The 72089-nt window shown below is 41.2% G+C and overlaps 2 protein-coding genes, 2 long non-coding RNA genes and 1 pseudogene across 8 annotated transcripts; 3 read left to right on the top strand and 2 right to left on the bottom strand.

The window, feature by feature from the left end:
• LOC135551515 (POU domain class 2-associating factor 1-like) overlaps positions 1–11203 on the top strand; it is a 16496-nt pseudogene extending 5293 nt beyond the window's left edge.
• A 6301-nt stretch (positions 11204–17504) lies between these two features.
• On the top strand, positions 17505–26632 carry LOC135552800 (uncharacterized). Its single transcript, XR_010457511.1, has 3 exons — positions 17505–17756; positions 18265–18356; positions 26344–26632. It is a non-coding gene; the product is annotated as an uncharacterized LOC135552800 (long non-coding RNA).
• Positions 26633–26713: 81 nt separating this feature from the next.
• Positions 26714–31921, bottom strand: LOC135552797 (POU class 2 homeobox associating factor 3-like). Of its 4 annotated transcripts, none has more exons than XM_064984650.1 (5): positions 31724–31921; positions 29677–29777; positions 28597–28648; positions 27726–27955; positions 26714–27546 (listed from the first exon to the last, which is right to left on the bottom strand). In XM_064984650.1, the coding sequence occupies exons 1-5, from the start codon at positions 31728–31730 to the stop codon at positions 27259–27261; spliced, it is 678 nt and encodes a 225-aa protein (XP_064840722.1). In that variant the 5' UTR covers positions 31731–31921; the 3' UTR covers positions 26714–27258. The 4 variants fall into 4 exon arrangements, 3 of the variants coding, with proteins under 3 accessions (XP_064840722.1, XP_064840720.1, XP_064840721.1); XM_064984648.1 differs by lacking the exon at positions 31724–31921 and adding an exon at positions 30604–30946; XM_064984649.1 differs by lacking the exon at positions 31724–31921 and adding an exon at positions 30604–30946 and having other exon boundaries at positions 29686–29777.
• Positions 29775–33488, top strand: LOC135552799 (uncharacterized). The gene is made up of 2 exons (XR_010457510.1): positions 29775–30525; positions 31670–33488. It is a non-coding gene; the product is annotated as an uncharacterized LOC135552799 (long non-coding RNA).
• A 5970-nt stretch (positions 33489–39458) lies between these two features.
• LOC135552796 (POU class 2 homeobox associating-factor 2-like) lies at positions 39459–53389 on the bottom strand. Of its 2 annotated transcripts, XM_064984646.1 has the most exons (5): positions 53244–53389; positions 49906–50006; positions 44620–44659; positions 41357–41652; positions 39459–40579 (listed from the first exon to the last, which is right to left on the bottom strand). In XM_064984646.1, exons 1-5 carry the CDS (start codon positions 53251–53253, stop codon positions 40181–40183), a joined length of 846 nt encoding a protein of 281 aa, XP_064840718.1. In that variant the 5' UTR covers positions 53254–53389; the 3' UTR covers positions 39459–40180. The 2 variants fall into 2 exon arrangements, with proteins under 2 accessions (XP_064840718.1, XP_064840719.1); XM_064984647.1 differs by lacking the exon at positions 53244–53389 and having other exon boundaries at positions 41357–41578; positions 49906–50001.
• Between the last annotated feature and the right edge of the window lie 18700 nt (positions 53390–72089).

Raw genomic sequence — 72089 nt, 5'->3', positions numbered from 1 at the left:
TGTATGTAGTACTGTGCGCCTCTTTTAGTCTGTTCTGGACTTGGGGACTGTGAAGAGACCACTGGTGGTATGTCTTGTGGTATATACATGGGTGTCCGAGCTGTGTGCCAGTAGTTCAAACAGACAGCTCGGTGCATTCAACGTCAATACCTCTCAGAAATACAAGTAGTGATGAAGTCAATCTCTCCTCCACTTTGAACCAGGAGAGATTACATCTAAGAGCCAGCCGTGCTGCCCTGTTCTGAGCCAATTGCAATTTTCCTACGTCCCTCTTTGTGATACCTGACCACACGACTGAACAGTATTCAAATCAAATCAAATGTTATTGGTCACATACACATGGTTAGCAGATGTTACTGTAAGTGTAGCGAAATGCTTAAACTTCTAGATCTGAGAGTGCAGCAGTATCTAACAGGTAATATGTAACCAATTCTTCAACAAAACCTAATATATAAGAATATATAAGTATAAAATATATGGATGAGCAGTGACAGAGTGGCTAAGATGAAATAGATAGTAAAGAATAGATAGTGAGGGATACAGTATACATTACATACATATGAGATGAGTAATGCGGGATATGTAAACATTCTTAAAGTGGCATTATTAAAGTGACTAGTGTTCCATTTATTAAAGTGACTAGTGTTCCATTTATTAAAGTGGCCAATGATATCAAGTCTGGAGGTAGGCAGCCGCCTTTCTGTGCTAGTGGTGGCTGTTTACAATCTGATGGCCTAGAGATAGAAGCTGTTTTTCAATCTCTCTGTCCCAGCTTTGATGCACCTGTACTGACCTCGCATTCTGGATGGAAGCAGGGTGAACAGGCAGTGGCTTGTGTGGTTATTGTCCTTGATGTTCTTTTTGCCTTCCTGTGACAACGGGTGTTGTAGGTGTCCTGGAGGGCAGGTAGTTTGCCCCCGGTGATGCATTGTGCAGACCGCACCACCCTCAGGAGAGTCTTGCGGTTGTGGGCAATGCAGTTGCCGTACCAGGCGGTGGTAGGCTGTCTCGTCATTTTTGGTCATCAAGCCTACCACTGTATTGTCATCTGCAAACTTGATGATTGAGTTGAAGGCGTGCATGGCACGCATTTGTGCGTGAACAGGGTGTCATGCATAGGTGTAATAGGTGGCAGGGAAGTCAGGCGCAGGAGAGTCAAACTGAGTGTAAAATGGAGTCTTTTAATGAAGTTCCACGAGTATGCTCCATAACAATAAATGAACAAACAAACCAAACATGGGTACGAGGACCCGACGCGCACCTATGCAAAAATCACACTATACTGACAATAAAACCATCTCTGACAAAGACATGAGGGGAAACAGAGGGTTAAATACACAACAGGTAATGAATGGGATTGAAAACAGGTGTGTGGGAAGACAAGACAAAACCAATGGAAAATGAAAAAAGGATCAATGATGGCTAGAAGACCGGTGACGTCGAACGCCGAGCACCGCCAGAACAAGGAGAGGCAACGACTTCGGCAGAAGTCGTGACACAGGGAGTACAGGAGGAGGCTAAGGACGCACCCTTGTGGGGCGTGTTGAGGATCAGCGGAGGGGATATGTTGTTTCCTACCTTCACCACCTGGGGGCCGGCCCATCAGGAAGTCCAGGACCCAGTGGTTCAGGGCAGGGTCAAGACCCAGCGTCTGAAGCTTAATGATGAGTTTGGAGGGTACCATGGTGTTGAATGCTGAGCTGTAGTCAATGAACAGCATTCTTACATATCTATTCCACTTGTCCAGATGGGATAGGGCAGTGTGCAGTGTGATGGCGATTGCATCATCTGTGGACCTATTGGGGGGGGGTAAGGAAATTGAAGTGGGTCTAGGGTGACAGGTAGGGTGGAGGTGATATGATCCTTGACTAGTCCCTCAAAGCAGGGGTTGACGCGTTTAAATGTTTTACTCACGTCGGCCACAGAGAAGGATAGCCCACAGTCTTTGGTAGTGGGCCGCGTCAGTGGCACTGTAATGTCCTCAAAGCACGCAAAGAAATTGCTTAATTTGTCTGGAAGCAATACGTCGATGTCCATGACAGGGCTGGTTTTCTTTTTGTAATCTGTGATTGTCTGTAGACCCTGCCACATATGTCACATGTTTGAGCCATTGAATTGCGACTCCACTTTGTCTCTATACTGATACTTGGCTTGTTTGATTGCCATACGGAGAGAATAACTACACTGTTTATATTCAATCATATTTCCAGTCGCCTTGCCATGATTAAATGCCGTGATAAGTGGTTTCAGCTTTGCGCAAATGCTGCCATTAATCCTATACACTTCCTTATTAACTTGCTCACCGAGTCAGTGTATACATCAATGTTATTATCTGAGGCTACCCGGAACATATCCCAGTATATGTGTTCGAAGCAATCTTGAAGCGTGGAATCTGATTGGTCAGACCAGCATTGGATAGACCTAAGCACGTGCGCTTCCTGTTTTAGTTTCTGCCTATAGGAGGGAAGCGACAAGATGGACTCATGGTCAGATTTGCCAAAAGGAGGTCGGGGGAGGGCCTTGTATAAAACGCGGAAGTTAGAGTAGCAATGGTCGAGTGTGTTACCCACTTGTGTACAACAATCGAGATGCTGATAGAATTTGTTCTCAGAATAGCTTTGTTAAAATCCCCAGCTACAATAAATTCAGCCCCAGGATATACAGTTGAAGTTGGAAGTTTACATGCACTTAGGTTGGAGTCATTAAAACTCATTTTTCAATCACTCCACAATTTTCTTGTTAACAAACTATAGTTTTGGCAAGTCGGTTAGGACATCTACTTTGTGCATTTCCAACAATTGTTTACAGACAGATTATTTGTCAATTGGAGTTGTACCTGTGGATGTATTTCAACCTTCAAACTCAGTGCCTCTTTGCTTGACATCAAAAAAAAATCAAAAGAAATCAGCCAAGAACACAGAACAAAAATTTGTAGACCTCCACATGTCTGGTTCATCCTTGGGAGAAATTTCCAAACGCCTGAAGTAACCACGTTCATCTGTACAAACAATCGTACGCAAATATAAACACCATGGGACCACGAAGCCATCATACCGCTCAGGAAGGAGACGCATTCTGTCTCCTAGACATGAAAGAACCTTGGTACGAATCCCAGAACAACAGCAAAGGACCTTGTGAAGATGCTGGAGGAAACGGGTACAAAAGTATCTATATCCACAGTAAAACGAGTCCTGTATCGATGTAACCTGAAAGGCCGCTCAGCAAGGAAGAAGCCGCTGCTCCAAAATCTCCATAAAAAAGCCAGACTACGGTTTGCAACTGCACATGGGGACAAAAAACGTACTTTTTGGAGAAATGTCCTCTGGTCTGATGTAACAAAAATAGAACTGTTTGGCCACAATGACCATCGTTATGTTTGGAGGAAAAAGGGGGAGGCTTGCAAGCCGAAGAACACCATCCCAAACGTGAAGCACGGGGGTGGCAGCATCATGTTGTTGGGGTGCTTTGCTGCAGGAGGGACAGGTGCACTTCACAAAATAGATGGCATCACGAGAAAGAAAAATGATGTGGACATATTGAAGCAACATAATCAAGATATTAGTCAGGAAGTTAAAGCTTGTTCGCAAATGGGCCTTCCAAATGGACAATGAGCCCAAGCATACTTCAAAAGTTGTGGCAAATTGGCTTAAGGACAACAAAGTCAAGGTATTGGAGTGGCCAACACAAAGCCCTGACCTCCATCCTACAGAAAATTTGTGGGCAGAACTGAAAAAGCGTGTGCGAGCAAGGAGGCCTACAAACCTGACTCAGTTAAACCAGCTCTGTCAGGAGGAATGGGCCAAAATTCACCCAACTTATTGTGGTAAGCTTGTGGAAGGCTACCTGAAATGTTTGACCCAAGTTAAACAACTTAAAGGCAATGCTACCAAATACTAATTGAGTGTATGTAAACTTCTGACCCACTGGGAATGTGATGAAAAAAATAAAAGCTGAAATAAATAATTCTGGCTAGTATTATTCTGACATCTCACATTCTTAAAATAAAGTGGTGATCCAAACTGACCTAAGAAAGAGACTTTTTACTAGGTTTAAATGTCAGGAATTGTGAAAAACGGAGTTTAAATGTTTTGGCTAAGGTGTATGTAAACCTCCGACTTCAACTGTATGGTTACAGTTTTCATAAAGTCCAATGAAGTTCCTTGATGGCCGTCTGCGGTGGGATATACACGGCTGTGACGATAACTGAGGAGAGTTCTCTTTGGAGATAATATGGTCGCCGTTTGACAGTGAGGAATTTTACGTCAGATGAACAAAAGGACTTGAGTTCTTGTATGTTGTTACAATTACACTATGAGTCGTTAATCATGGAACATACACCCTTGCCCTTCTTCTTACCAGAGAGATGTTTATTCCTGTCGGTGCGATGCACTGAAAATCCCGTTGGCTGTATGAACTCTGACAGCATATCCCAAGCTAGCCATGTTTCCAAGAAACAGAGTATGTTACAATCCCGGATATCTCTTTGGAAAGCAAAATCAGTTCAAATGCCCTGGGAGATGCAGACAAAGGATCTGCTTTGGGAATGCCTTATTCCTGGTCGTAGCGCTGGTTGTGCTGGTAAGTTGATGTCTCTCTGATATCCAATAGTTCTTCCCGGTTGTGTGTAATATCACTTAAGGTGTCCTGGGCTAACAATGTAATAAATAACACATAAAAAACAAAATACTGCACAGTTTCCTAAGGACTCGAAGCAAAAATGCCATCTCTATCGGCGCCATCTTGTCCAGGTTCGACCAAACTAGGGCCTGCAGGACCTGCCTTGTTGATAGTGCTGTTAAGAAGGCAGAGCAATGCTTTATTATGGACAAACTTCTCCCCATCTTAGCCACTTTTGTATCAATGTTTTGACCATGACAATTTACAATCTAGGGTTACTCCAAGCAGTTTAGTCACCTCAACTTGCTCAATTTCCACATTATTCACCACAAGATTTTGTTGAGGTTTAGGGTTTAGTGAAGGATTTGTCCCCAATACAATGCTTTTGTTACGGATAATGAGTGAGGAGGTGTGGAGTCAGGCGCAGAGAGCAAAAGATGTGGGGAAAAACACGCTTTAATGTCCCGGAAAAATAACATGAACAAAAGTAGGAAAACAAATGATCAGAAATATTAACGGACAGCGCAAAACCCAAAATACAAACAAAATACACTCAAACATAGAACAGACGAACAAGCCCGCACGAAACAGAAGCGGGCTGAACAAACTATATATAACCCTACCCTAATAACCAAACAAGAAACAGGTGATACCAATCAGAGAAAACCAAAGGAACACAGATCAACGGATCGGTGATAGCTAGTAGACCGGCGACGACGACCGCCGAGCGCCACCCGAACAAGAAGGGGAGTCACCTTCGGTAATATTCGTGACAGCTTTTAGTTTTTTTATACAGTATATAGGACTAACTTATTCCTAGCCACCAATTTTGAAACTAAGTGTTTGTTAAGTGTTGCTGTCATTTCACTAGCTGTAGTAGCTGATGTGTATATTGTTGAGTCACCCGCATACAATGACACATTGGCTTTACTGAGTGGCATGTCATTAGTAAAGTTGAAAAAAGTAAGGGGCCTAGACAGCTTTCCTGGGGAATTCCTGATTCGACCTGGTTTATGTTGGAGAGGCTTCCATTGAAGAACACCCTCTGTGTTCTGTTGGACAGGTAACTCTTTATCCAAAATATAGCTGGGTGTGTAAAGCCATAACACATACGTTTTTCCAGCAGCAGACTATGATCGATTATGTCAAAAACCACACGGAAGTCTAATAAAACAGCCCCTACAATCTTTTTTTCATCAGTTACTCTCAGCTAATCATCGGTCATTTGTGTAAGTGCTGTGCTTGTTAAATGTTCTTCCCTATAAGCGTGCGGAAAGTCTGTTGTCAATTTGTTAACTGTAAAGTAGCGTTGTATCTAGCCAAACACCGTTTTTTGCCAAAAGTTTACTAAGAGTTTGTAACAAGTGATTGGTCGGCTATTTGAGCCAGTTCTGTATTTTTGTACTATTCTTAGGTAGCAAAATGATTTTTGCTTCCCTCCGTACCTGAGGGAACACACTTTCCAGTAGGCTTAAATTGAAGATATGGCAAATAGGAGTGGCAATATCGTCCGCTATTAACCTAAATAATTTTCCATCCAAGTTGTCATACCCTGGTGGTTTGTCATTGTTGATAGATAGTAATAATTGTTTCACGTCTTCCACACTCTCTTTACGGAATTCAAAATGACAGGGCTTGTGAGCCTGTCATTCTATAATAGAGGATTGGACAAGACAGAGCAGGAGACACAAGAGAACAGAGGCCAAGCCACAGGAATGCAATTGGAAACATTTTAGATAAGTGTCAACCTGTCATCCTGAAGCGTCAAACAGAATCTTCAGCATTTCTTCTTATCTTTACAACATGCCCTAAAAACCAAGAGAGATGGCCTTTCGTTCGGCTGGACATGCACAACGTCAACTGAAAGGAGCCTGGAGAAGATCAAATCAGATTCCTACAGCAGGGTAGAAAAGGGGATTTTCTCCTTATATAATGCAGGTGTTTTTCCATGACAGTTACTACCTGGCTGCAAGGCTGGGAACAGGGCCTATGCAAATCAGCTCAGCTCAGCCATGCCAACGAGCCCTCTTACCAACCTCTCAACCTATTAATTACCTGAAAACTCACAAAGCACACAGAGTACGGCATTCTCAACACTACACTCCAACCAACAGACCCTGATGCGATAGAAAGATCGGGGGCCTGTTAAAAAAAGGAGGGATACCCAACTAAATGGACTGTGTTACTTGAATCTCAGAGGCTCTCAGAGGGACTTGATAGTCTAAAAAGAGAGGTTCTCAGAGGTTCCGGGAAGGGTTCAGCTGATCAGTAGAAGTTAGACTGAGTTCAATTTATTTTCCTAAATGTGTGGTATTTGTCTTTAAAAATAAGAGAAATGCAAAATGAAGTAAAAGATGAATACACCATATAATATATGAAACACCTCTTGCAACAACAATATACAGTATACAATTAAGTGCTCCAGTCTGGCAAGTGAATTTGCATGCCTGTATTCAATTTAATAGTCTCCTGTTCCAGATCCTTTCTGCCATTCCACTGTTTGCTCCAAATTCCCACATACTTCACACACATACACACACACACACACACACACACACACACACACGCACACACGCACACACGCACACACGCACACACGCACACACACACACACACACACACACACACACACACACACACACACACACACACACACACACACACACACACACACACACACACACACACACACACACACACACACACATAAATGGATATGATGTACTTATTATTCAACTGTGAAGTAATGCAAGTGAATACATTGTTCTACACACAGGGATCATGCCTATATAAGCCAGTGGATTTGTGGCTACTGTTGAAATTATGTTGGCATTTAAAAGGATTAAAATCACTCACCACCCGGGGTTTACCGTTGATAATGCACATACAGCATTTGAATGTGAACTTCTGAGCTTTAGCTTTAAAGCCCAAATACCATTGTAACTCAGCTTAAATAATAAAGAGTGAAGTGAAGTGAATTTAGATTCCCTTCCTTCAGGTAGATTTCTCAGTACATATTTTTCACAGGTTGGGATCACAAACAACAACTTGCCTTCATATGCGCATCTTGGTAAGTGAATTGGAGTATATATTCCCATGATTTATTTGGATAAGTTTAAATCTTTACATTACTATTGGCTACTAGTGCTAACCCAGTACGGTATATCCATAGGGACTTCCAGGTTTGAAGTGGCTAGTAGCCTATCCAATGACTCCTCCACAGTCAATGATGTCGGCCTCTGTGCAGGTTGGATAGCCCAGCCTGCAGCTACTGCTCTCCAGCCCATGAACCATTGGTCCTACCCAGAGTACCTCCAACAACATGACCCCACCACCACAACCTCCACCACCTTGCCCCTCAACACTGACATGTACATGGTGGGCCCATCATCCATACTCACCTACACACACATACCTCTTTTTACCAACTTTGGGGAGAGTGAAAGAGCAACTAATCTTGATGCCAATTGAATTAACCTCTACGGGATGGGTGTCCCTAAACCGTGACGGATGCTAACGTGTGCTAATGTGAATAGAATGACGTTTTAAACAACAGCCAACTTTCTGTGACATAGACATGTCTTAAATGGGCAGAAAGCTTAAATTATTGTTAATCTAACTGCAGTTCTAATTAACAGTAGCTATTACAGTGAAAAATGCCATGCTATTGTTTGCGGAGAGTGCACAACAACAAAACATTTTTATCACGTCAACTGGTTTGATACATTCACCTCTGAAGGTAAATAATGTATCTTGCTCTGATTTGTCATGCTGAGGGTCCCAGAGATAAAATGTAGCATAGTTTTGTTTGATCAAATACATTTTTATGTTCAAATGTAGGAATGACCGCACTGCTGTTTTTGGCTCCACACCCACCCCGCCCGGACATCTAAACTCAGCAAAAAAAGAAACGTCCTCTCACTGTCAACTGCGTTCATTTTCAGCAAACTTAACATGTGTAAACATTGTATGAACATAACAAGATTCAACAACTGAGACATAAACGGAACAAGTTCCACAGACATGTGACTAACAGAAATGGAATAATGTGTCCTTGAACAAAAGGGAGGCGGGGGTCAAAATCAAAAGTAACAGTCAGTATCTGGTGTGGCCACCAGCTGCATTAAGTACTGCAGTGCATCTCCTCCTCATGGACTGCACCAGATTTGCCCGTTCTTGCTATGAGACGTTACCCCACTCTTCCACCAAGGCACCTGCAAGTTCCCAGACATTTCTGGGGGGAATGGCCTTGGCCCTCACCCTCCGATCCAACAGGTCCCAGACGTGCTCAATGGGATTGAGATCTGGGCTCTTCGCTGGCCATGGCAGAACACTAACATTCCTGTCTTGCAGGAAATCATGCACAGAATGAGCAGTATGGCTGGTGGCATTGTCATTCTGGAGGGTCATGTCAGGATGAGCCTGCAGGAAGGGTACCACACGAGGGAAGAGGATGTCTTCCCTGTAACGCACAGCGTTTGGATTGCCTGCAATAACAACAAGCTCAGTCCGATGATGCAGTGACACACCACCCCAGACCATGATGGACCCTCCACCTCCAAATCGATCCCGCTCCAGAGTACAGGCCTTGGTGTAACGCTCATTCCTTTGATGATAAACGTGAATCCGACCATCACCCCTGGTGAGAGAAAACTGCGCCTCGTCAGTGAAGAGCAGCACTTTTTGCCAGTCCTGTCTGGTCCAGCGATGGTGGGTTTGTGGCCATAGGCGACGTTGTTGCCGGTGATGCCTGGTGAGGACCTGCCATACAACAGGCCTACAACCCCTCAGTCCAGCCTCTCTCAGCCTAATGCGGATAGTCTGAGCACTGGTGGAGGGATTGTGCGTTCCTGGTGTAACTCGGGCAGTTGTTGTTGCCATCCTGTACCTGTCCCGCAGGTGAGATGTTTGGGTGTACCGATCCTGTGCAGATGTTGTTACACGTGGTCTGCCACTGCGAGGACGAACAGCTGCCTGTCCTTTCTCCCTGTAGAGCTGTCTTAGGCGTCTCACAGCACGGACATTGCAATTTATTGCCCTGGCCACATCTGCAGTCCTCATGCCTCCTTGCAGCATACCTAAGGCACGTTCACACAGATGAGCAGGGACCGTGGGCATCTTTCTTTTGGTGTTTTTTAGAGTCAGTAGAATGGCCTCTTTAGTGTCCTACGTTTTCATAACTGTGACCTTAATTGCCTACCGTCTGTAAGCTGTTAGTGTCTTAACGACTGTTCCACAGGTGCATGTTCATTAATTGTTTATGGTTCATTGAACAGGCATGGGAAACCGTGTTTAAACCCTTTACAATGAAGATCTGTGAAGTTACTTGGATTTTTACGACTTATCTTTGAAAGACAGGGTCCTGAAAAAGTGCCATTTCTTTTTTTTCTGAGTTTAGATGTGTGGAAGTTAGTGTAGAAGCTAATGATCCATCATGTATGACATTCCTGAGAGTGTGTAAACTTACATGTTAAATGAAAATGTATAAATTGACCAATTAGGCACATTTGGGCAAACTCCTGGCAGACTTGATACAAAATATTGTGCAGTAGTGTAATTCTTCACTTGATCAGTATGAAACGAGGCACACACACTGCTGCAATCTGTTGGCCAAAATCTAAATTACACCTAGACTCCTATCTGAAAGTATGGTCTTTCTCTTGCATTTCAAAGATGATGGGAGAAATAAAATGTGTTTTTTTTGTTTGTATTATCTTTTACCAGATCTAATGTGTTATATTCTCCTACATTAATTTCACATTTCCACAACTTTCAAAGTGTTTCCTTTCAAATGGTATCAAGAAAATGCATATCCTTGCTTCAGGTCCTGAGCTATGTATGGGCAGTTTGTCATGGGTGTCGTAAGAAGCGGACCAAGGTGCAGCGTGGTGAGCGTACATTTTCCTTTTATTTATAGAAATGTTGCCAACAAAACAAGGAAATGACCGTGAAGCTTAACTTCGGCTATAATGCCTCTAACAAAGTCAACTACCCACACTGAAAGGAGGGGAAAAGGGCTACCCAAGTATGATTCCCAATCAGAGACAACGATAGACAGCTGTCCCTGATTGAGAAGTTAGATTTGGGTATGTCATTTTAGGCAAAAATTGAAAAAAGGGTATGATCTTAAAGAGGTTTAAAGCATAAACTCTGTAAACATTCCATCATATCCACAGAGCATAGTAATATACACCTTCACCTGTACAAAATAGTTGTAACACAGCTGGGTTTTGACTACAAACACATCCACTGTTGTCGGTGCAGACCCTAGCACCTACGTCCACAGCCCTCACGCAAGTGGACCTCCAGGACTCTGTGTTGACTTATATCTCATGGACCCAGCCGCTAACCACCATCCCTACATCGGGCGTGCAGTTTGCCTTTCACCCTGCCACTCTGGCTGGGTCTCAGTTGCTTCCCATGTCCATGACAGTGAACCCCACCATGCCCCAGCAGGACCCCCAGCACCTGGAGTCCTGCTGTGGCTGAAGAGCCCAACCCTCTGGAGAAACTTCTGGAGGACCAGGATCAGGATGACAAATACCCATATGTGAACAGTTCCTCAAACTTCATCCCCAGTGTCTAAGATATATTAGTGTTGGAGCCAGTCATAATCATTTTTGAAATGTTTACAGAATGCTTATGAATGTTTATCTATGGGTTATAAATGAATGTATTATGTCGGTAACCCTTGTATTTCTATAGCTCATAATTCAGGTACATGGTGCTTGTAGTTATTCTTTCCTTTATGTTGTAATGTACATTGAACTACTGTGAATTGCTTTTTTTATGACGTAAAAGGAACAGTGTTGTAGTTTGACTAGTTCCATTATTTACTTAACAAGAGTTTTGCTGAAAAATAACTGCTGTCATGTATTATAGATGCTGTAACTGAAAGACAGGCCTTGACTGATTTGTCCCGCATCAATTTAAATGACTTGTAAGATGTTTATTTGTTAAAGAAATACCTCCTTTCTGACAACCATAATCGAATACAGTTGTTTTAAAAGTAGTTACTCTGAGACGTCATTCAATTGTTAAATGAACCCATATTGATATTTATCCAGGGTCTGCTTTGAAGAGTATTTGACATAAAACATGAAAACATTATCTTGCCTGTAGCCTTGCACTCTCTTGTCATTATCTTTTGAAATCAGAAGTCAGAAGTTATGGCTGTCAGCTAACTATGGTCCAAGAGTGGGAAAGGCCTTGGTTCTCTGTCTATCTGGCTGTCCCATCTGTGGCTCCCCTGTGTGTCTACAACCCCCCAGGCCCCAGGGGAAACTGTCAGAGAAGGGGCTCTGAAGCACACCTGCCACACCCACCCGAAGAAAACCAATGACTACAGGTCTGAGGTCCAGCAAGACTGCTCTTGTGTCTTTTCAGTTTATTGGTTTGTGTTTGAAGGAATGTTTACGTTACAGTGTGTTACATTACAGTATTTAGAGATCCTGAAGACCGTGTGGGGCTTCAAAATGTATTATGTCAAACATATTCTGTCAATAATTATTGTCAAACCTCTACTCTTTCTGTATGTTTTTAATGAAAGTTAACTTGAAAATTCATTTGAATGCCATTACTCAATTTAAGACTTCAATAGCATACTAACACGTTTCAGAGTGGACAGAACTGACAGTTCTAAGGCCTCATACGATATGCTCTAAACACAACGATTACAGAACATTCTGAGTTTAAGTTGACTCTCTAAAATATATCTATATTTTTTGGCACATCTTGAAAATCTATCACCATTGACAACGTCCTCCATCAGGCCTTCAACCTTTTATTCCTGTTATAACATGTATTAATGCCATTAGGATGAAGGTCCTGACCTACCTTGTAGCCTCTTTCTGTTTGTGTTTGCATTGCTTGATAGTACTTAAGAAGAAAGACGACAGCTATGTTGAGATGATACAGTGCATTCGGAAAGTATTCAGACCTCTTGACATTTTCCACATTTAGTTACGTTACAGTCTTATTCTAAAATTTATTCAATTATTTTTCCCCTCATCAATCTACACAACAATAACACCGATTATTTTTGAACATTTTGCCAAAAATAATTGACGTTTACATAAGTGTTCAGAACCTTTACTCAATACTTTGTTGAAGCACCTTTGGCAACGATTACAGCCTCGAATCTTCTTGGATATGATGCTACAAGTTTGAAACACCTGTATTTGTGGACTTTCTCTCATTCTTCTCTGCAGATCCTCTCAAGCTCTGTCAGGTTGGATGGGTAGCGTCGCTGCACAACTATTTTCAGGTCACTCTAGAGATATTAGATTGGGAGCAAGTTTCCGTCAGGGATTTCTCTGTACTTTGCTCCATTCATCTTTCCCTCAATCATGACTACTCTCCCAGTCACTGTTTCTCATGGTCTGAGTTCTTTAGGGGCCTTCTGGCAAACCCCAAATGAGCTGTATATGTATTTGTGTTTATTATGGATCCCCATTAGCTACTGCCAAGGCAGCAACTACTCTTCCAAGGGTCTGGCAAAATCAAGGCAGTTATACAATTTTAAAAACATGACCATACATTCATCACAGAATTCACAACACACAACACCCTCAGGCCCATACTCCACTAGCACATATCTACAACACAAAATCCATGTGTATGTGTGTCTAGTGCATATGTTATCATGTGTGTGTGTATGCATGTGTCTGAGCCTTTGTTTGTGTTGCTTCACAGTCCCTGCTGTTCTTATCTGTTGTTTAAATATAATTATACTGCTTGCATCAGTTACCTGATGTGGAATATAGTTGCATGAATAGAGTTGCATGGCTCTATTTAGTACTGTGTGCCTCCCATAGTCTGTTCCCGGACTTGGGGACTATGAAGAGACCTCGGGTGACATGTCTTGTGGAGTATGCAAGGATGACTGAGCTGTGTGCTAGTCGTTTAAACAGACCGCTCTGTGCTTTCAACATGTCAATACATCTCACAAATACAAGTAGTGATGAATTCAATCTCTACTCTACTTTGAGCCAGGAGAGATTGACATGCATATTATTAAGTCCCTATTTGTTGCACCTGACCACACGACAGAACAATGGTCCCGGTGCGACAAAACTAGAGTCTGTAGGACCTGCCTTGTTGATAGTGTTGTTAAGGAGGTAGAGTAGCACTTATTATGAACAGACTTATCCCCATCTTAGTTACAATCCAGGGTTACTCCAAGCAGTTTAGTCACCTCAACTTGCTCAATTTCCACATGATTTATTACAATATTTAGTGAATATATTAGTGAATATATATTGAATGATATGTCCCAAATACAATGCCTTCAGTTTTTTAAATATTTAGGACTAATTTATTCCTTGCCACCCATTCTGAAACTAACTGCAGCTCTTTGCTAAGTGTTGCCGTCATTCCAGAAGCTGTAGTAGCTGACGTGTATAGTGTTGAGTCATCCGCATACAAAGACACACTGGCTTTACTCAAAGCCAGTGGCATGTCGTTAGTAAAGATTAAATGAAAATGACAGCTACCCTGGGGAATTCCTGATTCTACCTGGATTATGTTGGTTTCCATTAAATAAAACCCTCTGTGATCTCTCAGCCAATCATCAGTCATTTGTGTAAGTGCTGTGCTTGTTGAATGTGCTTGTTGAATGTCCTTCCCTATAAACATGCTGAAAGTCTGTTTACTGTAAAATAGCATTGTATCTGGTCAAACACAATTCTTTCCCAATCATTACTAAGGGTTTGTAACAGGCTGATTGGTTGGCTATTTGAGCCAGTAAAGGGGCCATTACTATTCTTAGGTAGCAGAATGACTTTTGACTTGAAGGCACACACTTTCTGGTATGTTTAAATTGAAGATATGGCAAATAAGAATGGAAATGTAGTCCGCTATTATCCTCAGTAATTTTGCCATGAGCCTTTTACCGAGGAGGGGCTTCTGTCTGGCCACTCTACCATAAAGGCCTGATTGGTGGAGTGCTGTGCAGAGATGGTTGTCCTTCTTGAAGGTTGTCCCATCTCCACAGAGGAAATCTGGAGCTCTGTCAGAGTGACTATCCGGTTCTTGGTCACCTCCCTGACCAAGGCCCTTCTCCCCCGATTGCTCAGTTTGGGTGGGCGGCCAGCTCTGGGAAGAGTCTTGGTGGTTCCAAACTTCATCCATTTAAGAATGATGGAGGCCACTGTGTTCTTGGGGACCTTCAATGCTGTATAAAAGGTTTGGTACCATTCCCCAAATCTGTGCCTCGACACAATCCTGTCTCGGAGCTCGACAGACAATTCCTTAGACCTCACGGCTTGGTTTTTGCTCTGACATGCACTGTCAACTGTGGGACATTATATAGACAGATGTGTACCTTGTCAAATCATGTCAATTTAATTTACCAAAGGTGGACATCAATCAAGTTGTAAAAACATCTCAAGGATGATGAACGGAAACAGGATGCAATTGATCTCAATTTTGATTCTCATAGCAAAGGGAATGAATACTTTTGAAGTCGGAAGTTTACATACACCTTAGCCAAATACATTTAAACTCAGTTTTTCAGTTTTTCCTGACATTTAATCCTAGTAACAATGTTCGGTCTTCGGTCAGTTTGGATCACCTCTTTATTTTAAGAATTGAAATGTCAGAATAATAGTAGAGATAATTATTTATTTCAGCTTTTATTTTTTTCATCACATTCCCAGTGGGTCAGACGTTTACATACACTCAATTAGTATTTGGTAGCATTACCTTTAAGTTGTTTAACTTGGGTCAAACATTTCGGGTAGCCTTCCACAAGCTTCCCACAATAAGAGCTGGTGTAACTGAGTCAGGTTTGTAGGCCTCTTTGCTCGCACATGCTTTTTCAGTTCTGCCCACTAATGTTTTATAGAATTGAGGTCAGGGCTTTGTGATGGCCACTCCAATACCTTGACTTTGTTGTCCTTAAGCTACTTTGCCACAACTTTGGAAGTATGCTTGGGGTCATTGTCCATTTGGAAGACCCATGGGTGACCAAGCTTTAACTTTCTGACTGATGTCTTGAGATTTTGCATCAATATATCCACATAATTTTCCATCTTCATGATGCCCTCTATTTTGTGAAGTGCACCAGTCCCTCCTGCAGCAAAGCACCCCCACAACACGATACTGCCACCCCCGTGCTTCACGTTTGGATGGTATTCTTCAGCTTGCAAGCCTCCCCCTTTTTCATCCAAACATAACGATGGTCATTATGGCCAAACAGTTCTATTTTTGTTTCATCAGACCAGAGAACATTTCTCCAAAAAGTACGATCTTTGTCGCCATGTGCAGATGCAAACCTTAATCTGCCTTTTTATGGCGGTTTTGAAGCAGTGGCTTCTTCCTTGCTGAGCGGCCTTTCAGGTTATGTCGATACAGGACTCGTTTTACTGTGGGTATAGATACTTTTGTACCTGTTTCCTCCAGCATCTTCACAAGGTCCTTTGCTGTTGTTCTCGGATTGATTTGCACTTTTGGCACCAAAGTACGTTCATCTCTAGGAGACAGAGCGCCTCTCCCTCCTGAGCGGTATGATGGCTGTGTGGTCCCATGGTGTTTACACTTGCATACTATTGTTTGTACAGATGAACCTGGTACCTTCAGTCGTTTGGAAATTGCTCCCAAGGATGAACCAGACTTGTGGAGGTCTGTTCTGAGGTCTTGGCTGATTTCTTTTGAATTTTCCGATGATGTCAAGCAAAGAGGCACTGAGTTTGAAGGTAGGCCTAGAAATACATTGACAGGTACACCTCCAATTGACTCAAATTACTGTATGTCAATTAGCCTATCAGAAGCTTCTGAAGCCTTGACATACATTTCTGAAATTTTCTAAGCTGTTTAAAGGCACAGTCAATTTAGTGTATGCAAACTTCTGACCCACTGGAATTGTGATACAGTGAATTATAAGTGAAATAATCTGTCTGTAAACAATTGTTGGAAACATTACTTTTGTCATGCACAAAGTAGACAAAACTATAGTTTGTTTACAAGAAATTTGTGGAGTGGTTGAAAAACAAGTTTTAATTATTCCAACCTGTCACAACTTCCGCCGAGGTCGGCTCCCCTCCTTGTTTGGGCAGTGTTCGGCGGTCGACGTCACCGGCTTTCTAGCCATCGCCGCTCCATTCTTTATTGTTCCATTTGTTTTGTCTTGCTCCCTGCACACCTGGTTTACATTCCCTAATCAACTGCATATATATATTCCTCTGTTCCCCCCATGTCTTTGTGTGGGATTGTTTTGTTACGTGTTTTGTATTGACGTGCCTAGCTGGTTTTTCCCCAGGTACTATGTTTCAACCAGGAGTATGTTTAATCGTTAAACATTTTTGCTTATTTGTGACTTTGTCGCGCTTTGCACTTTTGCCTTTGGCTGGAGGTTTGTTGGACACTGTTGCACCCGTCTGTTGTTTGCTTCTGCCAAATAAAGTGTGCGCCTGATCACAATTCTCTGCTCTCCTGCACCTGACTTCAACACCAGTAGCACATACTCTGACACAACCTAAGTGTATGTACATTTCAGACTTCAACTGTATGTAAATAAGGTATTTCTGTTTTTTACTGTTAATATATTTGCAAAAAAAAATCTAAAAACCTGTTTTCGCTTCGTCATTTTGGGGTATTGTATGTAGATTGATGAGGATTTTTTTTATTTAATCAATTTTATAATAAGGCTGTAACATAACCAAATGTGGAAAAGGCAAAAGACATTGTCATTAGCTCTGAAGTATGTGATTCTTATCATGGCTCTCAACTAATGCAGCCAGTGTATCTCCTGTATCATTTTAAGAATACAGCACCTTCATTCTGGCTAAAGAGATGCTCCAACATGCCTGCACAGCTGTCCTGAGACTGAGGGCGGGACATGTGCTATGGCTGCCAAGAAGCATCACAGAAAGGCAGCGCTCTGGTGGGCACTCTCCATGATCTAACAGGTTTCAGGAGACAAGGATTAGTTAGGCATTGTGTGTAATCCTTCACATTTATTTCCTGTGATATTGGTTTTGAGTAGCGCTTTAAAACAAAAGGGTTCTATGATGACAGGTAGGGTTAAAAATTAAACATTTTTCATCTGAAGATAATGAATAACCTTGCGAGTATGAGTTACCATACCCGGTCTCAGGGATGGAACATTCTGGAAACCCCTTCGGTCTCCTCAGAGTTAGGTAAATCTGCTTTTTTAGTTTATTTTCACCCCATATATTGAACAACCAGAGTTCCCTACAACTGCAGGTTCTGGTGCCTCTCCGGCTGTTCAAAATGTTGTTTAGGTACCTCCTTGCTGAGGAATGTGATTGTTTTTCTTGAATATTTATAATATTTTGTATTTTATTTTGCATATTTTATAACTTGTGTATTTGCAGAGTTCACTTATAAAATATACTGTATATTGGTCTCAATGGTGATTCACTTTCAAAAATAATAAAAAAATATTTATAATATTTTGTATTTTATTTGACATATTTTATAACTTGTGTATTTGCAGGGTTCACTTATAAAATATATATTGGTCTCAATGGTGATTCACTTTCAAAAAATAAATAAATAATGTTTCTGTAAATTAAGCACTGCTGGGAATAATTTTATTTTTATGAACTCAGAAGCTAGACCATATCATTGTGGTTCTGGTAAATGGTACTGTATGCATAAACAGGTATTTTTCTTATCTCATAGCTTTGAGAGATGGGGGGGGGCCCAAATCCAATCTCTGCCAAGGTGCTATGGGTGAGGTGCCATGGGTGAGATTGCTATTGGCCTGATATCAGGTAAATTCATCTTCTCCTTCAGGTAGTGTTTGTATTCCAGCACATGCCAGATGCTACTATAGGCTGGTTTGCCATCGTACATAGCCAGCCTACAGAGTCACATTTTGTGGTTTTACTATAACATTCAACTTGCTGTAAAACCTTGTTTAATACCCTTTTACTGCAGTTGGCTAAATCAGGGTCACACAGAGTGATTCTTGGTAGTCTGAAACAAATCTACTTTGAAACAAAAGTATACACCTCACACACATGCTCATGGTGTAATGAATACTCAGAGAGAAAAAGGTCTAGATTCACACGCTGATCGCTGCAGGTGTTTATTTCACCTTCACAGAAGGCAGGAATCGTGGTCACAGGCACACAATGGTCATACACAAGTAGGCAAACAGGCAGGTGAATCAAAACTAGGACTGAAGGCTATAACTGGTTCTCACAAATGAGCTAGGAAAAGACTTAGTAGAGTCTAAACGAACAATACCTCACAAAGGCACAAACATAATGAACTGAACTAAATAAGGAGCTGATGAGACCAGGTGAGTAACTAACACAGGTGAAATCAATGAACAAAGATGAAAGACAGGGCTACGTTCAAGAACACAAAGAAACAGGGCTACGTTCAAGAACACAACGAAACAGGGCTACGTTCAAGAACACAACGAAACAGAACACAAGGCTGACTAAGAAAATAAATACAGAACCTTTCATATGAACTTAATTTTAAAAAACAAACACCTCTACCATGTCAGATTTAGAGTTGAAATGTATTACATTTTGAGTTTGCATTCCAATATTACACATTATATACAGCACAGAAGACTGAAATATATATTTTAAAATGTTTGACATAGAAACACCGGATATTTGGAAATAATATTCATTCATTATAAATTATAACACATATTCTTAATAACATTCCACCCATGAGGCCAGAGGGAGCTTTTGGTCATTGACTGCAGGAAAGCTATCTTTTCCAGGAGTAATTCTTTCTCCCCGAGTGATCTTGGAAGTAATAATTCTATAATCCAAAGTCTCCGGTGTAGCAAAGTAATTCTATGCATTGGATTTCATATGCTTGAAATAAATTAGTTTATAGTTGTGGAGTAATAAATGACAATTTTATATACAGGTGTAAAGCATACACTTTGCAGGGTGCGTTGTGCATCATTTAAGTGATTGATGCATTCTGCAACTTATTTGGGCCTAAAAAAGAGTTAATTGCATCAACAAGTCTGTTGATTTACAACTTCTTTGACCTGGATTGAAGAGGTCATATTATATATATTTTTGTTATTATTTTATGTTTATACAATTGCTCAGAGAACGAGAATTGGTTTAACAAATAATACAAAAAAATCGTGAAAATTATTGGCACCCCTGTTTTCAATACTCTAGCACCCTCCCCCTTGGGTACTTTTCTTCATATGCTTCTGTTTTTCAACGCCAAACACACCATTGGTGTGCGTGGTGAAAGCTCTTTTTTCATGTCATCTGATCATAGCACCGATTCCAATCCAAGTGCCAATTCTGTTTATCAAACTTAAACCAGCGCTATGGTCAGATGCCATGAAAATATAGCCTTTTTTTCAAACACACCAGTGATGGATTTGGAGTGAAGCATATGCAGAAAAGTACCTCATACCTATGGTAAAATATGCTGGTGGATCTTTGATGTTATGGAGCTATTTTGCTTCCACTGGTCCTGGGGCCATTGTTAAAGTGACAATCAGCAGTTGAGACAATAACAAAGCGACCTCCTCACCCTAGTTTTGTTAAAAAGCTGAAGGATAGGGCTGGGGAAATGTAACCACTCTCAAATTCGTAGACAGAGTTATGGATGTAAGGACTGACCATCCATTACATAAAAATTATAGTTTTAACCATATTTTGAGGCTATATAGTGTTTGTTCACATTTACTTTGTTTACCAACATTGGATTGAAACAAGCTTATATTTGGGGTTCTGATAGGGTATGACGGTTTAACTAAGCTCAGAAGGCATTTAGAAGTTATATTCTTCAAGCATCAATACGGACATTTCATTAATTCAGAAGTAAACATTTTAGAAAAAGGTTTTTGTGTCATTAACCTCATAAGGGGAGGTTGCTAGAGTATTGAAAACACGGGAGCCAATCATTTTGACCTGTATCTTTTTGAGTTTTTTTAAATGACTTTTTAAACAAAATCTCTTTCTCTCAGCAATTGTATTAGTATAAAATAATAACATTTCCCTAGTTGTTTTGCATACAATATAGCTAAGAACGTGTATTATATATTTTATACAGCATTTTTTGCTCAGCTTTATCAAGGGTGCCAATAATGACGGACCTGACTGTATATTCATGAGGTACAAATGCACAAGCAATCAACCTTTGCTTTGAGATGCATTCAGACAGGTTCAGACAAATCTGAGTTTCATCTACTGGGAGAGATTCTGTGTGAAAGAAATGCTACAACAACACAGTGTATTGGTAATACAATAGCTATGAGCAGAGTTCCTGCTCAGACTTGCCCTCTTGCAACACTGGGAATGGAAAAGTTGCCCTCAAACATCCCTTGTCTTCAAAGAGTAAAATGTCAGGACACATTTAGACTGGGACTTATATGTACTGCAGGTAATTAGGTCTAATGGCAAATGGAAAAGACCTCTACTGAAACCATGAAAATACAGGGGAACACATACAGCGACAAAACATCTCATCATTGTAAAGATCAGACTTAAGATGAGAAAAACCCAAGACCAAAAAAACAGGACCAAATAAGTACCACACCGCATTCCCTAAAACCAAGGAGTAAATTATACATGACACCTTTTTTTCTGGAGGTCAGATACTCTCTTCCCAAGACCAAGCATGTTATTGGCCTGAAGCTTAAAAGGTCTATAAGGACTAAATAGAACTGGGTAGTAGGTCTGGAACAAAAACAAGAGAGTGTAGGAAAATATAGATTTTTTTACACAGTGCAATAACAATAGTAAAAGAGTATGAAGTTTGCAGCCCCAAAGTGTAGGGGAGCTCTCGAAACAGAATTAGAATTGCAGGTGTCATTGTGGCATGTATGGTGCACCACCTCTCTTCCCTCCCTGCTCTGACTTCCTGGTGCTAGAGGGCACAATTTCTGAAAGGCAGAGCACAGGCGTGCTAGTCAGGCCAATTTGTTGGGACAAACATGTATGGCCTTGCTAACCCACACATTTCCCAAATGGAACAAACACTGTTCGGAACAGACCTGTTTGAAATCATCTAGGAATTTATCTAGGGTTAATCATCCCTTTTTTACATGTATTCTTTTCCTTCGCCTTTATTTATAGCCGTAAATCAATTAAGAATACATTCTTAATTACAATGATGACTTGTCAATCCCTAAGGACTGGTCAAAAGGCAAGGCATTGACACTATCAATGCTGAGATGGTCAAGAACGACCCCTGAAATTGCATCGAAATGCACAGATAGACCTGTTTGAAAACATATGGGTGTTCATTTAGGAATAGTCACACTCCTCTCAGGCTTGTTTTTTTTCACACAAAAAAAGGAGTGGCTGCATGGACCACACATTCACTATACGCGACATCATACAACGATGCCTGGAATGGAAAGCCGCTTTATACCTCAACTTGATCTACTTCAGAAATGCTTTCGACAGTGTGCTCAGAAACAGCATTTGGAAAGTCCTCTCATGGCATCCCCCACAAACAAATTACTTGTTAGCTGCCTCTAGAGGGAAGTTGAATTTGCCATCCTTGTTAACCCTAAAAGACTGGTTCTCCATCATCTGTGGCGTACCCCAAGGATGCATTCTCTCACCCATTATTTTCATGGTTGCTACTGACTGATTCATTAGGAACATTGTAAAAGACCGACCTAGAGGGCCACATCCAGTGGACTCCCTTCTCAGTGCTTGAGGATCTTGAATTTTCAGAGGACATTGCTCTGCGTGCTCTTTTCCGAACAATCCCGCATGCAGATGATCACAACTAGATTGAGCCAGTTTGATGACCAACTGGGCCGGCAGATAAATGTGGAAAAAGACCCACGAGCTGAGAATCAACACACCATGTGTATTGAATCACATATTTTATTATGTGCAGATAGACTGACCCTTGTTTTTTAGAGGTAGCTAACCATTTTTTTCTGTTTTCAAAAACAGAACTGCTAATATAAAATTCATAATAATGTTGCTTTGGCAAACACTGGAAATAAAATAAACAATCTATAAATCTGGTACATGTAATTATAGAAAAGAAATCTACATATTAAAATAAAATCTGTAGACATACTGTCTCTCTTTTTGTCAGGAATGGATCTCTCCTTACCCATTTTACATTTTAATCACTTAGCAGAAGACACTCTTATCCAGAGCAATTAGGGTGAATTAGTGCCTTGCTCAAGGGTCCATCAACAGATTTTTCACCTAGTCGGCTCCAGGACTCTTAACCGCAAAGCCACATGCCACCTACCCCAGTCGTGATGCTGTTATCACAGCAATAAATGAACGTGTTCCTCTGGTTGGTCAGTATTAAAAGGCCTTATGGTTCGTACAGAAGGAGCGTGCTTTACATCTTGTGCCGATATCAAACCTTGTGAAATACTTTTATCTGGTCCGCCTTCCTTACACACAAGTAAGGACTTGATAGGAAACATCAACACAATCCTTTGAAGTGACAATGTGCCAAGTCAGCAAACATTCCAACCCAAAGACAAATAAGAAAACGCTGTGAATGAGTATGAATCAGTGCCTGTGACTTTCAAATATACACATATGTACACATACTGGTTATTTTCTATGAAGTAATATAGCTGTTTGATATGAAAGTGGTACTTCAGGGATTCATATTCAGTGCACTCATGTTGGAATGAGATTCACTAATAACGATCGAACGTAGCAAACTGTGAGCGGTTGTTCACTTTCTTTTCAATACTTCAATGGTGCCCCAGGAGGAATATTACTCATTCATCACAATCACATCCCACGCACCGATCACTTTGTTAAGACACAAGGCTTTGCAACTTATTTTCCCACATTCAGTAATCAATTATTGCAGCTGTTTGAAATTACAGCTACTGCAAGGGCAATTACTGTCAAATGATCAGCTCCGGGGTATACTGTCACAGTTAAACGCTCAAATCTTCCGAAGGTGTATGTGTAGCTCAATAAATGTAGTTTAGGATGATTTGTAACACATACATTGTGAATGAAGTTTCGGCTATGATGACACAGACTCTATGTACAAACAGCACTTCCAGAGAGTAAATCATCTCTTAGCCAACAGTGTTAAACAATAGCCTAACCATACTGTATGATTGGCATGGTTAATAGATAAATTAGATTAAAAATAAAGGCTCAATAGCAGTGTTCTATCATATTGCAGGTGGCTCATGAGTCTTAGCAGGTGAAAGTGCAAATTGATCTAGGGTGGACAAGCATTTCACTACACCCGCAATAACATCTGCTAAATATGTGTATGTGACCAATACCATTTGATTTGATTTGATTTGATTTGACGAGGTGGAACAGGGGATTTCCACAGAGGATTGTTAAACAGGCACTTGGCATGAGAGTAGGGGGACTTTGGAACCCTGAACACACCCTAGCATTAATTTGACTTTGACACATTCCTTTTCAGCACTGAGTGAGTGCTGACTGTCAGTTCATCTGGACAGCAGAAAACCCTTTTTTTTAATATTATTTTTTACATTTCAGTTGAGAAATTGTATGGAACAAATGGTGTGGTACTGGGTAATTGTTTCGTTGTCCTTTTCATTGTTGTCACACCCTGGTCTATATTTATTATGTTATCTTCATTTATTGAGTCAGGCCAGGGTGTGACATGGGTTTATTTGTAGTGTGTTTCGTCTTGGGGTTGTGTGGGGTGTACAGATTGGTCTATGGCTGCCTGAGGCAGTTCTCAATCAGAGTCAGGTGATTATCGTTGTCTCTGATTGGGAACCATATTTAGGTAGCCTGGGTTTCACTGTGTGTTTGTGGGTGATTGTTCCTGTCTCTGTGTTTGTTGCACCAGTCAGGGCTGTTTCGGTTTTCGACATTTGTTGTTTTGTATTGTTCGTGTTCTTCATCATTAAAGATGTATCTAACGAACCACGCTGCATTTTGGTCCGATCCTTGTTCCACCTCTTCATCAGAGGAGGAGATGGAAGAAACCCGTTACAATTGTGTCTTTATGTTGCAAGTAAATATTATACTCAGAATGAAAGATGTGTAGAAAGGGAGCTGTAAGAAGGAGGCAAGGTTGCAAAATAATTAAAGATAAATGTTAATCAGGTGCATAACACAGCATAACTGATTATATAAAATGGAGGGTGGTTCCTTATCCCTAAGAGCTCAATATCCCCAATATCATTATATGCAGTTCATGGAGTTCATGGAGACCTAACTCAATAGACAAGACAGACAAATGTCTAAGTATGATTAAGGTAAGGAATTCAATAAGTAAATGTGTAATTTGACTGAACTATCCATTGTATGTTAGTGGGACCACTTTCAGTTGTTAATGAATGATTTGTGAAGCGTTCATAGGCCTTATAAAGGGTTATGAAGGGGGAACACTCACTTCAGGGCTTGAGACAATTAGATGAGCTGAATGTGATAGGCGATGAGGTTAAGGTTCTATATTAGGTACAATGCCTGCTTTGTTTTTGAAAAGCTACACAGTTTTCTTGTTTAGATAGCTTTTCATACAATTAATTATTAATTAATAGCCTTTGTTTTTACCCAAACCCTGCCTTGCCTCCACTCCCACCAATGGTAGAACCCAAAACAGTACCAAACCACCTTGTCACATTTGTCAATCAAGTTGTAAGACAACTAATTTTGGCCATTGAGCACCACAGCTAACTTTTCCAATTGGCTGGAATAGAAACCCAGGAACCTATGAGCTGCTAGTAAGAGTTTTAAATATCAAATGGTGCCCAGGGTTCAAATAGTATGTGTTTTTTTTCATATACTGTACTTTGAGTGTTTGATTGAGCCTGCCTGGAGTGTGAGATGGGTGGCACATTTGTAATTTTGGGACTATTCCATTGGTTCAATTGTGCCAAGCAAGCTCAATCAAGCACATCTAACTCATCTGAAAAAATAAACAAATACTATTTTAACCCAGGTCTGCAGATGCTAGCAGTGATGAAATCTGGGCCCAACATTTAATAGTAGCTCATAATGTAGGCTCTATAGATTTCTTTAATTTCAACTAGAGGTCAAGAGAAAAGACCATACTTGAAGGCCCCTCTTTCAACTATTGTACTCTCCTTGTGTGCCATGTATGCAATTGCATCCCTCCTCCTCCCCTTCTTTGCCTTCAGTCTAATACCTCATAGGTTCTTCTGAGGATCTTCTGATGACACAACAAACACTAGCGCTACCTGCAGCCCTTGGCTTCCTCTCTTCCAGAATCCTCATTATTAATTCCATTCTGATGAATGAGAGCAGACCCAGACATGCTTCAGCTCAGATTGTATAAAAAGAGAAAAGGTGCTCTACTGAGGATTTAGAAATCCAAAAAGAAACATCTTACCCCAGAACCCTTCACAAGATCACTATCCCAGAAAACTGGTTGGTTAATGAGTTGGACGTCATAAGAGGTCAAGGATCACAGCAGGTATGTGCTGCACTATGCTTGCAGCCTGCATACATGAGAAGGTTATACTTTTGGATGTGGGTTTATGCTACAATAATCATGACTGCTGCTATCGAACATAATGTTTATAATAGAAGACAGGAGAGTGACAGTAAACTACTGGGGTAAAAATAGTCATAGTTATAAGCAGCTGTAACAAATGTACATGAATACATTCTGATTTGCGCGCGCATTTGGCAGGCACTGGATTATGCTTTCTATTATACACAACTCGTGCGCGATTATCAAACCCCCTTTGAGCTGTTGTGTGTTATAAAAACATGAAATCCTTATCCAGGTAGTTATCTTTTATTGGTGCGTATGTTTGGTGAGATGTAACAATATGATCATTTTGGACAGACAGGCCTACTTCTATCCCTGCTCAACCCAACTTTATTTCGGCCTCGGAGGAGACTTGGATCCCCAGGCAGAGGATGGTGTGCGCGGAGGGTAGAGTGGAGACAGGCGTCTCTTGAGTTGGATGTGACCTGATGCGACGTGCACTTGCAACTGCCTTAATGGAAGATCATTTTTCCACGTCCAGAGCGGTCAATGTTAACCTTATTGTTTTGTTTTTCTTCGTTTGTCAGTGGGTTTTGAGATTATTTTTTGTAATGACAAGCACTATAAAACAAATTCTAGATCATTATCGTTTGTCTATTGTAATTTGTCTTGGTTTATTAGACATTTTTATTTGTGTCTTAGCAGTAAATATGATTAAATAACTTGAAAATGATTGGTCTAATAAAGTTAATGTTTCTAACTAAGCTTCGGTGTGCATCTGCACAGGGAAACTAAATAGTGAGTTGAAGGGGATGATGCTGCTAATTTCCTTTGGGTAGGCTTTTCAAATAATTTACAAAATGAATGCATCCATAAGAAAAAATATGCTGAAAAAATATACTGTCTTGTAAAAAAGCAGGATGACATCATTGCATCGAGGTTAGAACAGCCCTCGGCCGTGATATGTTGACCATAACCCCCCCCCCCCCCCCGTGCCTTATTGCTTAAATATCAAAGTCAATAACTAAGAAGATGGCACTAAGGCCACACGTATCCAACATTTATCCAAACTCGGGAATTCTAAAACCATTATTCCAGTCATATCAAAAACAGAAACTCGGAGGAAACTTCGACCGCAAACACTGAAATGCAAAGCAGGCCTACATCTCAAAACAAATGCCACAAGTGTCAACGTTTGACTTCGAGTTACAGACATTGTTTTGACTGCACATTATACTGTATTTACACAGACAACAAAGACCGAATACATTTTCAAAGGTAGCACAGCTCTGAATTTGACAAATCACGCCTGAAGTAGCTGTCCTCCGCAGGCGAGGCGTATACATAGTCTGATATGCCATACGGTGCGTATTCTGGAGTGGAGACGCTCTCCTGGAGGTTGCAGTTCTGGTAGTGGTAGTGGTCTGGAACAAACCTATAACTCAAGTCCAGCCTCGTCGGAGAGTTGTAACACGACGAAGAGTAAGACTCCTGTGGCGAATAACTATTGTAATCGACCGGACTTGGCATATTCAGGGAACCTGACGGTGAGCTGGGAGCCTGAAAAACAAGCCAGAGGAGATGTGCATTACTATTCTAGTACAGTATAACGAAACCATTTCCTACTCCAAGCCAAATCTCTGAATGAACAAACAGTCTGAGCTTTGTCAAATATTTCATATGACCGTGCGTAATTGCAAAGAGAGGAGATTGCGCAACTGAATTTGAATAAAGCATACCATGCCATGGCCGTAATAGCCCATATTCGGGGAGTGATTTTCCTGGTGCCAAAGTTTTGTTGAGGTAGTGGGATGCAGAATACCACTGCTGTAGGTCTCGTTGGGGATCATCATGCTTATCAATTGTTGATTATCGAAGTTGTCCATCTGGACGTTGCTCTCTGGAATGGCCCGCGGCTGAAAGATGCAGTTGGAATTCATCTCTTCAGGGAAATAATCAAAGTAATGGCCTATAGGAATGAACGAGAAGGATCAGTAAGAGGATGCATACATAAACACATGCAGGGAGACATGTAAATAAGTGAAGACTCCAGAAGTGATGTCACAGCACCACCAGCCAACAGCTAAAAAACACATTTGAATGCAAGTTTATAAAAAGGTCCCAGTACACTGCACTTTAGGAATGTTGGTCAGTGTCAACTGTGTACAAAGATATATATTCCAACTATTCTGCTGTGGTCGTTGATTCTCCATGTAAGTGTCAATCTAGATATTTTACCTGACCGAATCTGATGCGCAATTCAGACTCCGAATATATTTTATAATAGGCTTTTGTGATTTTACAGCTATTCTGCTATTTGCATGTATGATGCATAATGCATTGCCTTCTGTCTTTTGGATCAACGCTTGTTTATTTGATTATAATTTACTGCAACGCCCCCACTGGACATTTCAAATGGCATTTACTGTACTTTACTGTAGGCTACATTTATTTTCGTTAGCAGGTTTGGATACAGTCAAGATAAAACCATTTTTACTATAGAACATTGATTCTGGACCATCCAGCGTGATGCTTTTGTCGTACAACGATTTTGGGATCAAGATCACGCTGTATCGAAATGTTGATTTATTTGGACATATTTGAACTTACCTGACAATGAGGAGGAGACGCACACATCCTGACTCACCAAGCTCTGGGATTTCTATTAATTTAGGAAAATAAGTAAGAAAGAGAGAAAAAACATAAGTCCCCATTCAATTGCAACAGTTCGATTCTTGTGCTGGTTATTTTTCATCCCCTTGAAAGCTACTTGTTACCTTCAAATAACAAGTAGCCTACCACCCACTGTACAGCACAATAATGGCATTTGTTTATTTTTCATTCTTCATTGGGTTGTGTGTGTGTGTGTGTGTGTGTGTGTGTGTGTGTGTGTGTGTGTGTGTGTGTGTGTGTGTGTGTGTGTGTGTGTGTGTGTGTGTGTGTGTGTGTGTGTGTGTGTGTGTGTGTGTGTGTGTGTGTGAGAGAGAGAGAGAGAGAGAGAGAGAGAGAGAGAGAGAGAGAGAGAGAGAGAGAGAGAGAGAGATCTATGTCACTTGCTTTGGCAATGTAAACATATGTTTCCCATGTCAATAAAGCCCTTAAATGTAACATTGAGAGACAGAGAGAGAGAGACAGAGAGAGAGAGGGAGAGAAATAAATCCAATAACTACTAGCCTACAGTATGTGTGATCAATTAGGGGAGTGGCTCCAATAATTAGCGCCATCTTTGCCATCTTTGCCATATGTTATGCCAATTGCCATGTGGACATCAAAACATATTTTCTGATTTTTGAATCTGAATTTGCTGTAAAATATCACATAAAACAACTGGAACTGTCCCTACATGAAAAAATATCCCACTGTTACTGCTAAACGATCATTGATAGGCTTCTATAGAGTAGACCTGGTGGTCAATCATTAATGAGACATGCAACGTCGTGTTCGGGGTAAGGTTGGGGGCTGTTGCGGCAATTGAGGAAGTTATTGCAATGGGAATTTCATGGAGAGAGCAACACCTCCAATTATACTGAGACTGTGTGTGTGTGTGTGTGTGTGTGTGTGTGTGTGTGTGTGTGTGTGTGTGTGTGTGTGTGTGTGTGTGTGTGTGTGTGTGTGTGTGTGTGTGTGTGTGTGTGTGTGTGTGTGTGTGTGTGTGTGTGTGTGTGTGTGTGTGTGTGGAGGGGGGATTACCATTCTAACCGTTTTAGTTGATGTCTGGAGAGCTCTTTTCTGTTGCAGCAACTGTTTAACGGTTGTCTTCACCCGCACACCCTGGTACACCTTTGGCTTATCTGTCAAAAGAGAAAAACATGGTGTAGATGTTTACTGTAAACAAACTTGAATGGTCCTAACCCTGCCACTCCTGAGCACTTTCACTGCCTGCTGCATACGTTCACGCAACAATTTAATTAAGCCTACTTAATAATGTAAAACATTGGAACATTATTAAAAACACATTTCAATATTACTATAAGATTGTTTTGATCAGGGTGTTTAACGCAATGTATTACATCTAGAGTTATTTGTGAATTTCAAACTAAGTATGCAATATAGTATGAACAAATGCTCAAATGTTGCCGAGTTTATTGTATCAAAGTTGCCCATGCGAAAGTGTCCTAATATTGTCCTACATAGGTCTATATCCTCTGTAGCCTGCCTCTGCGAGAACCTCGCACGACAGAGACAGGGTTTCGAATTTCACAGTCAATACAGTGGGCTTGCCTTCACACTCATTTCAAGCACAAAGGAAAGCTGTGCAAAAATGATATTGTAAATGTAACTTTTCGATTTTATTTAGCTAATATGTTTCTTTTTATTCTATACATAGGCCGAAAACACAGATTAAGCGTTGCGATCCATGAAAGGGGGTTGATAGCGGCATATTCCGTGAAAGTAGGGAAGTAAAATTAGGCTACAGGTAAAGCGGGCAAACAACAGTCTAGTAAGAGTCAATAACAAAGACCCAAAGGACTCCACAAATCCGGTGAAAATAAGGTGAAAATGGAAGACTTCGCTTGAGAAATTCGTCCGATTATAAAAGTAAGTTACTTTTACACTCCGCACATAGCCAACATATCATTGGTAGGCCATGGGATAACAATATGAGCTTTAGCCTACCCGATGATAAAATAAAGGTTGTTTTGGTTTTGATGATCATTCCGGTTAGCCTATCGAACCCCCACACCTGACAATTATGCAGTAAAACCATTTCGTTTTCTGTAAAATTCATCCATTGAAGCAGGACTGTATTTGAAATTAAATTGAATACTAATTTACGCTATCAAAACATAGCCTACTGTAATATATCGGGAACTAGGCAGATAGGTTAGAGCCGTTGCCTATACCCACTCTAAACACATGTTCAATGTTTTAGTGCAGTAGTCTAGCGTTTAGATTTTTATGCTAAAATGAACGGTACTCATATATGTACGCCTTCGATTGTATGGCATGGCTTCACTTCTAACTATAAGGGGGTATAACGTTCTTCTTCAATGACTAAAGTCATTACAGAAACGACGCCACACAATGGTAGAACTCATTAAGGCAGTCAGAGACTGTCTCAGGAGTGGAAAGTTGGCGGTAAAGGTGATTCGATAATAGCAGCTGCCGGCAGAATCTAAAGAGGTGTGCTTGGCTGTCAAACCCATCCTTTTAAATATTCATATTCTGAAATGTCAGATCATGATTTGTCTTAAATGTGGCAAATAGTAAAGCTACCCAAAAGACACATCCCACTGATTACTGCTTAAAATTACCATTTGTACATTTACATATTAAAGTGTGATTAGAATGACTACAATTACAGTTGAATCGACAAGAATAATGCAAATAAAACCGCGTTTGAGTTAAGTTAACCTTACTCCCTAACGTGGACGAAATGGCCAAAAGTAGTGATGTTTAAGAAATAAGCTAAATACTATTTTAAAAACGTTGTTCAATTAAATTGCCAACTATTGAAATAGAAAATAGCATACATCGTGCAGGTAATAGGCATTAATCCACATGAGGCCATTGTTGAAAATTAGTTTACATTATTCTTTAGTTAAAACACGAGTTACATACTTTATCTCTAAGGTTTTCATCAGAACCTCGCAGTTCCCATATAAGTGAAACAGCATGTTGTGCAATGTCAATTATTTCCAATCGTTTTGTTCTAACATTTATATTTCTTTCTTTCTTTCAGGAGGAGCGTAAAAAAAAGAACCATGATCCGATGAAAAAAGAATGATAAACTTACCAGACATGTTGTACAAATTAAGAAGGACTCCTGGAAGAAGAGCAGTTATGAGATTCCACAATGTCCTTTTCTGGCTGAGTTATATGGGCTATATCGAAATATTCATAAAAGTCACATAAATTCTCAACACACAAGTCTTAAAACTGTCTCAGAGCATACAATAATACCCTAATATAGCTAGGGATATATTAGTTTGTGAAATTTTCTCTCCATGCCTACTTTTTAAAACCCCTAGAACTCAATGATTTGACAATGATTTGATTGCGCGTTACTTTCAATTTGAATATTCAAAGGCTACTCAAAAATACAGATTTTTCAGTATAAATCAATACATATGCACTTAAAATAACATTTAATTTAATAGAATTTAATAATAGTTTATACCTAAACCAAAAAGAAATTGACATTTTGAACATTTTATCCATCTTTTGCCAATCTGCCCATCAGTCCCTCTTCATAATGAGGCACTACAGGAAAGTAACGGTTAGATGTTCTATGTAAACATGACCAACAATTAAAAATCGCAGATCATATGTATTTCAGGATGGATGAGCACATCAACACGTTATTACCATACATTTTTGTCTTATTTTAAACAATAAACTATGACATGTCTAGGTTGTGGGAGTGGCATATGGTAGCAGCCATTTCTGCCATCACTGACTCCATTACTCCCTCAGCAATTGCATGCTCCCCATCACTGGAACTCACATCACCCACGTCTTACCAATTGTATTATCGTTGTTTTAGCATTATTTAGTGTAGTTACATTCATTATATAATATAAAGACTGAACGTTTCAGCCATTCACATGTCAAACCTGATTTGACATCCCAGGTCTCCTATATATGAATCGAGAATACTATCTACAAATGTATTACAATGCAAAAATTCGGTTTACAAACGTCTGATATATTTTCAATTCAATGACAAGACTCCCCGATTTGTCTACTTGTGTAGGCTAGAACTACTTAGATGTGGACAAAGTCATTTCAATTGATATACTTATTTGAATAGGGTTACTGTCCATACCAGTTTAAATTTCTAAGAGTTTACAACTTAATACATATGATATGATAAAACAGCACATTGCTTTAGAGAAAACCATTTCCTATAAATGTTCTTCCATTGCCACTGTGAGCCTACATTACATTTGAATAACAATTTACGAACATATCAAACGATGAACTCGAACTTATACCTAGTTTTAATTGAAATAGCTTAGATTTCAGTTTTGGGGTATTGATCTATCATTATCCTCACTCATATATTGAGAAAATGCACACACTATCTGCCCAATACAATCTATGGCCTTTCCTGATTTGTACTGGTAGGGGCCTATACAATGATCCCTATTATGTAGGCCTAAATCCCATCATCTCCACTGGGTAGTTCCATAAAGTAGGACCTTGGTCCATTATCCTAACTACCAAGAATATTATGCTAGTGCTCTCATAGAATATCTAACGTTTGGCTTTTTTTATTAATTTATTGCTGCGGTTGCAATTCCCCCCATGAATACCGCTATCGTAAGAGACGAGGTAACATGAAACAACAGCGCCATCTAGTGTAGAATATACGTTAGTAGGTTCTCCCTAAGTCTTAATTCGATGTCGTGATAACAGAACAAAGTATAACTCAACAAACGGAAAAGGCATGTTTTTTTCATGTGTCATTTTAGCAAAAAATATGTTTCATTTTCATGCATTTATTGCAGTGTCTTTTATTATAATGTATTTATAATAAATAATTCTACTGCCCTATACATTATCTATGTTTTTTATTTCTTGAAATGTATAAATGAAACGCCAAACATAGGAAGCATTGATTCATCAGGGAAACGGGAGTATGGTAAATCACTTGCACCCATTGACCAATTCAGATCACTGCATTGTCTTTGAAAGTAAAATATTCAGGTGGAGATTCCCATTCACTTCTTGAAGTATTCTGTGCATGGTCATCTCTGATTGTCTTTCATTATATTCAAGACTTTTCATACCGAGGTAAAGACAGTTTTAGGTTGGATATTCAACGGATATTCTCCTGTAGATTTCCTTACGTCCATCAACAGCTGTTAGGGACCATCAACATGGTGACAAATGACATTTTTCAAATTTCAATAGCTCTTTAACCATGACTCCAAACACTTTCAAAACTGTTTGTAGCTAACCCGATGGCATAGACGCCAATTGCACACCCTTTAGTGTGTCCATTTTTATCTCACATGGTTTTACATGAATTTTTCAAATTTTAGAATGTCAATAGCTCCTTGGTCATGTGACCTGGTGACTTCAAACAAGGTTCAGAATGTCCACTGACTGCCCTTCTATATTGCACACCCTTTAGTTTGTCCATTTTTATCTGACACAAAGTTTTCCAAATGTAGAATTTCAATAGCTCCTTGGTCATGTGACCTAATGTCCGCTGACTACCCTTCTATATTGCACACTCTTGTTTGTGTACTGTAAAATCACGTGGTGTAACATACATTTTTCATAGTTTCAAATTTGCAATAGCTCCTTGGTCATGTCAATTACACACCTAAGAAGCATACAGTGGATATACACACATATTGCATAACCTCTAGTCATGTATATTCTATATTGTTGTACATTATTATTAGTTTGACAATTAGGGGGTTCAGTACAATGTTGTATTTAACCTTTTCTTTAATATTTATCAACAATAATTGGTAGTTCTAAGTACTTATTTTCCCTGTTTTTATTTATTTTTCACAGTGTTGAACAGTGGTACACAATAGGAGAGAGACAGATAATATTTATTTTCGTTAATATCAACCATAAAGGAAAAGGGCAAAGTACGAGAGTCATGCTATTAATTGTCCAAAGCAGGGATGGAGAGGGAGCTAGTGAGGTAGACTGGTCAATACATATACTGAACATGTAACCACAGTAATGGTGGCCAGTAAATCAATGAATACAAATATAACATTGACAAATTAAACAAAATGTAGACCTTTAATCTTTTCCAACATGTCAACAGAAACTTAACTTCAATTAAGTATGAAACATTTCACGTCTTAACTTTCTCTTTATCCCTGGTTGATGTACATGTCAGAGCCTCTTCAGTGTGGATGGGGTATTGCATACATTTTCAACAACAAAGACTGCACTTCCAGTTTGTGTTCTTTACTCTGTTGAACTGTTTTGTCTTCATTCCTAGGCACAGCACATGGAACATCAGTTGGCATGTAAAACGTTCAATCAAAACAAAACAAAGTTATAAATAATATCAAATAGCAATGCAGTACGACGAATTAGCCACCCATTGTGTTATATCATAAATTGTCTTACATGGCATCACTGTTGTCAAAAGATTATAAACATGTTAAATAAAGTTACTAACCCAGTCAGTCTTTGAGCCACATCCAGGTTCTTTATCAGTGTCACACAGGAAGCAGTTGTTGGCTTTGTTGAACTCTGAAATCATAGGCATGAACTGAACATACGGCTGTCCCACACAACTACATCAAAATAAAGAATTTACATTTACTTTGAATTAAATGTCATTACCAGACATTTTTAGTAAATCCTCAGCCATTTATTTTCTCAGTTGCTCCATGTGTTTTTGAAGGTTCCATATCAATTTGGGAGGGGATGTTGGGGAAGATATGTGCAACTTCCTTGGCCATCTACACCAAAAAATAAAATCAAGTTTTTTTAACCTAATTGTCACATAGCAGCTAACCATTCATTATTGAAAATATAGCTATCAAACCTGCATTATAAAGACCCCACAGCTGAAGGTGTCCTGCTGCATGGTGGGAGTTATTTCCCCTCTACACTTTATATCCGCCCAGTTGTCTTTTCCATGGCAGGATCTTCTCATTTTGAAGTATTCTCTTTTTTATGTCAAAATAATGGGATTATGATTAGTTATAGGCAAATTAATACACAAGCCAAATGTGTATGCTGTTTTCCTTATCACTATAATCTAGTAGTAATTTATTAGTAGAGGCAATTTCCTTTATGCTTCATTCTACACACAGCCTAAATTATAAATTATAACACAAATATTTATTTTCACAAAGTCTGCTGCCTCAGTTTGTATGATGGCAATTTGCATATACTCCAGAATGTTATGAAGAGTGATCAGATGAATTGCAATTAATTGCAAAGTCCCCTTTTGCCATGAAAATTAACTGAATCCCGCCAAAAACATTTCCACTGCATTTCAGCCCTGCCACAAAAGGACCAGCTGACATCAAGGCTGTTCAGTCTGCTGATAAGAATGATGTGATTGACAGTGTCTCAAACCTTGGCCGGGTCGATGGATACGGCTGCACAGTGTTGTCTTTTGTCAATGGCGATTATGATATTGATTAAGACCTTGAGTGTGGCTGAGGTGCATCCATGACCAGCTTGGAAACCAGATTGCATAGTGGAGAAGGTATGGTGGGATTCAAAATGGTCGGTGATCTGTTTGTTAACTTGGCTTTCAAGACCTTAGAAAGGCAGGGTAGGATAGATACAGGTCTGTAACAGTTTGGGTCTAGAGTGTCTTTGGAGAGGGGGATGACCGTGGCAGCTTTCCAATCTTTGGGGATCTCAGACGATACGAAAGAGAGGTTGAACAGGCTAGTAATAGAGGTTGCAACAACTTCGGCAGATAATTTTAGAAAGAGAGGGTACAGATTGTCTAGCCCGGCTGATTTGTATGGGTCCAGATTTTGCAGCTCTTTCAGAACATCAGCTATCTGGATTTGGGTGAAGGAGAAATGGGGGAGGTTTGGGCAAGTTGCTGTGGGGGGTGCAGAGCTGTTGACCGGAGTAGGGGTAGTGTTAAGGGAATTTTTATCAATGATGACTAATTATGTATACATTTCAATCAGGACTGACTAATCCGAATACTATTATGTTACTGTACATGTACTAATCAGAATACTAAATGTTACTGTATATGTATTAGTTTTCTTTCTCGATCCAAGTACTGAAAATAATGTGTGTGTGAACGTGGGCAAAAGTTAGAACAATGACTGTCTGTTCCTTGGTACAAATGAATCAGACTGACTAGAGTGCTTATCTACACAAGAAAACCTTGACTTGTAAATTATATTAAAGTGGTAGGGAGACGGATGTGGGAAGGCTGGAGAGACAACCTTTGTACTGGAACGGATATGGCACGGATTGGGGCTGGAACTAAGGACGTCATTTTCAGTTTATAACCTGTGGTAACCTGTATTGTGGCAGTACTCTCTTGATTAAAGGCTGATACTTGACTTTTAAGACCGGGCTCTGTCCATTCCTATAAAATAAGGGTCTTACAAATTCTTATGAATTGACAGAGTGTTTAATTTTAATTGGGAATTAAAACAGAGGAATTAAATTCCTTCAACAGGTAGCCAGGTGGAAACCAAGCCCAGCCTTAGAAAAATGCTGATTAAAATTCTCGATAATCATAGATTTATCGATGGTGACAGTGTTTCCTAGCCTCAGTGCAGTAGGCAGCTGGGAGGAGGTGCTCTTATTCTCTATGGACTTTACAGTGTTCCAGAACTTTTTGTAGTTTGTGCTACTGGATGTACATTTCTGTTTGAAAAAGCTAGCCTTAGCTTTCCTAACTGCCTGTGGTTCCTAACTTGGTTCCTAACTTCCCTGAAAAGTTGCATATCGCGGGGGCTATTCGATGCTAATGCAGTACACCACTGGATGTTTTTGTGCTGGTCAAGGGCAGTCAGGTCTGGAGTGAACCAAGGGCTATATCTGTTCCTGGTTCTACATTTTTTGAATCGGGCATGCTTATTTAAGATGGTGAGGAAAGCACTTTTAAAGAGTAACCAGGCATCCTCTACTGTCGGAATGAGGTCATTATCCTTCCAGGATACCCGGGCCAGGTCGATTAGAAAGGCCTGCTCACGGAAGTGTTTTAGGGAGTGTTTGACTGTGATGAGGGGTGGTCGTTTGACCGCAGACCCATTACTGACGCAGGCAATGAGGCAGTGATCGCTGAGATCCAGGTTGAAGACAGCAGAGGTGTATTTAGAGTGCAGGTTGGTCAGGATGATATCTACGAGGGTGCACAAGTTAACAGATTTGGGGTTGTACCTGATAGGTTTCATCATCATTTGGGTGAGATTGAGGGCATCTAGCTTAGATTGTATGACGGCCGAGGTGTTAACCATGTCCGAGGTTAGGTCACCTAACATTACAAACTCTAAAGATAAATGGGGGGCAATTAATTCACATATGGTGTCCAGAGCGGAGCTGGGGGCTGAGGGGGGTCTGTAACAAGTGGCAACAGTGAGAGACTTATTTCTGGAAAGGGGAATTTTTAAAAGTAGACACTCTAACTGTTTGGGCACAGACCTGGATAGCATGACAGAACTTTTCAGGCTGTCTCTGCAGTAGATTGCAACTCCACCCCCTTTGGCAGTTCTGTCTTGGGGGGAAAATGTATACACATACATAAAGGCATTTTTCAGCTATGATTTTACCACTCAGAATCCAGAATGGATATGACAATGGGGCCAGCACAGGATGTAATACACCCTTACAACAATCTACTTTTTGTAGATTTTTGTTATCTGGAAACTGCTACTATGTGTCAAGAAAAGAGGCCCAATTAGGGGTTAGTGTACTCCAGTAAAACAGGTCTGACTACTGCGCTGTGTCCCCGTTCATAGGGGCATGAGAGGCTAGTCAGTGGTAGAATTGAGTTGGCACTTTGTTGGCCCAAACACCCACAGATCCATAAGGTTGAGGTTACTCATTGACAGTAATTAGTAATAGCATTTATTTTGCATTGATGCATTGTGTCTTCTAACTGTCCAAGAATACGATCCAAAGTGTTAGGAAATATTTGTTTCCATAAATACAAAGGAGAATGTCTCTCCTCATGCCTCTGGCACTTTAGTCAGACTGCCAGACTGTGCACCACAGAGCCAATCAGGAGAGAATACATACAGGTCAACGGTGCCAATTGAAAGTCAAGGGGTGTGTCTGTGCCTTTTGGATTACTTTCTCTTTACAGAGAACCTCTGTGGTTAAAGTCTGCTCTGCGCATGTCTGAAAGTGACAGTGCCAGCAGCCAAGAGAGTTTTTCACAGTATGTCATAAATAAGGATTACACTTATGAATGCATGTAAAATGCTAATATGTATTAGATCCAGTATAATGGAATAACTAAGACCTGAATTTGAATGCAGCGTGTTCTGATTCCTACTTCTCTTTCTGTCCAGCAGGGTCAACCAAAAACACTTGGCCTGATGGTTCATGCAGAAACTGGGGAAGCAATATAGAAATGTATTGATGATTTTTCTATTAAATGACCCATATCACAACCTTCATACCTCTTCACAAAAATGCACCTAAGTCAATTTTGGAAAAATGATTTTCCTTGTTTGAAGTCACTAGGTCACATGACCAAGGAGCTAATGAAATTCTACATTTGGAAAAATTCATGGAAAACCATGTGAGATAAATATGGACAAACTAAAGGGTGTGCAATATGTAGGCCCACTCAGTGGACATTCTGAACCTTGTTTGAAGTCACTAGGTCACATGACCTAGGAGCTATTGAAACTTTACATTTTGAAGAATTCATGTAAAATCTTGTGATGGAAATTGACACACTAAAGGGTGTGCAATATAGAAGAAGAGTCAGTGGACATTCTGCACCTTGTTTGAAATAAGTATGTCACATGACCAAGGAGCTATTGAAATTTGAATGAAAAAAAAGTTCACTAACTAATTCAACTAGGAATACAAGACGCTGCTCACATTTCCACATGTTTATTAGCTTTGGAAAGCAAATTAATGTCTAGATCGTGAAAAGAAGACCTGTGCAATGTTGTGCACAAGTTTTCCAACATCATGACACGTATTTGGAGTCTGTGGCTCAAGTGGTTTGAAAGCGCGAATATCCGTCGAATATCGAACTTGAAACTGTCTTTATCTCGGTCTTTTCATTTAGTTGTCACCTCTGCCTATTACTACTAATGAATGTTTTGCAACAAAATCCTAAAAGATACGAAAGATTTAAAAAAAAAACGCACATATTCATTACCAAAGCGTCATCGAGTAAAGGCTAACATGAAGCAGATACAGTTTGACAAACTCTGATTTCGTTATTAATTCAGACAACAAGATGATATTAAGTAAAGAAGAACATTAAAGTAAAACAACCTTTAGCAAAAATAAAGATCATTGTCACATGTTCATCGTAATTGTCGCCATGGAAGTATATAAATAAAAATGATGTTTTTCTAATATAATGACTGTATAGAAGCACATCTATTTCAAACATTTGAACACAGGCAAAGTCATTTTAGGTCTAACCACTGAATCATAAATGTCAATTCAATGTCTATTCCATGTTGGCTCAAGGTAATTTCATTGAAATGCCGTGTAAATAACGTTGATGCAACCAGTGTGCACCCGGCTATTACTGTATGTCACCAGGGGACTTAGGAGGGTCAAATTTCGTTTCCAAATTGACTCAATAAGTCCTCCGAATCTCATATGGTGACCAAGAGCTTCCGACATCTTCTTTCACCCACGTGTGCGTGTCACTATGTGTGGTGAGGGTACTGTCAGAGTCCTCATTAGCTAGAGGGGCCATCTTGGAGGCTAGGTCGTTGGAGACAGTCATATAGGAAGGACATGTGAAAGTGGAGGCAGCCGGGTAAGAGGTGTGGTAGTGTACTTCTTCCAGAGGGTGAAGGGCATAGGGCTGTGCCGAGGCCATGGAGGAGCTACGGGTGGAGCAGCGGTACTGTGAGGGGCTCCCAGGAGGGTCGGGGCTGGGCAGGGAGACTGGAACAGAGTTCAGGCTGTCTGCACACAAGCCCTCTCCCTGGGTCACTGGGTCTGCCACTGACTGCTCCCATGAATCTCTCTGCAGGAGAAACAGACAGAGGGAAGGATAGAGATGTGTTAGAGATGATGGAAAAATGTGTATTTTTTGTTGGTTTTGCAGAATTGCGGAATATCCTAAAATGTATGTGTAAAGGAGTTGGGTTGGAACCACGCGAGTGTGATGATTGGCTCCCGAGTGGCGCAGTGGTCTAAGGCACTGCATCTCAGTGCTAGAGGCATTACTACAGACACCTAGTATCACAACCAGCCATGATTGGGAGTCCCATAGGCGGCGCACAATTGGCCCAGCGTCGTCTGGGTTTGGCCGGTGTAGGCTGTCATTGTAAATACGAATTTGTTCTTAACTGACTGGCCTAGTTAAATATCAAATAAAATGAACCTTGCTGAAGATGTGAAGGCTCCCTGAGCTAATGTCTAGGCTTTATCTCAGTGGGCTAACAAGGCCTTGTGTAGCTCACAGATCTGGGTTCGAACCGCAATCAGTAACAAAGGAAAACACTTTAACTTGTGGAATTTGATTTATTTTTTCCTTCATGCTTGTGTGAAATATGTGCTCATTTGGATGTACCCTACGCGCTCCAGCCTCCAGCGCTATTAACATGCTTTGCACCATCTCACATCACATAAAACACAAATACACATTGGGCCTGTTTCCTGCATTTAGTCTAGCCTTGAACTCACTTCTTAGTCCAGGACTAGAATTGAAACCATATTTAAGAAAAAGGCCCATAATGTGAAGCCATATCTCAACAGTCCCATTCTATTACCAGCACTAACCACTGACAGAGTGCCTTACCAGGAGGAAGTGAGGGGACTCTCCGGATAAAGGTGGTAGCAGACTGGACAGGGCGGAGCTGGGGAAGATGGAGCTCCCTCCGGTGGAGAAGGCTGCACTGCGGTAGTCTCCGAACGTTTCCTGGTAGTAGCTGTCTATGAAGGAGGAGTATCCCGACATGGCTGATGAATCACAACCCAGAGGCTTGCCCCCAAGGGATGAGGAGTAGACATCGGCTGAAAACTGCTTGGGGGAGAAGTCCGAGTCAGAGATGAAGGGTCGCCTCATACTGTAGTAGCCAGGGATCATGTGAGACCCTGTTGTAAAGGGAACCAGGTAGAAAACAGTAGTAACAAGTGGTCCTGTGTGGCTCGGTTGGTAGAGCATGGAGCTTGCAACTTCAGGATCGTGGGGTGTGATTTGGGCTGGGGCCACCCAAAATGTATGCACACACTACTGTAAGTTGCTTTGGATAAAAGTGTATTCTAAATGGAAAAATATATATACACTAACGGTGACATTTTTTAGAAGACCTACTCATTCAAGGGTTTTTCTTTATTTTGACTATTTCTTACATTGCAGATTAATAGTGAAGACATAAAAATAGCACACATTCTTCAAATAGCCACACTTTCCCTTGATGACAACTTTGCACACTCTTGGCATTCTCTCAACCAGCTTCAACTGGAATGCTTTTCCAATAGTCTTGAAGGAGTTTCCACATATGCTGAGCACCTGTTGGCTGCTTTTCCTTCATTCTGCGGTTCGACTCATACCAAACCATCTCAATTTGGTTGAGGTCGGGGGATTGTGGAGGCCAGGTCATCTGATGCAGCACTCCATCACTCTCCTTCTTGGTCAAATAACCCTTACACAGCCTGGAGGTGTGTTGGGTCATTGTCCTGTTGAAAAACAGATGATAGTCCCACGAAGTGCAAACCAGATGGGATGGCGTATCTCTGCAGAATGCTGTGGTAGCCATGATGGTTAAGTGTGACTTGAATTCTAAATAAATGACAGACAGTGTCACCAGCAAAGCACCCCCACACCATAACACCTCCTTCTCCATGCTTTGCGGTGGGAAATACACATGCAGAGATCATCCGTTCACCCACACTGCGTTTCACAAAGACACGGCAGCTGGAACCAAATTTCCACTGGTCTAATGCCCATTGCTTGTGTTTCTTGGCCCAAGCAAGTCTCTTCTTCATATTGATGTCCTTTGGTAATGGTTTCTCTGCAGCAATTTGACCACAAAGGCCTGATTCACAAAGTCTCCACTGAACAGTTGATGTTGAGATGTGTCTGTTACTTGAACTCTGTGAAGCATTTATTTGGGCTGCAATTTCTGAGGATTGTAATTCTAATGAACTTATCCTCTGCAGCAGAGGTAACTCTGGGTCTTCCATTCCTGTGGTGGTCCTCATGAGAGCCAGGTTCATCATAGAACTTGATGGTTTTTGCGACTGCACTTGAAGAAACTTTCAAAGTTCTTAAAATGTTCCCTATTGACTGACCTTCATCTCTTAAAGTAATAATGGACTGTTGTTTCTCTTTGCCTATTTGAGCTGTCCTGTCCTTAATATGGACTTGGTCTTTTACCAAATAGGGCTATCTTCTATATACCCCACTACCTTGTCACAACACAACTGATTGACTCAAACGCATTAAGAAGGAAATAAATTCCACAAATTAACTTTCAACATGGCACACCTGTTAATTGAAATGCATTCCAGGTGACTACGTCATGAAGCTAGTTGAGAGAATGCCAAGAGTGTGCAAAGCTGTCATCAATGCAAAGGGTGGCTATTTGAAGAACCTCAAATATAAAATATAGTTTAACACTTTTTTGGTTACTACATGATTCCATATGTGCTATTTCATAGTTTTGATTTCTTCAATATTATAGTGAAAATAAAGAAAAACCCTTGAATGAGTAGGTGTTCTAAATATTTTGACAGGTAGTGTATATGAATGGTTTGTATACTTTACTTACAGCCTGCAGGTAGAAGGATACCTACTCAGTTGCTCAACTGAATGCATTCAATGGAAATGTGTCTTCTGCATTTAGCCCAACCCCTCAGTATCAGAGAGGTGCTGGGGGCTGACTTAATTAAAATGTTCAGCCCCAGGGGAACAGTTGTGGGGGTTAACTGCCTTGCTCAAGGGCAGAACATCAGATTTTTTTCACCTTGCCAGGTCGGGGATTAGAACAGGCAACTTTTCAGTTATTGTCCCAACGCTCTAACCGCTAGGCGACCTGCTGTCATATCTAGCAGGTCCCATCTAGACAAACCTCCGCCCCATCTAGGCGACCCGCCGCCCCATCTAGGCAAACCTCTGCCCCATCTAGACAACCCTTCGCCCCATCTAGGCGACCCGCCGCCCCATCTAGGCAAACCTCTGCCCCATCTAGACAACCCTTCGCCCCATCTAGGCGACCCGCCGCCCCATCTAGGCAAACCTCCGCCCCATCTACGCAAACCTCCGCCCCATCTAGGCAAACCTCTGCCCCATCTAGACAACCCTTCGCCCCATCTAGGCGACCCGCCGCCCCATCTAGGCGACCCGCCGCCCATCTAGGCAAACCTCTGCCCCATCTAGACAACCCTTCGCCCCATCTAGGCGACCCGCCGCCCCATCTAGGCAAACCTCCGCCCCATCTAGGCAAACCTCTGCCCCATCTAGACAACCCTCGCCCCATCTAGGCGACCCGCCGCCCCATCTAAGCGACCTGCTGTCATATCTAGCAGGTCCCATCTAGGCAAACCTCCGCCTCATCTAGGCAACCTGCCGCCCAAGTACAATGCATTATGGTGTTTTTAATCATTGTAAGATTTATCCTAAATATATATATGACGCCCTTATATTGTGATTTTATAATCTCATAAAATCCTGACTAAATAACAACATTTTTGAGCCAGTAAAACATGTCCTACATTGAGAGACATAACATATTATAAATCTTATGAAGGCTCATAAATGCTTAGAACTAAGAAGTAATAAAGCCTTATACCTGCAGGAAAACGTTTCCAGTGGGCAGTAGCTATCAGAACAAAGCATACAGTATAAGTGTGGAGTACACATTCAAAGCTCTGGTGGCTACTTGAAAATCTTATGCCTTGAGTTTTATTCTACTTTTTCAGAACTTTGCTACTGAATGTGACATTTGAAAGTTTTTGTCCATAATATTGTCCTTCCTTTACCTCAAACACTGTTGGCAGAGTTGATAGGTCAGTGGGACTCATCAATAATTACATAATTTACCCAGGGATTTTTCTCACCTGGCATTTGGACAAATGACGATTGACTGGATGTTCCTCCCTACAAATGAAAGAACACACAAACATTAAAGCCTGGATCCATGGCATTATAAAAACAGGTCTCATTCTGGTAACACATAACATGCCACCACACACGCGCTGAGGAAGGCACAAGGTGATATATAAAGAAAATTCAAACAAAGCTTCAAGAAATGCTACTCACATCCAAGTGAGGGTAACAATTTATTTGGATAGTTCATCTGTAGATGCACGACAGACTACCTACACTTAGGAAAAAAGGTGCTAAGTAGAACTATATAGGGTTCTTTGGTTTGTCCTCGTAGACTATGTATGGGTATGCTGACAACAGGAATGTCCACCAGAGCTGTTGCCAGAAGATATTATGTTGATTTCTCTACCATAAGCTGCCTCTAACATTATTTTAGAGGATTTGGAATTATGTCCCATGGGGTTATGGTATTGGCAAGCATAAGCTATGGACAACGAATAGAATTGAATTGTATCGATGGCAATTAGAATACACAGAGATACCATGACGAGATCATTGTCGTGCCATTCATCCGCCACCATCACCTCATATTTCAGAATGATAATACACAGCCCCAGGTCGCAAGGATCTGTACACAATTCCTGGAAGCTGAAAATGTCGGGGTTCTTCCATGTCCTGCATACTCACAAGACACGTCACCCATTGAACATGTTTGGGATGCTCTGGATAGACATGTACGAAATCGTGTTCCGGCCAATATCCAGCAACTTCACACAGCCATTGAAGAGGAGTGGGACAACATTCCACAGGCCACAGTCAACAGCCTGATCAACTCAAAGGAGATGTATCACGCTGCATGAGGCAAATGGTGGTCACAACAGATAGTGATTGTTTTAATTATCCACGCCCCTACTTTTTCTTAAGGGTATCTGTGACCAACAGATTGAAATCTGTATTCCCAGTCATGTGAAATCCATAGATTAAGGCCTAATTTATTTATTTCAATTTACTGATTTCCTTATGTGAACTGTAACTCAGTCAAATCAGTGCTTAATTTGTGCTGGATCCTGACGGAACAAGATCTGGCACCTCTAATTTTTAGACTGTTTTGTTCTGGGTCCTATTTGGCCAGATCCGGCACCTCTCATGGCACTTTTTGCAATGTAAAAATTTGAATAAAAGCTACCTCGAGTTGATTCTTTGTTAACCTTAACCCTTATTGTAAACCTTACCCTAACCCTGACCCTAACCTTAACCCTGACCCTAACTCTAACCTTAACCCTTATTTTAAACCTTACCCTAACCCTAACTCTAACCCTAACCTTAACCCTTACCCTTATCTAAACCTTAGCCTAACCCTAACCTTAACCTTTTCCCTTATTCTAAACCTTACCCTAACTCTAACCCTAACCTTAACCCTTACCATTATGCTAAACCTTACCCTAACCTTAACCCTTACCCTTATTCTAAACCTTACCCTTATTCTAAACCTAAGCCTAACCTTAACCCTTACCCTTACCCTTACCCCAAACACTAACCCTTACCCTTATTCTAAACCTTACTCTAACTCTAACCCTAACCTTAACCTTTACCATTATTTTAAACCTTACCCTAACCCTAACCCTAACCATTATTTTAAACCTTACCCTTGCCCTTAACCTAACTCTAACCCTAACATTAACCCTTACCCTTACCCTAATTTTAAACCTTACCCTTAACCTAACCCTAACCTTAACCCTTAGCCTTATTCTAAACCTTACACCTAAACCTAACTGCAACCTTAGCACACAGTTGCTTATCAGTATATAGTATGTTGAACACATAACATGGACAGTAACAATGTATACAGTGACATTCTGTGAAATAAAAAAAAACAGATCAAGTCATGATCATTATCATAGACTGAAAAACATTAACCACCATGCACTTTTATAGCAGGCATTGTGTCACGTTTATGATAGCATTACGAAGAGCTTATAATGCAGAAGTCAGTTAAATTATTCATTATGGGGTTTAATACACTTCTTAATGGCTTTATTATCCTCTTGGGTGCCGTGGAGTCTGAAGTAAAATATAGAACGGACAAGTCTCCATTCTGTCTATGGTTATTGAAGACACTTTTTGCATTACATTTATAGCAAGCTTATTAGAATGTATAGTAAAAATGTTTGTATGTGGGTTAGAAAGGGAGATATACTGTACACTTACAGGGATAAAAAAAAGAGAGGCACACACACACACTCACACACACACACACACACACACACACACACACACACACACACACACACACACACACACACACACACACACACACACACACACACACACACACACACACACACACACACACACACACACACACACTCACACACACACACGCACGCACGCACGCACGCACGCACGCACGCACGCACGCACGCACGCACGCACACACACACACACACACACACACACACACACACACACACACACACACACACACACACACACACACACACACACAAACACATACAGCGAGGGTTAAAAAGAAGGACAAGGTCTCTTTTGTTTGCATTTAAGCTGTGTTGGCTGGAAGGCAAGCAAATTTTGAGGGTTGGATTTGAATGCAATTTGCCCATACCAAGACTTCCCTATGTGGACCAGGGCTATGCCTCAGTGCTTCTCTGAAGGCTGTGTATGGAAATCATGTTGTTAAAGCGTCATGTTCGCCCAGTTCACAGCAAAGCACCTGATGGAGAGACACAATAATCCTGCATGGGGAGGCTAACAACTACCTAACAACAGCATTTTGGGGGCTCTAAGCAAGATTTTGCTGCAGGACACCACATAAGAGGAAAACTGCTGATGCACTACCAAAACATACAGTTGGGGTGTCGCTAATGCCTTGAAACGGAACCACAACTACCGACCAACATCTACAGCCACAGGTCTTCATAAAGAGCTGATCTGTGAAGAATGTTGGGCTGCAAAGTGTTGTAGTGTTGTCATTCTTTAAGTTTTTTATATGCAGACGTATTTGGTGAAAAGGCTGTCCTAAAGGAAAACCCGTTACCAGTCAAAATGTTGTCCATATAAGACCGAGCATTTGGGAGCATACTAGTGTGCACATATTTTAGGTCTACATGACTATTTACTCTGATTCATTATATGAAGTATGTGTGGATACCCAAGTGTTTACAAATAAAACAAAAACAGACCCTTGAAAAGTACTCTTTCCTCCACAATAACACAACAGTGAAGATACACTGAACGGCCAGCTGGCCCTAATAATGTCCGAACCTCAGTCAGTTCTGCATATAGTACAGGCTACTGTACTTGAGTAAGGAAGAGCTGGCTAATGCCATTTCTCTCTCAGCATTCCTTGATGCTGATAGTCAGAGGTCTTACTTGTGTCACAAGTCTTATAATGCACAAACGAATAGAGCAGTGTACATATAGTTATATCTCTTTAACATTCTTCTTTATAAAACTTGAAGTTCATTATTACTTGAGATTATGTAAGACGGTCTATGTCCTGTCATTGAGGCAGCATGACTGTTGTCAAATATATTTCCCTCTGATTTCTATGGGTCCATGTTGCAACTTGAATTGAATCACTTTGTGGCTAAAGTTTGCCAACATCTATCAATGGCCTTTCTCCCTAGGATAAAAGACTGCAAACTAGAATGAGAGAGAGAGACAGAGAGAGAGAGAGAGAGAGAGAGAGAGAGAGAGAGAGAGAGACAGAGAGAGAGCATCAGAGAGAGCATCAGAGAGAGAGAGAGAGCATCAGAGAGAGAGAAAGAGAGCATCAGAGAGAGAGAGCATCAGAGAGAGAGAGAGAGAGAGAGAGAGAGAGAGAGAGAGAGAGAGAGAGAGAGAGAGAGAGAGAGAGTCTAGGCAACCTTTAGATAGTGTGGCCCATCACCCTGTTATCTGTATGTGTCTTTAGTCTGTATTGTTCAACCCATGAACCTGGGTACACACCTCCCATGTTTACAAAGGAAGACAGAGAATCTACTAGAATAAAACATAAACACACAGTATCATTGGATATTGAGTATAATATAATCCAATCTAATTTAGCAACAAAAACTGTTGATGGCTTGGTAAACCTGGGGTCTTACCAATCCATCCACAAGATGATATCTGTAACTCTGAGTTAATAGTATTCCCTTAATACTGTTAATTAAGTATGACAGAACCCAAGTCTATTACATTTTCGTTTTCAAGCAGAGGTTTCGGTGTTGGCGTTAACAACATCAATCTGGTTTTGTTCAGGAAAATAGTGACTTAAATCATTATTAAGCAATAAGAGCAGTACTTCCTGGTGTTGTGATCTTTGCTGCTGTTTTCTTTAGACCCATTGACCTCTAAGAGAAGTCATTTGGCAAATCTCTGACATTTTTGCATAACATTATTATGAATTTACCAGTGTTTTTTGGGCACAAATTAATTATCACTTACAACCCAATCTTCCGATTCAACATCACATTTAGTTTTGTTCTGCCACAAAGGTTGTTTCTTGATATTCAAAACAAATTGTAGTCTGTGGAGATTCAACATGAATTTAACAGTTTGTTATTTCTGCATAGATATTGATGTTTCAAAAGTACCATACAGTCCAGGCATGAGAGGTTGGTCACAGAGTGTGAAAGCATGTCTTATGGTTTACGATGTTGAAACTAATGGCATCTACCTCACAGTTTGTTTATGCCTCATCAGGTTCTCTCCGTGAAGAGTGTAGTTAGTGTCTAGCGAGTGGACATGCCAATGGACATGCCAATGGTAACAGAAGACAAATGGAGTCCTGTAAAGGGCATTGACAGGTAGCTTGGGAGATGAAAAGCTTATCCTGTTTGCTCAGGCAGATGTCTCATAGGCCGATTGTGCTATGTCTGAGGAAACAATGACTAGCTTGTCTGTGGCCTGCATGGAGAACATTATCGGTTGGCAGGTGTGCGAGAATCTGACTTTGCATAGACCAACCTGGCAGACCAAAAAAGGGTTTGTGTTAGCTATCCTCCTCACAACTTCTAGAGGTCATGACCAATAGCCATTGTATATTATTGTTGTCCTGCTCATGGTGGGGTTCTCATGCATCTGCTTGGCTTTGTTTTTCTCTCTTAACCCTATGTTCTGTTATTTACCCATAGGCTTATCTTTCACTCATGGTTGAGAAGTGGAGAAATAAAGACACAATACCGAGGGACTTATAGGTCGGCATTATGGTCATGAAAATAAATAAATAAATAATACAAAATGTAAAAAATCATGCAAAAGCGAGTCATACAAGATTTACTTTGCGTACTCACACTATATCTTGGTCCATTTGTTTGTCTTTGTCGTTTCTCTGCCAGTAAATCTTTCACTGTGTGCTTTACCCTAACCCCTTGATAGGCCCTTTTAGAATACTCTGGAGGAGAAAAAGAGAGAAATGTTTTGCACACATACACACACAGAGATATAATTTACTCATTATTTTGAGTATGAAGTAATACAATTTAATACATTATTCTACACTCATTACTCTGCGGGGATTATTAAAAATTATGAGATCATTAAAAAGATCTCCATACACTCCTAACACAAGGATAGCCTAAAATTGTAGATATATTGATACAAATGTTTAACATTTTGTATGCTTCAAGTGCATTGCTAGAACAAATTCTATGAACCTCTTGAAGTACAGTTGATGTTGGAAGTTTGCATACACCTTAGCAAATACATTTAAACTCAGTTTTTCACAATTCCTGACATTTAATCCAAGTAACAATTCCCTGTTTTAAGTCAGTTTGGATCACCACTTTATTTTAAGAATGTGAAATGTCAGAATAATAGTAGAGATAATTATTTATTTCAGCTTTTGTTTATTTCATCACATTCCCAGTGGATCAGTAGCTTACATAAACTCAATTAGTATTTGGTAGCATTGCCTTTAAATTGTTAACTTGGGTCAAACATTTCGGGTAGCCTTCCACAAGCATCCCACAATAAATTGGGTGAATTTTGGTCCATTCCTTTTGACAGAGCTGGTGTAACTGAGGCAGGTTTGTAGGCCTCCTTACTCACACAGACTTTTTCAGTTCTGCCCACAAATGTTCTATAAGATTGAGGTCAGGGCTTTGTGATGGACAGTCCAATACCTTGACTTTGCTGTCCTTAAGCCATTTTGCCACAACTCTGGAAGTATGCTTGGGGTCATTGTCCATTTGGAAGACCCATTTGTGACCAAGCTTTAACTTCCTGACTGATGTCTTGAGATGTTGCTTCAATATATCCACATAATTTTGCTTCCTCATGATGCTACCTATTTTGTGAAGTGCACCAGTCCCTCCTGCAGCAAAGCACCCCCACGACATGATGCTGCCACCCCCGTGCTTCACGGTTGGGATGTTGTTCTTCGGCTTGCAGGCCTTCCACTTTTCCTCCAAACATAACGATGGTCATTATGGCCAAACAGTTCTATTTTTGTTTCATCAGACCAGAGGACATTTCTCCAAAAAGTACTTTGTCCCCATGTGCAGTTGCAAACCGTAGTCTGCCTTTTTATTGGCGGTTTTGGAGCAGTGGCTTCTTCCTTGCTGGGCGGCCTTTCAGGTTATGTTGATATAGGACTCATTTTACTGTGGATATAGATACTTTAGTACCTGTTTCCTCCAGCATCTTCACAAGGTCCTTCACAAGGTCCCTGCTGTTTTTCTGGGATTGATTTGCACTTTTCACACCAAAGTACGTTCATCTCTATGAGACAGAGCGCGTCTCCTTCCTGAGCGGTATGGCATCTGCGTGGTCTTGTGTTGTTTATACTTGCATACTATTGTTTGTACAAATGAACGTGGTACCTTCAGGCGTTTGGAAATTGCTCCAAAGTATGAACCAGACTTGTGAAAGTCTACAAATGTTTTTCTGAGGTCTTGGCTGATTTCTTTTGATTTTCCCATGATGTCAAGCAAAGAGGCACTGAGTTTGAAGGTAGACCTTGAAATACATCCACAGGTACACCTCCAATTGTCTCAAATGATGTCAATTAGCCTATCAGGAGCTTCTAAAGCCATGATATCTTTTTCTGGAATTTTCCAAGCTGTATAAAGGCACAGTCAACTTAGTGTATGTAAACTTCTGACCCACTGGAATTGTTATACAGTGAATTATAAGTTAAATAATCTGTCTGTAAACAATTGTTGGAAGAATGACTTGTGTCATGCACAAAGTAGATCTCCGAACCGACTTGCTAAAACTATAGTTGATTAACAAGAAATTTGTGGAGTGGTTGAAAAACAAGTTTTAATGACTCCAACCTATGTGTATGTAAACGTCCGACTTCAACTGTATATGAAAAACTATTATTTTCAGGAGGCCTGTATTAAACATACTATGCGCTTATTGTATTCTGTTTTTGCTCATTTATATTGTAAGTATTTTAGAAATTAGCTTGAAGTAAGTATTTTCAAATTGTACCTACTCAAGGTAAAATACAAATATAACAAGTACAATATATTGCTGGTTATGTATTTTACAGATAATCTGCTGCTCCTGCTTAGTGCCTGTCCTCATTCATTCCTTCAAACATGTATTCATTTGAATTTTCACAGTTTTATGCATAGCTGAATTGCATTTTGGCATACATGTGTAAATGGAATGGAAATTGTCTTTGGGTTTGGTCATTGCAAATTTCCTGTTCAAAAAAGTAATTTTGTACAAACATGCACCATTGTCTAACAGTGATGGCATTGTCATACACTGGATAGCCCCCCACACATTTTAAGTAGTTGAAATAGGACCAGTGATAGAAGTAGCAAAAGTATCAATATGTATTCTTATATACGCCATGAATCTCAACAGTTAATATGTCTCCAGCCTGATCTGTAGGCAACCCCCCCCTGAACATATTCCTAGTGAGCATACTATAGACTATATTTGCACTTTAACATGCAAAAGGAAATCACATGCAAAAAAAAAACAGTACAGTATGTAAAAGATCTAAGCTTTATGAATGGAGTTGTAAGATGCGTTCCTATTTTACTATAGCCACGTTGATCATCATACGGCCAAACAGTTTTGAAATTCAGAAAATGATGTTGGAATCGGATCATAATGACATCGTTTTCTAGGTGTTGCCATATTTGATATCCAAATTAAGTGATTTATTAATTGAAAAGAGGGTTGGATACCGGACACCCAATACCAAAACAATATCTGCATACTATTCAGCATCATCATGTCCTTTATGCTCTGCACTAGTCTCAGCTAAGTATTGACATCTTTAGATATAATTAATGAACAATCATATGTATGTTCAAATGACAAACTGTTACCATATTTCCCAATGCAATACTCTACAGTACTATACTTTCAGTTTTAGTATGAAACATACAATCCAGTACACCAATCCAATACTTTACAAACCACAATGTTAACTTTACAGGTAATTGAATTCATAAACTTTTTTAATATTGAAGGATACTAGTAATTTTCGAAAATGACAATGGCATAAATCAGATTGCTATGCTAGTTAAGTATGTCATTATCACCCCTTTAAGGACAATGGCATTCGCTTTTTATGGATGATGATAGTTTTGACAAAACCATATACTATGGAAGTATCTTGTAAATGATTATGAATCAGTGTTATGGTTGCATTTTGCCTTACCGGTTTCCATGATGTTGCAGTTTCAGGTCTGGTACTACAACGACTGAGGAAGCCGGTCCTCTATTCCAGTGAAAGTGAAGATGTACCTACGATCAAAATCCTACTAATGACAAGCCTTTTCCACCTCTGGAAACTTTTATGGAATCCTTCACACACTCCACTGATGGAGAGTGTACGGAGCTTTCCAAATGACCTTTTTCCATGCAAATGATTAAGTAGGACGTTTCTGGACTATTTGCATCTACAGTCTAGATTAGAGGAGAGCACAAGCATCTAAGAGACTCATCGGAAGGCATTCTATTTTGTTACATTGAAACATGTTTTCAGAAGCCTTTAGGCCCATTTGGGCTCCAAGTATTTTTTTACACTGTCAAATGTCCCCTCAAGCTATCAATGTAAAAGCTTGAAATAATATATCGAAAGAGTTTCAGTCGCACTAAGTAAAGGCAACAGGTGTAATGCTTTAGTAGCCTAGTTTGTTCTGAGCATGTTCAAAATCAAATCAAATCAAATCAAATCAAATTTTATTTGTCACATACACATGGTTAGCAGATGTTAATGCGAGTGTAGCGAAATGCTTGTGCTTCTAGTTCCAACAATGCAGTAATAACCAACAAGTAATCTAACTAACAATTCCTAATCTACTGTCTTATACACAGTGTAAGGGGATAAAGAATATGTACATAAGGATATATGAATGAGTGATGGTACAGAGCAGCATAGGCAAGATACAGTAGATGGTATCGAGTACAGTATATACATGTGAGATGAGTATGTAAACAAAGTGGCATAGTTAAAGTGGCTAGTGATACATGTATTACATAAGGATGCAGTCGATGATATAGAGTACAGTATATACGTATGCATATGAGATGAATAATGTAGGGTAAGTAACATTATATAAGGTAGCGTTGTTTAAAGTGGCTAGTGATATATTTACATCATTTCCCATCAATTCCCATTATTAAAGTGGCTGGAGTTGAGTCAGTGTCAGTGTGTAGGCAGCAGCCACTCAATGTTAGTGGTGGCTGTTAAACAGTCTGATGGCCTTGAGATAGAAGCTGTTTTTCAGTCTCTCGGTCCCAGCTTTGATGCACCTGTACTGACCTCGCCTTCTGGATGATAGCGGGGTGAACAGGCAGTGGCTCGGGTGGTAGATGTCCTTGATGATCTTTATGGCCTTCCTGTAACATCGGGTGGTGTAGGTGTCCTGGAGGGCAGGTAGTTTGCCCCCGATGATGCGTTGTGCAGACCTCACTACCCTCTGGAGAGCCTTACGGTTGAGGGCGGAGCAGTTGCCGTACCAGGCGGTGATACAGCCCGCCAGGATGCTCTCGATTGTGCATCTGTAGAAGTTTGTGAGTGCTTTTGGTGACAAGCCGAATTTCTTCAGCCTCCTGAGGTTGAAGAGGCGCTGCTGCGCCTTCTTCACGATGCTGTCTGTGTGAGTGGACCAATTCAGTTTGTCTGTGATGTGTATGCCGAGGAACTTAAAACTTGCTACTCTCTCCACTACTGTTCCATCGATGTGGATAGGGGGGTGTTCCCTCTGCTGTTTCCTGAAGTCCACAATCATCTCCTTAGTTTTGTTGACGTTGAGTGTGAGGTTATTGTCCTGACACCACACTCCGAGGGCCCTCACCTCCTCCCTGTAGGCCGTCTCGTCGTTGTTGGTAATCAAGCCTACCACTGTTGTGTCGTCCGCAAACTTGATGATTGAGTTGGAGGCGTGCGTGGCCACGCAGTCGTGGGTGAACAGAGAGTACAGGAGAGGGCTCAGAACGCACCCTTGTGGGGCCCCAGTGTTGAGGATCAGCGGGGAGGAGATGTTGTTACCTACCCTCACCACCTGGGGGCGGCCCGTCAGGAAGTCCAGTACCCAGTTGCACAGGGTGGGGTCGAGACCCAGGGTCTCGAGCTTGATGACGAGCTTGGAGGGTACTATGGTGTTGAATGCCGAGCTGTAGTCGATGAACAGCATTCTCACATAGGTATTCCTCTTGTCCAGATGGGTTAGGGCAGTGTGCAGTGTGGTTGAGATTGCATCGTCTGTGGACCTATTTGAGCGGTAAGCAAATTGGAGTGGGTCTAAGGTGTCAGGTAGGGTGGAGGTGATATGGTCCTTGACTAGTCTCTCAAAGCACTTCATGATGACGGAAGTGAGTGCTACGGGGCGGTAGTCGTTTAGCTCAGTTACCTTAGCTTTCTTGGGAACAGGAACGATGGTGGCCCTCTTGAAGCATGTGGGAACAACAGACTGGTATAGGGATTGATTGAATATGTCCGTAAACACACCAGCCAGCTGGTCTGCGCATGCTCTGAGGTCGCGACTGGGGATGCCGTCTGGGCCTGCAGCCTTGCGAGGGTTAACACGTTTAAATGTTTTACTCACCTCGGCTGCAGTGTTTGAGCCTTTATGAAGTGTCATAATAATAGGTTATGTAATAATACATTATATCTGTCAGCTTTAAGTCAAGTGTTACAGGTTTGTCTGTACTTGCAGGATGGTATCATTGAGAAAGTCAGAGGAGAAACAATGTCAAATCAAATCAAATTTTACTGTTCACATACACATGGTTAGCAGATGTGAATTCATACGAGTGTAGCGAAATGATTGTGCTTCTAGTTCCGACAGTGCAGTAATATCTAACAAGTAATCTAACAATTTCACAACGACTACCTTATACACACAAATGTAAAGGGATGAATTAGAATATGTACATAAAAATATATGGATGAGCGATGGCTGTGCGGCATAGGCAAGATGCAGTAGATGGTATAGAATACAGTATATATATATATGACAAGAGTAATGTAGGATATGTAGACATTATTGAAGTGGCGTTATTTAGTGACTAGTGATACCTTTATGAAATCCATTTATAAAATGTATTCAATTGGCCAGAGATTTGAGTCTGTATGTTGGCAGCACTCACTTTATGTTAGTGATGGCTGTTTAACAGTCTGATGGTCTTGAGATAGAAGCTGTTTTTCAGTCTTTTGGTCCCAGCTTTGATGCACCTGTACTGACCTCGCCTTCTGGATGATAGCGGGGTGAACAAATCAAATCAAATTTTATTTGTCACATACACATGGTTAGCAGATGTTAATGCGAGTGTAGCGAAATGTTTGTGCTTCCAGTTCCGACAATGTAGTAATAACCAACAAGTAATCTAACTAACAATTCCAAAACTAATATCTTATACACAGTGTAAGGGGATAAAGAATATGTACATAAAGATATGAATGAGTGATGGTGCAGAGCAGCATAGGCAAGATACAGTAGATGGTATCGAGTACAGTATATACATATGAGATGAGTATGTAAACAAAGTGGCATAGTTAAAGTGGCTAGTGATAAATGTATGACATAAGGATGCAGTAGATGATAGAGTACAGTATATACGTATACATATGAGATGAATAATGTAGGGTATGTAAACATTATATTAGGTAGCATTGTTTAAAGTGGCAAGTGATATATTTTACATCCTTTCCCATCAATTCCCATTATTGAAGTGGCTGGAGTTGAGTCAGTGTGTTGGCAGCAGCCACTCAATGTTAGTGGTTGCTGTTTAACAGTCTGATGGCCTTGAGATAGAAACTGTTTTTCAGTCTCTCGGTCCGAGCTTTGATGCACCTGTACTGACCTCGCCTTCTGGATGATAGCGGGGTGAACAGGCAGTGGATCGGGTGGGTGTTGTCCTTGATGATCTTTATAGCCTTCCTGTAACATCGGGTGGTGTAGGTGTCCTGGAGGGCAGGTAGTTTGCCCCCGGTGAAACGTTGTGCAGACCTCACTACCCTCTGGAGAGCCTTACGGTTGTGGGCGGAGCAGTTGCCGTACCAGGCGGTGATACAGCCCGCCAGGATGCTCTCGATTGTGCATCTGTAGAAGTTTGTGAGTGTTTTTGGTGACAAGCCGAATTTCTTCAGCCTCCTGAGGTTGAAGAGGCGCTGCTGCGCCTTCTTCACGATGCTGTCTGTATGAGTGGACCAATTTAGTTTGTCTGTGATGTGTATGCCGAGGAACTTAAAACTTGCTACTCTCTCCACTACTGTTCCATCGATGTGGATAGGGGGGTGTTCCCTCTGCTGTTTCCTGAAGTCCACAATCATCTCCTTAGTTTTGTTGACGTTGAGTGTGAGGTTATTGTCCTGACACCACACTCCGAGGGCCCTCACCTCCTCCCTGTAGGCCGTCTCGTCGTTGTTGGTAATCAAGCCTACCACTGTTGTGTCGTCCGCAAACTTGATGATTGAGTTGGAGGCGTGCGTTGCCGCGCAGTCGTGGGTGAACAGGGAGTACAGGAGAGGGCTCAGAACGCACCCTTGTGGGGCCCCAGTGTTGAGGATCAGCGGGGTGGAGATGTTGTTGCCTACCCTCACCACCTGGGGGCGGCCCATCAGGAAGTCCAGTACCCAGTTGCACAGGGCGGGGTCGAGACCCAGGGTCTCGAGCTTGATGACGAGCTTGGAGGGTACTATGGTGTTAAATGCCGAGCTGTAGTCGATGAACAGCATTCTCACATAGGTATTCCTCTTGTCCAGATGGGTTAGGGTAGTGTGCAGTGTGGTTGAGATTGCGTCGTCTGTGGACCTATTTGGGTGGTGTCAGGTAGGGTCTAGGGTGTCAGGTAGGGTGGAGGTGATATGGTCCTTGACTAGTCTCTCAAAGCACTTCATGATGACGGATGTGAGTGCTACGGGGCGGTAGTCGTTTAGCTCAGTTACCTTAGCTTTCTTGGGAACACGAACAATGGTGGCCCTCTTGAAGCATGTGGGAACAGCAGACTGGTATAGGGATTGATTGAATATGTCCGTAAACACACCAGCCAGCTGGTCTGCGCATGCTCTGAGGGCGCGGCTGGGGATGCCGTCTGGGCCTGCAGCCTTGCGAGGGTTAACACGTTTAAATGTTTTACACACTTCGGCTGCAATGAAGGAGAGACCGCATGTTTCCGTTGCAGGCCGTGTCAGTGGCACTGTATTGTCCTCAAAGCGGACAAAAAAGTTATTTAGTCTGCCTGAGAGCAAGACATCCTGGTCCGTGACTGAGCTGGATTTCATCTTGTAGTCCGTGATTGACTGTAGACCCTGCCACATACCTCTTGTGTCTGAGCCGTTGAATTGGGATTCTACTTTGTCTCTATAATGACGCTTAGCTTGTTTGATAGCCTTACGGAGGGAATAGCTGCACTGTTTGTATTCTGTCATGTAACCGGTCACCTTGCTCTGATTAAAAGCAGTGGTTCGCGCTTTCAGTTTCACGCGGATGCTGCCATCAATCCACGGTTTCTGGTTAGGGAATGTTTTAATCGTTGCTATGGGAACGACATCTTCAACGCACGTTCTAATGAACTCGCACACCGAATCAGCGTATTCGTCAATGTTGTTGCCTGACGCAATACAAAACATATCCCAGTCCACGTGATGGAAGCAGTCTTGGAGTGTGGAATCAGCTTGGAAGGACCAGCGTTGGACAGACCTCAGCGTGGGAGCTTCTTGTTTTAGTTTCTGTCTGTAGGCAGGGATCAGCAAAATGGAGTCGTGGTCAGCTTTTCCGAAAGGGGGGCGGGGCAGGGCCTTATATGCGTCGCGGAATTTAGAATAACAGTGATCCAAGGTTTTGCCAGCCCTGGTGGCGCAATCGATATGCTGATACATTTTAGGGAGTCTTGTTTTCAGATTAGCCTTGTTAAAATCCCCAGCAACAATGAATGCAGCCTCAGGATGTATAGATTCCAGTTTGCAAAGAGTCAAATAAAGTTCGTTCAGAGCCATCGATGTGTCTGCTTGGGGGGGAATATATACGGCTGTGATTATAATCGAAGAGAATTCTCTTGGTAGATAATGCGGTCTACATTTGATTGTGAGGAATTCTAAATCAGGTGAACAGAAGGATTTGAGTTCCTGTATGTTTCTGTGATCACACCACGTCTCGTTAGCCATAAGGCATATGTCCCTGCCCTCTTCTTACCAGAAAGGTGTTTGTTTCTGTCGTCGCGATGTGTGGAGAAACCCGCTGGCTGCACCGCATCCGAGAGCGTCTCTCCAGTGAGCCATGTTTGCGTGAAGCAAAGAACGTTACATTCTCTGATGTCCCTCTGGAATGCTACCCTTGCTCGGATTTCATCAACCTTGTTGTCAAGAGACTGGACATTGGCGAGAAGAATGCTAGGAAGTGGGGCACGATGTGCCCGTCTCCGTCTCCGTAGTCTGACCAGAAGACTGCCTCGTTCCCTCTTTAACAAAGTCGTTTTTTGGGGTCGCCGGCTGGGATCCATTCCGTTGTCCTGGTTGAAAGGCAGAACACAGGATCCGCTTCGCGAAAGTCATATTCTTGGTCGTACTGATGGTGAGTTGACGCTGATCTTATATTCAGTAGTTCTTCTCGACTGTATGTAATGAAACCTAAGATGACCTGGGGTACTAATGTAAGAAATAACACGTAAAAAAAACAAAAAACTGCATAGTTTCCTAGGAACGCAAGCGAGGCGGCAATCTCTGTTGGCAGTGGCATCTCTGTCGGAACAGGCAGTGGCTCAGTGGTTGTTGTCCTTGATTATCTTTTTGGCCTTCCTGCGACATCAGGTGCTGTAGGTGTCCTGGAGGGCAGGTAGTTCGTCCCCGGTGAAGCGATGTGCACACCGCACTACCCTTTGCAGTGCCTTGCGGTTGTGGGCGGAGCAGTTGCTTTACCAAAACGGTGATACAAAGACAAAGTTTGTGAGTGTTTAGGTGACATGCCACATTTTTTCAGCCTTTCGAGGTTGAAGAGGCGCTGTTGTGCCTTCTTCACCATGCTGTCTGTATGGGTGGACCATTTCAGTTTGTCTATGATGGGTATGCCGAAGAACTTAAAACTTTCCACCTTCTCCACTACTGTCCCAATGATGTGGATGGGGGATGCACCCTCTTCAGTTTCCTGAAGTCCACGATCATCTCCTTTGTTTTGTTGACGTTGAGTGAGAGGTTATTTTCCTGACACCACACTCCGAGGGTCCTCACCTCCTCCCTGTAGGCTGTCTCGTCGTTGTTGATAATCAAGCCTACCATTGTAGTGTCGTCTGCAAACTTCATGATTGAGTTGGAGGTGTGCATGGCCACACAGTCATGGGTGAACAAGGAGTACAGGAGAGGGGTGAGAACGCACCCTTGTGGGGCCCCAGTGTTGAGGATCAGCGGGGTGTATATGTTGTTTCCTACCTTCACCACCTGGGGGCGGCCCGTCAGAAAGTCCAGGACCCAGTTACACATGGCCTGTTGAGACCTAGGGTCTCCAGATTTATGACGAGTTTGGAGGGTACTATGGTGTTGAATGCTGAGTTGTAGTCAATGAACAGCATTCTTACATAGCTATTCCTCTTGTCCAGATGGGTTAGGGCAGTGTGCAGTGTGATGGCGATTGCGTCGTCTTTGGACCTATTGTGATGGTAAGCAAATTGGAGTGGGTCTAGGGTATCAGGTAGGGTGGAGGTGATAAGATCCTTGACTAGTCTCTCAAAGCACTTCATGATGACAGAAGTGAGTGCTATGGGGCGATAGTCATTTAGTTTAGTTACTTTAGCTTTCTTGGCAACAGGAACAATGGTGGACATCTTGAAGCATGTGGGCACAGCAGACTGGGATAGGGATTGATTGAATATGTCCGTAAACACACCGGCCAGCTGGTCTGCGCATGCTCTGAGGACGCGGCTAGAGATGCCGTCTGGGCCGGCAGCCTTGCGAGGGTTAATGAGAGATGTTTGTTTCTGTCGGCGCAATGCGTGAAGAAACTTGGTCGCTGTACCGACTCTGACAACATATTCCGATGAAGCCATGTTTCCGTGAAACAGAGAATGTTACAATCTCTGATGTCTCTCTGGAAGGCAACTCGTGCCCTAATTTCGTCCACCTTGTTATATAGAGATTGGACATTGGCGAGTAATGTGCTCGGAAGTGATGGATGGTGTGCCGGCCTCCTGAGTCCTACCAGTAGACCGCTCCGTCTGCCTCTCCTGCGGCGACCGCGTTGTACTGGGTCGGCCTCTGGGATAAGATCCTCTGTCCAGGGTGGAAGTCCGAACAAAGGATCCGCTTCGGGAAAGTTGTTTTCCTGGTCGTAATATTGGTACGGTGACATTGCTTTTATATCCAGTAGTTCTTCCGGGCTGTATGTAATAACACTTGAGATTTTATTGGCTAACAATGTAATAAATAAATAAACAAATAACAGCATAGATTCCTAAGGACCTGAAGCGAGGTGACCATATCTGTCGGCGCCATTGTAGACGTCTGCACAAGCTGCATGATCAGTATAACACGCTACATTCAGGAGGTTGCATATCCTCCACATGGTCCATCATTATTGGCACCCGCGATATAGATGATCATAAAAAAATTATACAAATAATGAGTTATATTGCATGCGACCCCAAAAAATAGTAAATGATATTATTTTATACAATTGCTCAGAGAAAGAGAAATTATTTGCGTCCCTGTTTTCAATACTCTAGCACTCTCCCCTTACAAGGATAACGACAGCCTTTTTTTCTAATGTTTGATGAGATTGGAGAACACATTGGGAGGGATCTTAGGCCATTCCTCCATACAGAATCTTTCCAGATCATTGATATCCTTTGGTCTCGGCGTATGGACTGCCCTCTTCAATTCAAACCACACATTTTCAATGGGGTTTAAGTCTGGAGACTGAAATGGCCATTGCAAAATTTGGATTGTGTGGTCAATTAACCATTTCTTTGTTGATTTTGATTAGTGCTTGGCATTATTTTCTTGCTGGAAGATCCACTTGCGTCCAAGTGTCAGCCTCCTGGCCGAGGAAACTAAGTTTTTGGCTAAAATGTCCTGGTACATGATAAAGTCAATGATGCTGTTGACCTTAACAAGGGCCCCCAGGATTAATAAAAGCTAATAACATCAAAGTACAGGAAAAGTACTTTTCTGCATATGATTCTGTTTTTCAACACCAAAGAGCTCTATTTTAATCTGACAACAGGACCGGTTCCAATCCAGGTGCCAATGGCGTTTATCAAACTCCAGGCGGTGCTATGCTATACTCCATGGACACAAGGCCTGCATAGCTGGCTAAGGGAAACAAGTTGAGTTCCACAAAAATGGAATATAACGTTGTGGATGAAGTTCAGAATTACACAATTTCATGTGTAGCCCTACAACATCTAAAGACCTGCATCACTATACTGAGAGCTTTGCCGTTTTGAAAAATATCTATTTTGGTGTCAGAGGAGGCTGGTGGGAGGAGCTATAGGACAGGCTCATTGAAATGGCTGGAATGGAATTATTTTTACGGTATCAAACAAATCAAACATTTGGAAACCACATGTTTGACTCTGTTCCATGTATTCCTTTTCAGCCATTACAATGAGCCTATACTCCTATAATGCTTCCCACCAGCCTCCTCTGACACCAAATTACATATTTTTAGAAACGGCAAAGCTCTCAGTAGGTTGTTTTTGGAGCCTTTGTTTTTTTCAGGTCCCCCATACTGCACAATGAGGATGAGGAAGTGATTCGCTGTTTGGGGTAAGTTAACCCAAATAAGTGAAATCACAAAAAAAGGTGTCTGCATCTGTCTATAACATGACATGAAAAAAAGAGATTTGGTTGTGAAAAATACAACTTAGCATCTAACTACCTTGCTGGCCGTCTCCAAATCCACACAGCCAACAACTAAAAAGTTATACCTACACTTTGGCACAATATAGAGACTGGTTAAAGGATTTGTCAACTGTGAATGAACATTGGTTTGACTGCTAGGTGTGGTGTGGGAAATCAGCAGCTCTGTCTCTGTATTAACCTCTGTCTGGCTAGAAGATGAACCACCATGTACCACCATCTGGAAGGAAATAGATGGAAGTACATTCCCTATTGCAGAGAAGAAGAGGCGAAGTGAGAGGATTACTCTGCCCAAAATCTATGCGAGTGAGATCCGCCCTGATCTGTGTGTGTGTGTGGATGCACGTGGCATTCTGGCAACTTTGAGAAAAAAAGCGACTTAGTTGTGCATGTTGTTCACACACACACACACACACACACACACACACACACACACACACACACACACACACACACACACACACACACACACACACACACACACACACACACACACACACACACACACACACACACACACACACACACACACACACGTATACACACATCTGCCCTATCATTGGCTAGAATGGTCCCACTTGATCCCGCCTGTCTTCAATCGTTGAGGACATGTATTTCCATTGTTAGAGCAGTGACTTGGCTATCTTGTCAATGTAATATATAATCTTTGCCTATAGTCACAGCTGCAACCAGTCAGGGAAGACAAAAAATTAATTCAAACAGACCAATTAGCTCACACTTCACAATCACATGGCTACGATAATTCATAGAATAGAGGCACCTCCACCCTGTAGGTGGAAACCGGAACATATTCTTATAGAGATGTGAAAAAGCATATTGTGGCATTCTGTCACTGAATGGATTCAGAAGTCCTAATAATGAAGATTAAGTATTTCATTAAAGCTTTACATCACAATTAGCATATTACTTAATTACTGTAAGCCTAGATACCTGTTACCTGTGTGAGGGTCTGTTACACTGTTGGACTACAGTGAAGTGATGATAGGCTATGGCTCGGTCCTGGTGTCTTTTAAGACCATGTGACCTTAGCAGGAAAAACCACTCTGGGTGATAGGTAGGTATTGTACAGATTTGTTAACCAGTCTGTCTATAACGAGATAATACTATGTACCATCACATGGCTATGGTGAGACTGTGTTAGCTCAGCTGGTCTTGCTGTGTTGGGATGATGTTATGCTAGTTGACAGTTGTGTGGCGTTATCAGTGACTCATTGCTTTCAGAGAGATAAGCTGGTGGCCTAGTGCACGTCTCTTCTTTGAACACCCGACACCTAATAGGCAACAGGAAGGGATGTGGAATTCCTGCCAGGACTAAGTACTGGCTGACTCACACTCTACTGGGCTCTGGGGTATTAAAGCAAACCCAAAGTAACACAAATCTAGCCTCTCCTTCCTGTACACAATTTGGTTTTTTTTACACGCTCAAGAAGCACCGGAAATCTGAAGCAGCCAATAGCAACCAATATTGTTTTATTACTTGGTCCTCTTATTATTTGTATACATATCATATTTTCACCTATGTGCGCAAATAAAGAAGTGTAACATTTGTCTCTTGAGTCACATTGTTGTATGGTGTGTCTACTAAAGTGTGAAGATTGTCTAATCTGACCTCCAGTGGAAACCTTTGGACATTACACCTGGAGAGGACAAGCTCCTCAAAGTGGATTTCTGCCAGAGGAGGATGGTGTGATGAGCTATAGGAGGACAGGCTCATTGTAATGGCTGGAATTTAATAAATGGAACAGAATCAAACATGTGGTTTCCAAATGTTTGATTTGTTTGATACTGTAAAATCTATTCCATTCCAGCCATTACAATGAGCCAATCCTCCTATAGCTCCCCCCACCAGCCTCATCTGATTTCGGCAATATAATCTTTAAATCAGATTGATTGGGTCTGCATTGATGTGATATACAGCTGTAAATTGTGACATGCAAGTAAGTTTATTTATAATACAGTACAGATATGCCAGTTGGTAATTGTTTTTTGGGGAAACACCAGAGGGCAGTAAAAGTCTACTCAGCCACTGTATTGACAAATTCAATTTTGAGTCTTTTACACTCAAACGATAAGAGAAAAATCTTTGTCCCTGACTGACACCCTGTTCTCAGAAGAGATTATTGAAGGTTCCGACGAGTTCCCTAGTGAGACAGGAAACAGAGAAAGAAAGAAAGAAAGAAAGAAAGAAAGAAAGAAAGAAAGAAAAAGAGGGAGAGAGAAAGAGATAGAGAGAGGAGAATGCTTTCCCTCCATCCCCTGGTTCCCTTCAGTCTTCAGTGACAGCTCCATTAATGATGCTGTTGAATAATTCATTATGCCATGCCGTGGCTCTGATCCTCCATGTTTTCCCTGTTTCCCCCTCTTGTCAACAGGGAACAGCCTGTCCACATTCCGCTCTCTCCTCTCATCAGCTTATAGAGGGGGAGAGATGCTCCTCTGGCAAAAAGCTTGACATACTCCCCCAACTCCACTGTTACGTAAGGCCTGGATGCGAGGACGAGGAGATACCTCGGCCTAAGTTCATCGTCAGACTCGGAACTGACTGAAGCTGCCTCCCAAATGGCACGCTATTCCCTATATAGAGCCTGAGTTCTGGTCAAAAGTAGTGCACTATACAGTATAAGGAATATGGTGCCATATTGGATGGATGCTGAGTCTGACTCTGAACATGTCGGACTCTCTCTCTTTCTCTGACAGACTTTTTGCTTGTCTCCATTGGCTAATGTTCCAAGGCCAAACTCAAAGCAGGTGCCTTGGAATGTTTGCCCATAACATTTATAATGTGTTAGGTTTAGGGTTAACTCGGGAGAGAGGTGTGTAATTGTGAATGAATGATAGGCCTATATCTTCAACTGAAAACGTTGATATTCAATGGTTGTGCTTGTCATTGTTCGTGACTTTCAAATTAAATTATAAACAGTTCTTTTTTTCTCAGTTGTCATCAAAAATAAGACATCTCTTATCACAGGACATTCTTTTGGCATCATGTAGTGGAATTTTCCAGCAGGCTAAGTATTATGTATTCTTGGGAGCTCTGTATTGGAATTGTAGTCTGTGGTCATGTACAGATAGGGATTCTTCTCGTAAATTCCATCTTGTAAAGATTGGTATTTCGCAAATGACTCTCAGTTAAATAACTTGTTTTTTTTATATTCGGGGTTATATTGCTCGGTCACACTTGAGTGAATACTTTAGATTCTTGAGGAGGTCCGTATGATGTATTATGCTGAACGGGGAAGTCGAAATGTTTATCAATGTGATTAGCTGCATGAGCAACAATTCAAGTATATTGCAACATAACGTTGGAGTAGAGTAGCTGTGTTACCCTGGGCAATTCATTTTCATTGCAGTAGAAAGTCATAAATACATGCAGATGACTTTTAGACAAATACAGTACAAAGAAAGTATAAAATAATACAGGTAATATTAATACACAATATAGCTGCAAAGACATTTGACAAGATAATGATGAAGTTCTTAATCAAAGCTTACTAATTCTATTAATCATACTGTTACATTTAATAATGGATACTACCATACAGAAATTACAGATTTGTTTTACATAGCACAATTTGACAAAAATTGTACACATATGAAATGACAATAATCATTATCTAGTTGGTCGACCTGATGAATGTAGCGGCCCAACACGTCAAATGAATTGACTTCTGTGAAAACAACTGATAGGTAAAAGCTATCAATTCCAGGTATAGTGCCACTCATTGACTGTAAGAAATATTGTTCTAGTTCCACTTTTCAAAAATTAGGCAACTATTTCCATCAAATTTTTGAGTATTTACAACATTATGTATTTAAGTATACTGTACTTAACTTTTAGTGTTTCACAAACACTAACATATTAAGTCCCGAATGAAAACATGGCTAAGATCCAACTTCATTTGATCAAATCATCCCAAAATGTTATTGTATATTAGATCTACTTAATCTTTCTGTTTAATTCATATCATTGATTGTGTCTTTGTTAAACATGGCTTTACACTTGACATTTTATAAATTGTAGCAGGAATTGTTGAGCACAGTGCTCACTCTACTAGCACTAACTGGAGGTAAAGCTGCAAGCATTGTAGCTTGATGTATTTGGCCCAGTCAAGAGTGGCGCGGCGTGATCTTACGAACGGTGGAGAATGGGTGGTCTCATCATTGAACGTCAATTTGCCCGACAGTTTTGATATCCGTTCATAATGATCCATTGCAACTCATAGCGTAACAAACTGTTTGATTCTAATAAACAAATGTGCATGGCGTTCTTCAAACATGTATACAACATTGAGTAAAAATATTGCAATGTTAAAACAAACCCAATTACCCACAATCCTCTGAAAACAGAGCCACATGGCAAGTTGTTGGAAGAACTTAAAAATCTTAAGTTGAAAGAAAATATTATGAAAACTGAGCAAGTTAACCACAATCTTCCTTGTCGTTGTTTTTACACACAAGTGCTTGTTTAGATTATGCATTCATCTTATGTTTATTTATTTTTTTATTGGTTGAACAAGTGAAGTAGAGTACTAATTATATTCTTGTGACAACACATTTTTTTTACGTCAAAATAATTATATTTTCAAGTATAATTTACTAACCACCTAAATCATTTTTTACAGTGTAGCTTTCATCTCTCAATGGAGGACAAAACGGTTGGGTTGTTTAATTGTAGAAGAGAAAAAAAAGATTGCCTTGGCAGTAGACACTTCTCCTTGGGTTATTAAGATTCTGGCAGGACAGAGCACCATGGAAACCAAGCACCTCCAAGACAATAAGGTGATTGTCCGAGTAGAAAGCTCCCGATGTCTCGAACAAATTTGAAAATTGGGCACACATTTCCCTCCATGTCCACTTTCCCTATTCTACTCTTCCAGTTTAAGTGATGGCTCTGTGGTTGGTGGAAAGAGCGCCCCCCCCCCCAAACACACCACACTCATGACCACACACACACACACACACACACACACACACACACACACACACACACACACACACACACACACACTAAAGAAGTCAATGAAGAACGGAGTAGGAGCCATTTGAATTCAGTCTTAGTGTCCTCTGAACAGTATGCGATAACGTTACACAGACTCAGTAGCCAACACTTGGCAAAAGACACAGAAACAAATGAAGGAAAGGGAACCCAGTACAACTCCTCAGGACTTTATGAACAATCTCTGCTTTATTCCTCTGTAGAGATAAGAATCAGGCCACTTAAATTAATCCTGTTTAGCAGGGATCTCTCTCTGTCTTTGTATGACCTGCGGCTATAGTGTCACAGGGGCACAACGAGTTCCAGGAGAGGCGGCATAGGAACCTTCAATCATCTCTTCTGAGAACAGGGTGTCAGTCAGGGACAAAGATGCCTTTGATGAGGCTGTTCTTCTATACGTGGCAGCCGTGAATGAAGGCTGTCGGCACTGGTAATTAGAGAGAGGAACTATGGGTAACCAGAGGTCACATCACGCTGCTCCCTATATTAACTGGGCTATGGGGCCATCTCCCTCAGCTCAGAACTCATTCACTCAGGCTCTATAGACATAAACTCAGGCTGCTCAATGAACCTTCTAGCTAAAAGTAAATAAATCATTGTGATATGGGAAAGGGTAAGGAAAGGGACTATCTTGTCAATTGCACAACTGAATGCAGGGTAGCCTAGTGGTTAGAGCATTGGACTAGTAATCAAAAGGGTGCAAGTTCAAATCCCCAAGCTGACAAGGTACAAATCTGTCGTTCTGCCCCTGAACAGGCAGTTAACCCACTGTTCCTAGGCCGTCATTGAAAATAAGAATTTGTTCTTAACTGACTTGCCTAGTAAAATAAATGTAAAAAAAAAACGAAGTGCGTCTTTCGCATTTAACCCAACCCCTCTGAGTCAGAGATGTGCTGGGGGTGTTTCTTACCACTGAAACACACAATTTCTAGTTGTTGTTATAAATTAAAACAGTAAGTTTATCACTGAAAAATACCATGTTCATTACATGGAAGAAAAGCTAGAGACATTTATTTTGCATCTGTTTTCCATGTTATTCTTAAGAATTGTCTCTAGGTCATTACCCCAACCCCCTGTATCCAAAAGACCCCCCACCTGATTCCTGACAAAGAGAGGGATCCAATAGTTATTTAGCCTTGTGGCCCCAGTCTCCTTTTCACATAAGCTGTCAATGTGACAGACGTGGGAACCACCACACCATCACCAACACCAGCCAGCTTGGCCCACACTGTGGGAATGTCAGCCACCCACATCAGCCAGCAGGCCCTCCAGCTACCCCTGGTCCTGGTCCTTCAAGGCCATAGCACCTAGGCTCCTCCAGGGCTGGTCTAATTAGTGGATTAGGGTGGGGTGTCTACATGCGCTTAGCCCGAATCCCCCCTCAAAGTCATGATCATGATCAAATCAGGCATGAACTTGCCTTCAGTTCACAGAGGGGGTAAAAGCCTATTTGGTCAAGTTGAGGTAATAGCTTGAGTTGCCCACGTCAGTCAAGCTTAGTGATTTAGGTTATGGAGAGGCGTGATAACTTAAAGTGTAACTTTAAACATGATACGTTAGTAAGAAGTAACTATAATCAACTAGATTTACTGTTAATACAAAACCTAGTTATCTTTTATGTCAGTAAAGATGTTATAAGTTTATTTCAGGGATCCTTACTTCCAGTTCTCCATCAAACCCCTGTATGAGGAACATTTAATGTGACAGGTTGGATTCCCATTAATGTGATGGTATTATTCCACCAAAGGCCCTTTGAAGTCTTCTCCATGCATTCATTCACAATTGTGATGATTCAAGATGAATAATTGCGTGAAAGACCTATGGGTGAATTAATCCATTCTAGCCACCCAGTGGCCACCGTTTGAAGGGCTCTGAACGGACAAGACATATCCTCCAGAAAGTGTATAGATTCTTCATAGTAATAAGAGGTGGGAAAAGCACAGACAGTTCATGGGCATTTCCTATCAGATTATTATCCTGTTTTCCTTTTCTCTATACTTCTTTGTCCATAAAATAGCTTTAAAGACCACCTGAAATGTTGAAAGAAAAAAAATCCCTCAGAACTGGAGTCCATGTAGGCCTATCTGGCTTTTGTTTGGTGACATTATACAGTGCATTCAGGTATTCAGACCCCTTCGCTTTTTCCACATTTTGTTACGTCACAGACTTATTCTTAAATGAAGAAGAAAAGAAAATCCTTCTCAGTCTACACACAATAATACCCAATAATGATAAAGTGGAAAAAGCTTTTATGACATTTTTGGGAAATGTCTTAAAAATAAAAAACAGAAATACCTTATTTACATAAGTATTCAGAGCCTTTGATATGAGACTCGAACTTGAGCTCAGGTGCATCCTGTTTCCATTGATCATCCTTGAGATGTTCTACAACTTGATTGAAATCCACCTGTGGTAAATTTAATTGATTGGACATGATTTGCAAAGGCACACACCTGTCTATATAAGGTCCCACAGTTGACAGTGCATGTCAGAGCAAAATCCAAGCCATGAGGATGAAGGTATTGTCTGTAGAGTTCCAAAGCAGGATTGTGTCAAGGCACAGATCTGGGGAAGGGTACCAAAAAATGTGGCATCATTGAAGGACCCCAAGAACACAGTGGCTTCCATCATTCTTAAATGGAAGAAGTTTGGAGCACAAATACTCTTCCTGGAGCTCGCCGCCAGGCCAAACTGAGCAATCAGGGGAGAAGGGCCTTGGTCAGGGAGGTGACCTAGAACCTGATGGTCATTCTGACAGAGCTCAAGAGTTCCTCTGTGGAGATGGGAGACAACCATCTCTGTAGCACTCCACCAATCAGGCCTTTATGGTAGAGTGGCCAGACAGAAGCCAATCCTCAGTAAAAGGCACATGACAGCCCACTTGGAGTTTCCCAAAAGGCACTTAAAGGACTCTTCGACCATTAAAAACAAGAGCTTCGGGACAAATCGGGACAAATCTCTGAATGTTCTTGAGTGGCCCGGCCATAGCCCGGACTTGAACCCGATCCAACATCCCCAGAGAGACCTGAAAATAGCTGTGCAGCGATGCTCCCCATCTAACCTGACAGAGCTTGAGAGGATCAGCAGAGTAGAATGGGAGAAACTCCCCAAATACAGGTGTGCCAAGCTTGTAGCGTCATACCGAAGAAGACTCGAGGCTGTAATCGCTGCCAAAGGTGCTTCAACAAAGTACTGTGTAAATGGTCTGAATACTTACGTAAATGTAATATTTCTTTTTTATAAAAACCTATTTTTGCTTTGACGTTATGGGGTATTTGGTGTAGATTGATGAGGGGGGAAAACTATTTAATTCATTTTAGAATAAAGCTGTAATGTAACTATAACGCTCGTCGTTGCATGAAGAAGGAGTGGACCAAAGCGCAGCGTGGTACGTGTTCATGATAATTTAATTAAACTGAACACTGAGAGAAAATAACAAAATGGAACAAAACAAAACAGTTCTGTCTAGTGCAGACACAAAACAGACAACAACTACCCACAAAACACAGGTGGGAAAAAGCTGCCTAAGTATGATTCTCAATCAGAGACAACAATAGACAGCTGCCTCTGATTGAGAACCACACCGGGCCAAACACAAAGAAATAGAAAACATAGAAATAAAGAAACTAGAATGCTCACCCTAATCACAGGGTGTGACAGTAACAAAATGTGGAAAAAGTCTGAATACTTTCCAAATGCACAGTAAATGGTAGCTTTTTGTATGTCTCCAACTTTATTAATTAGCCAATAACATAGGCAGTGTGATGCCATTGAAAATAACATTAAAACCGTTGTTTCACTCCCCTGTTCCTCTGATTGTATTAAGCATAGCATTTGTAGCTTTACTACTGTCAGAATTTCCATTAAACTGATTAAGTAGATATTCCCTTAACAGGGTATATAAATCATAACTTAATCATGAATATGTTTTAATACAGTACAGTAATGACCATGTGTGATCTGTCACAACAAAGGCTCTGGTATTCTTCCCTCAAATGATTGATTACTGGAATGGCCACACGCATGAGCTTGTTTTTGCAATGGTAAAACAGTTTTATTCTGCTCTGCCAGGCTTCAAAATACATTCCTTAGAATCCCCAACCTGAGTTGAAATCAGGACATCCAGAAACAAAGACAAATCTCTTGCACATGACATTTCCAGCATGGTGGGCATGTCCCACATAACAAATCGA

This window comes from Oncorhynchus masou, chromosome 13 (assembly GCF_036934945.1).
Source record: "Oncorhynchus masou masou isolate Uvic2021 chromosome 13, UVic_Omas_1.1, whole genome shotgun sequence".
In the NCBI taxonomy this organism is placed as follows: Eukaryota; Metazoa; Chordata; class Actinopteri; order Salmoniformes; family Salmonidae; genus Oncorhynchus; species Oncorhynchus masou.
Note: the sequence above shows the minus strand (reverse complement) of the source record. Positions and strands in the feature narration are given on the sequence as shown.

Bases quoted from the DNA above. Each gene is read 5' to 3' on its own strand.
- LOC135552797 (XM_064984648.1), bottom strand. From the start codon at position 30,715: ATGAATTTTACAGAAAACGAAATGGTTTTACTGCATAATTGTCAGGTG. The intron at 29,778-30,603 runs GTAGGCTAAAGC...CTCTTTTGACAG, and splicing joins AACCTTTATTTTATCATCGG to ATAAGCCAAAGGTGTACCAG. The intron at 27,547-27,725 runs GTATGCTTTATT...CTTGTTTTTCAG, and splicing joins GCTATTACGGCCATGGCATG to GCTCCCAGCTCACCGTCAGG.
- LOC135552796 (XM_064984646.1), bottom strand. The intron at 41,653-44,619 runs GTGAGAAAAATC...CCTTTACAACAG, and splicing joins GTCATTTGTCCAAATGCCAG to GGTCTCACATGATCCCTGGC. The intron at 40,580-41,356 runs GTAAGGCACTCT...TTTCTCCTGCAG, and splicing joins AGTCCCCTCACTTCCTCCTG to AGAGATTCATGGGAGCAGTC.